We start from the raw sequence: 72089 nt of genomic DNA on the forward strand, positions 1-72089 counted from the left end.
TCGCAGGGAGTGTACACCTCTTCTGTGATATTGTTCCTAGTATCCGGAGGGGGAGAGGATGATAAAAGTTCAAGTATCACAGGATGTGTACACCCACCCTGTGATATTGTTCCTAATATCCAGGAAGGGAGAGGATGATATTACTCCCCACATAGCAGGAGGTGTACACCCACCCTGGGATATTGTTCCTAATGTCCATGGAGGAGAGAGGCTGATATTACTACCCATATCACAGGGGGTGTACATCCACTCTGTGATACTGTTCTTAATATTCAAAGACCGAGAGGCTGATATTATTCCCAATATCATAGAAAGTGTATACCCCCGTGTGATATTGTTCCTAATATCCAGAAGGGGAGAAGATGATATTACTCCCTGTATCGCATGAGGTGTACAGCCACTCTGTGATTTTTTTTTTAATATGCACGGGGGGAGAGGATAATATTCCTAATATCGCAGGGAGTGTACATGCCCCCTGTGATATTGTCCTTAATACATGATGTGATATTTTATATATAGGTAAATACATAAAAAATATATTTAGATATATATGAAATAAATAAAATACATTTAGATATACATGAAATATATAAAATATATAATGTGATATTTAATATATATAGTAATATTTTCTAATATACGGGGGGAGGTGAGAGTATCACATTCCTCCCAATATCGCAGAAAGTGTACAATCCCCCCGGTGATATTGTTCCCATGATCCAGGAGGCAAGACGATATTACTTTCAATATCGCAGGGGGTGTACACGCCCCCAGTGATACTGTTCCTAATTTCAACGTGGGAGAGGATGTTATTACTCCCAGTATTGCAGAGGTTATAAACACTCCTTTGATATTGTAACTAATATCGGAGAGGGGGACAGAATGATATTACTCCCTATATCGCAGAGGGTGTATACCCGTCTTTGACATTGTTTGTTAATTTCTAGATGGAGAGATGATATTACAATATCGTAAACACGCGATGTGTCCACTGTGGATCGTAATAGGCAGGGAGAGAGAGAGGGGTGATGTTGCTCCCCATATCACGAGGGGTGCCCACCCTGCCTGTCATATTGATTCTCATATCCAGAGGGGAGAGGATGATATTACTACCAATATTGAAGAAGTGTACACGCCCCCTGTGATATTGTTCCTAATGTCCACATTGGAAGAGGATGATATTACTCTCAATATCATAGGGAGGTGCACACCCCACCTGTGATATTATTCCTGCTATCCAGAATAAGAGAGAATGGTATTACTCCCAAAAGTGCAGGGGTTGTCCACCCACCATGGAATATTGTTCTTAATAGCTAAAGGGAAAGAAGATAATATTACTCCTTATACTGCAGGGTGTGTGCACCCACCTGTGACATTTTTCCTAATATCCAGGGAGGGAGAACATGATATTACTCCCAATCTTGCTATGGGTGTACACCCACCCTGTGATATTGCTCCTAATATCCAGGGGGTAGAGTATGACAGTACTCCCAAATTAACAGTGGGTGTACATCCACCCGGGAATATTACTCGTCATGTTCAGGGAAGGGGAAAATGATATTACTCCCAATATGGCACAGAGTGTACAACCCTTCCATCATATTGTTCCTAATATCAGGAGGGGTAGAGGATGATATTACTTTCAACATTGCAGGTTGTGTACACCCAGCGTGTGATATTGTTCCCAATATCCACGAAGGGAGAGAATGATATTACTCACCATATAGTAGGAGGTGTACACTCACGCTGGAATATTGTTCCTGATATCCAGAGGGGTTGGGGAGAGGTTGATATTACTCTCAATATCGCAGGGGGTGTACATCTCCCCTGCGATACTGCTGTTAACCTTCAAAGGAGGAGAGGAGGACATAACTCCAGATATCGAAGAAAGTGTAAACCCTCCTGTGATATTGTTCCTAATATCCGGAAGGGGTGAAGAGGATATTACTCCCCGTATTACAGGGGGTGTTCATCCACTCTGTGTTATTTTTCCTAATATGCAGGGGGGAAGAGGATAACAGTATTCCCAACATGGCAGGGGATGTACACCCACCTGTGAGATTGTCCTTAATATTCAAAGGCAGAGGGGATGATACTACTCCCAATATCGCAGAAAGTGTACAAACCCCCGTGATATCACAGAGTATACCCCCTCTGTGATATTGTTCATAATATCAAAGAGGGGAGATCATGTTACCCCCAATATCACAAGGGGTGTACGCCCCCTGTTATATTATTTGTAATATCTAAGGAGGGAGATGAGGTTATGCCCAGTGTCACAGAGGGTGTACCCACTCTGTGATATTGTTCACAATATCCAAATAAGGAGATGATGTTACTCCCAATATAGCAGGCAGTATACCCCCTCTGTAATATTGTTCATAATATTCAAGGGGGGAGATGGTGTTTCCCCCAATATAACAGTGAGGGTGTACTACAATAATTGGATATTATTGGTAATATCCAATGCAGCTGATGATGTTACTCTCCATATTGCAGGGGTGGGGGTAGCCCCTCTGTTATATTTTTCATAATATCTAAGGGGGAAGATGATGTTACTCCCAATATTGCAGGGATGTACCCCCTCTGTGATATTGTTTGTAATATTCGGGGGGGAGACTATGTTACTCTCAATATCGCAGGGGGTGTACCCACTCTGTGATATTGTTCATAATATTTAAGGGGGGAGATAAAGTTACTTCGAATATCGCAGGAAGTGTACCCCCTCTATGATATTGTTTATGATATCCAAAGTAGGAGATGATATTACTGCCAATATCGCAAAGGGTGTACTCCCTCTGTGATATTGTTCATAATATCCAAGGGGGGAGATGATATTACTTCCAGTATCATAAACATCCTGTGTGTACACCCTCTGTTATATTACTTGTAATATCCAAGTGGGGAGAGGATGATATTACTCTCAATATCGCAAGAGGTATACATCCCGTGTGACATTGTTCATAATTTCCAGGGAGGAGAGGATGATATTACCCCCAATATCGCAGGAGGTACACACGCCCTGTGATATTGTTTGTAATATCCAGGGGGGAAAGGGATGATATTACCCCCAATATCGCAGAAAGCATACACTTCCTGTGATAATGTTCATAATATCTGAGGGGGGAGTATAATGTTACCCCCAATATCACCGTGGATGTTCACCTTACTGTGATGTTGTTTGTAAAATCCAGAAGGGGAGAGGATGATATTACCCCCAATATCACAGGGGGTGTACACTGCGATATCGTTCATAATATCCAAAAAGAGAGGATGATATTACCCCCAATATCGCAGGCGGTGTACATCCCCCCTGGGATATTTTTTGTAATATCCGGGGAGGGAGAGGATAATATTACTCCCAATATGGCAGGGGGTGTACAGCCCGTTGTGATACTGTTCGTAATATCTGGGGGAGAGAGGATATTACCCCCAATATGGCAGAGGGTGTTCACCCCCTGTGATAGTGTTCCTAATATACAGGGGGGAGAGGATTATATTACCCACAATACCGCAGGGGTGTACAGGCCCCTGTGATATTGTTTGTAATATTTAGTGGAGGAGAGGATGACATTACCCACTATATTGCAGGGGGTGTACACCCTTCTTTTATATTGTTCATAATATCCAGGGATAGAGAATCCTCTATCTTATCCCCTAATATTATCCCCAATATTGCAGGGGGTGTACACCCCCCTGTGATACTGTTCGTAATATTCGGGGGAGAGAGGATGATATTACCCCCAATATTGAAAGGGATTTACAACCCTCTGTGATATTGTTTGTAATATCCAAGGGGGTAGAGGATTATATTACCTCCAATATCCCATGGGGTGTACAATCCCCCTGTGATGTTGTTCGTGATATTTTGGAAAAGAGAAGATGATATTACCCTCAATATCGCAGGAGGTGTGGAATCCTCTGTGATATTGTTCATAATATTCGGGGCGGGGGGAGACAATGATATTACCTTCAATATCACAGATTGTGTACACCCCCTGTGTTATAGTTCATAATATACAGGAAAATGGAAGATGATATTACCCCCAATATTACAGGGAATGTACACCACCCTGTGTTATTGTTTGTAATATTCAGGGGAGCAGAGGATGATATTACCTTTAATATTACAGGCGGTGTACACCCTCCGTAATTTTACTCATAGTAACGAAAAGGGAATATACTATTACTCCGAATATCACAGGGAAGGTACACCCTCTGTATTGTTATTCATAATAACCAAGGGGAGAGATGATATTATTCCTTATATCGCAGGGGGTGTACACGCTTTTTGGTATTATTTCTAATATCCAGTGGGGGGACATGATATTACTTCTAATCTCACAGAGGGTGTACACTCTCCGTGATATTGTTCGTAATATCCAAGGCAGGACATTACATTACTCCTAATATTGCAGGGGGTACTTTCTCCGTGGTATTATTCATAATATCCAAGGGGAAACATGATATTCCTTTGTGGAGGGTGTCCACTCTCCATGATATAATTTGTAAATCTAAGGGGAGAGGTAATATTAGTTCACATGGTGTGCACATTCTCCATGACATTATTTGTAATATTCAAGGGGGGACATGATGTTACGTCCAATAGTGCAGGGAGTGTGCATCCTTCATGGTATTATTCATAATATCTAAGGGGGAACATGATATTACTCCTAATGTTGCAGAAGGTGTACAACCTCCGTGGTGTTATTTGAAATATCCAAGGGGGGCATGATATTACTTATAATATTGCAGGGCGTGGTCACCCTCCGTGATATTATTCGTAATATGCAAAACGGGACGTGATATTGCTTCTGATATCATAGGAGGTGTACACCCTTTGTGGTATTATTCGTAATATTTAAAGAGAAACATTATATTACTTTGCAAGAGGTGTACACCTTCCGTGGTATTACGTGTAATATCCAAGAGGAGACATAATGTTACTTCACAGAAGGTGTACAACTTTTGTGAGATTATTCATAATATTCAAGGAGGGAGAGAATATTAGTTCACAGGGTGTATACCAGCTCCGTGATATTATTCGTAATAACCAAGGGGGAAGATGACATTACTTTGCAAAAGTTATATACCCTTCGAAATATTATTTGTAATATCCAAGGGGGGAGATGATATCACTCCTAATGTTGCAGGGGGTGTACACCCTCTGTGATATTATTTTTAATATACATGGGAAGAGATGATATTACTTTTTAGAATGTGTACACCCTCTGTCATATTATTTGTATTATCCAAGTGGGGAGATGATATTACTTTGCAGCGTATGTACACTCTCTGTGATATTATTTGTAACATCCAAGGAGAAATATTTTATTACTCCTAATTATGACTGAATCTCCTCATGCACATACACGTTTATTACATTTATAATCTTTTTGCATGGCATGAATTTGATACTAAACAAGGTAGTTTCTTTGTCTGCTGGCTTTTTTACATTCATTGCAGTAATGGAATTTTATTCCCATATGAATTCTCCAAATGTGACTAAGGCATGAAAATATTAATAGCATGAAAATTGAATTATCTGATGCTGAGTAACGGTTGAGCTATGACTGAAGGCTTTACCACATGCAGTACGTACATGATTTCTACCTGGTGTGAACCTCGGATGTTGAATGAAGCCTGAATTTGACTAGACTAAATGTCTTTTCACCCTCATTATATTCATGAGTCCTCTTTGGTATGAATGCTCTGACATTGAACGAAGTGTGCTCTCTGACTGGAGTTCTTTTCTATACATCACAATCAAAGACTTTCTGTCTGGTGAGGACTTCTTGTTGCAGGATAAGTTCTGAGCTATGACTGAAACTGCCCTCATACTCATTACATTCATATGATTTCTCTTTCCTATGCATTATTTGATGGTGAATAAAGCATGAGGTTTGACTGAAAGCTTTTCCATATTCATAACATTCATGCAGTTTCATTCCTGTGTGAATTCTTTGATGCTGAATAAGATGTGAATTCAATCTGAAGTTTCTTCCACATTCATTATATGTGTAGGGCTTTTCTCTGAAATGAATTCCTTGTTTAATATAGGCCAACCCATATTCATCATACTTATAGGATTTCTCTTCATGGTGGACCCTCTGATGTTCAAGCAGGTATGAAGTATGGCAGAAGTCACTGCCACATACAGTACACTTACAGGGCAGCTCTTTGTGAATTTTCTGATGTTGAGTAAGGCGGACACTATGACTGAAGACTCTTTCACAACTGCTACATTTGTAAGCTTTGGCTCTGGTGTGAATTTTCTTGTGTTGAATTATGCCTGAGCTTGGACTACAGGATTTGTCAGACGCTTCACAGGATTTATCAGGTGCTTCACATTTGTAAGGTTTTTCTCTAGTGTGTATTCTTTTATGTTGACTAAGACTTGAGCTCTGACTGAAAGACTTTTCACATTCTTTACATTTGTGGAGCTTCTCTCTAGTAGGGATTCTCTGATGTGTAGTAAGGGCTGAGCTCTGATGGAAAACTTTCTCACATACATCACATTTATAGGATTTCTCAGTGTTAGGGATCCTGTCCCATTTATTAAGGAGGGAGAGATCCGTTAAGCTTTCCTTACATTTACTACCCTGAAAATCCTGTGTTAGATTTATGTGTTCATGTTTACCAGAGGCTGAATTCTGGTTGAAGCTCATGTCATTCTTATCATTATCATCAGTATTCTGTATTCTAAGAACTTTCTGATCTGCATCATTAGTAGAGTCCAGACTGAAGCTTTTTTCAGGTTTATTACATTCATTGTTCTTCTCACTGGTGAAGGTTTCTTTGCTGATTGCTGTTTGCCTAAACTTTCCAGGTAAAGAAATTTCCTTACAATTTCCTGAAGCCCTTCTGATCTGTCCTCAGACTTACACACTTCTCTAGTCTCTAACTTAGGTAATATTGTGTTTGAGTCTTCCTACTATCACTTTGTATGAATGTACTTCTGAAATCTTCTCCTTAGGAATCGACAGCTTGTTCTCTTCTCTGGTCTCTCCACCTCATATAATATATAAATATAAAATACAAATGTAATCTGTACCCTGTGCTTAGGAAAAGAAAACTCAGATGAGAAAACTAAACAATGCAATATCTACAAGGACAAGAAAAGTTTATTTACTCTGAAAAACAGGCACAAAATCTCAACAGCAGAAGTAGGGGCATGAACAGGAGCAGTGAGGTAAAAGAGTAGACACGTTCAGCAGAGTAAGAAGACAACAGTTAAGGAGATCATAGGGAAACAGTTTGAAAGAATTTTAGATAAGCAACTTGACTGGGGGCCCAGTACAACATGTGCACAGGTCCTAAACAAATGGAAGGGGTCAACCTAACTGAAGGAAAAAGGAAATAACTCTCCATGCCAGGACACACACACAGAACTCTTCATTCTGAGTGCCAAAGCAGCTACAACTTGGTGCAACAATTGAACTTTACTTCCCTGCTAATTCCATCTGATTGATTCTGCCTTCCTCACCTGAGCAGTCATCTCTTAAGACTTCTCTAGTCTTAGCTTCCAGATCAAAGACCTATAGATCCTGTTCCACCTGGCAAAGCCCATTGGGCTTGGAAATTGGAAATCCTGATCATAGAGAAGGAAATGGGATGTGGTAATGTATCCCCACATGCTACAGCAGCCACTTTTTCTTTTAACTAATGTCAAGAGAGAGAGAAGGTAAACTCTGAGAAGACATTAATTAGGAAGGCCTGGAGAGTAAAGAGGGCAAAGATCTTCTACAAGGAGCTCAGATTTGGGCTCTAGAAAGATGTGTGTTAAGGGGCAAGTTGATGGCTTGGGAGCAGGAGGATTAATTTAAACATTATTTGAACAACAGAATGTGTGCATGGGTTTGTCTTCACGGAAGTTATCCTTATCAGTCTCCATCTGTTACCTAAAGATCAATCTTTGGATTAGAGCTGGTATACAAGAATCAAAATGGAGGTCATCAAAATATAATTCTGCTGTACTAGAGAAAGGTGAAACTCAAGCAGCTGCTGCATGGTTAGCTAACCTGTAGCAAAAGAATCAGTGAAAACTCAATAAATATTCTAAGAACCAATCTCAAGAAACAAATTGTTTCAGTGCACATAAGAAAACAAAGAATAATATGACACATTCTTACCCATTAGGAGTGTAGCATTTATTCAATAAACATTTATGGAGTGCCTCCTTTATGCAAAGTATGCAGGGGATAAAGAGGGCAAGCAAGGTCCCTTCCCTTAAGGACCTCAAGGACCTCACACTCTACACAGAAACAGCTCTAAACAACTAACTACAATAAAATGTGGATAGAGGAAAGTGCAATCAAAGTGCATCTTCACATAAAACGGTCTTTCTATGGCTTGCATAATGGGATGTTTGGATCTAAATCTCTTTTAAAGCTAAAGCAATAGGCAGTCTGCTTCCGAGGAGATAGAATTTTAATACTATTAGCATCAAAGGGAAGTTTTTATGTGTCCAGCCAAGGAAGCTTCTAATAGCACACATACAAGGTCTAGCTCAAGCCCCTCATCTCCAAAAACCTTTCTCTCCATTTACTGAATGTCTACAAAATTTGTTAGTTGTTCCTCTTATCCTGACATGTCACATATAATAGTGTTTACATAGGTTTTTTGCTTTGTGTTTTGTTTTTTGTGACAGAGTTTCTTCACTCTGTTGTCCAGGCTGGAGTGCAGTGGCACGATCTCAGCTCACTGCAACCTTTGCCTTTTGGGTTCAAGCGATTACTCTGCCTCAGCCTCCTGAGTAGCTGGGATTACAGGTGTGCACCACCGTGCCCAGCTAATTTTTGTATTTTTCCTCTAAACACTGCTTTATCTGTGTCCCAGATATTCTGGTACGTTGTGTCTTTGTTCTCATTGGTGTCAAAGGACTTATTTATTTCCACCTTAATTTCATTATTTATCCAGTAGTCATTCAGGAGCAGGTTGTTCAGTTTCCATGTAGTTGTGCGGTTTTGAGTGAGTTTCTTAATCCTGAGTTCTAATTTGATTGTACTGTGGTCTGAGAGACTGTTATGATTTCCATTCTTTTGTGTTTGCTGAGGATCTTTTACTTCCAATTATGTGGTCGATTTTAGCATAAGTGCAATGTGGTACTGAGAAGAATGTATATTCTGTTGATTTGGGGTGGAGAGTTTTGTAGAGAACTCGCTTTGTGAATCTGAATGCTCCTGTATTGAGTGCATATATATTTAGTATAGTTAACTCTTCTTGTTACATTGATCCCTTTACCACTATGTAATGCCCTTCTTTATCTTTTTTGATCTTTGTTGGTTTAAAGTCTGTTTTATTAGAGACTAGGATGGCAATCCTTGCCTTTTTCCCATTCCATTTGCTTGGTAAATGTTCCTCCATCCCTTTATTTTCAGGCCATGTGTGCCCTTGCACATGAGATGGGTCTCCTGAATACAGCATACTGATGGGTCTTGACTTGTTATCCAATTTTCCAGTGTCTTCTAATTGGGGTATTTAGCCCATTTACATTTAAGGTTAATATTGTTATGTGTGAATATGATCCTGTCATTATGATGTTAGCTGGTTATTTTGCCCGTTAGTTGATGCAGCTTCTTCCTAGTGTCAGTGGTCCTTACAATTTGGTATGTTTTTGCAGCAGCTGGTTCCGGTTTTTCCTTTCCATGTTTACTGTTTCCTTCAGGAGCTCTTGTAAGGCAGGCCTGGTGGTGACAACATCTCTCAGCATTTGCTTATTTGTAAAGGATTTTATTTCTCCTTCACTTATGAAGCTTAGTTTGGCTGGATATGAAATTCTGGGTTGAAAATTATTTTCTTTAATAATGTTGAATATTGGCCCCCCACTCTCTTCTGGCTTATAGGGTTTCTGCAGAGAGATCTGCTGTTAGTTTGATGGGCTTCCCTTTGTGGGTAACACGACCTTTCTGTCTGGTTGCCCTTAACATTTTTTCCTTCATTTCAACCTTGATGAATCTGAGGATTATGTGTCTTGGGGTTGCTCTTCTCAAGGAGTATTTTTGTGGTGTCCTCTGTATTTCCTGAATTTGAATGTTGGCCTGTCTTGCTAGGTTGGGGAAGTTCTGGATAATATCCTGAAGAGTGTTTTCCAACTTGGTTCCATTCTCCCAGTCACTTTCGTGTATGCCAATCAAATGTAGGTTTGGTCTTTTCATATAGTCCCATATTTCTTGGACACTTCATTCATTCCTTTTCATTTCTTTTTCTTTCTAATCTTGTCTTCATGCTTTATTTCATTAAGTTGATCTTCAATGTCTGATATCCTTTCTTCTACTTGATTGATTCAGCTATTGATACTTGTTTATGCTTCATGAAGTTCTCATGCTGTGTTTTTCAGCTCCATCAGGTCATTTATGTCCTTCTCCAAACTGGTTATTCTAGTTAGCAATTCTTCTATCCTTTTTTCAAGATTCTTAGCTTCCTTGCATTAGGTTAGAACATGCCCCTTTAGCTCAGAGGGGTTTGTTATTACCCAGCTTCTGAAGCATACTTCTGTCAATTCATCAAACTCATTCTCCATCCAGTTTACTTCCCTTGCTGGCAAAGAGTTGTGATCCTTTGGAGGAGAAGAGGCATTCTGGTTTTTGGAATATTCAGCTTTTTACACTGATTTTTCCTCATCTTCATGGATTTATCTACCATTGGTCTTTGATGCTAGTGACCTTTGGATGGGGTTTTTGTGTCCAAGTTCTTGTTGATGTTGATGCTATTCCTTTCTGTTAGTTTTCCTTCTAACAGTCAGGCCCCACTGCTGCAGGTCTGCTAGAGTTTGCTGGAGGTCCACTCCAGACACTCTTTGCCTGGGTATCACCAGCAGAGGCTCAGAACAGCAAATATTGCTGCCTGTTCCTTCCTCTGGAAGCTTCGTCCCAGAGGGGCACCTGCCGGATGCCAGCCAGAGCTCTCCTGTATGAGGTGTCTGTCTACTCCTGTAGGGAGATGTCTCCCATTCAGGAGGCATGGGGGTCAGGGACCCACTTGAGGAGGCAGTCTGTCCCTCAGCAGAATTTGAGCACTGTGCTGGGAGATGCGCTGCTCTCTTCAGAGCCGGCGGGCAGGAATGTTTAAGTCTGCTGCAGCTGCGCCCACAGCCATCCCTTCTCCCAGGTGCTCTGTCCCAGGGAGATGGGAGTTTTATCTATAAGCCTTTGACTGGGGCTACTGCCTTTCTTTCAGTGATGCCCTGCCCAGAAAGGAGGAATTTAGAGAGGTATTCTGACTACAGCGGCTTTGCCGAACTGCAGTGGGCTCCACCCAGTTTGAACTTCCCAGCAGTTTTGTTTACACTGTGAGAGGAAAACCACCTACACACCCCTTCCCGCACCAAGCTGGAGCATCCCAGGTCAACTGCAGACTGCTGTGCTGGCAGCGAGAATTTCAAGCCAGTGGATCTTAGTTTGCTGGGCTCCATGGGGGTAGGATCCACTGAGCTAGACCACTTGGCTCCCTGGCTTCAGCCCTTTTTTCAGGGAAGAGAATGGTTCTGTCTCACTGGTGTTCCAGGCCCCACTGGGGTATGAAAAAAACTCCTGCAGCTAGCTCGGTGTCTGCCCAAAGGGCCGCCCAGTTTGTGCTTGAAACTCAGGGTCCTTGTCGTGTAGGCAGGCACCTGAGGGAATCTCCTGGTCTGTGGGTTGTGAAGACAGTGTAAAAAGCATAGTATCTGGGCCTGAATGCACCATTCCACATGGCATAGTCCCTCATGGCTGCCCTTGGATAGGGGAGGGAGTTCCTGGACCCCTTATACTTCCCAGGTGAGGTGATGGCCCATCCTGCTTCTGCTTACCCTCCGTGAGCTGCACCTACTGTCTAACCAGTCCCAATGAGATAAGCTGGGTACCTCAGTTAGAAATGCAGAAATGTCATCTGCGTTGATCTCGTATGGAGCTGCAGACCGGAGCTATTCCTATTTGGCTATCTTGCCAGCCCCCTCATTCCTTTTTAATACTAAATGATATTTCATTGTATGTAGATGCTAATTTTGCTTATCCATTTATCTATTGACAGGCACATGCTACTTTTTGATGATTATGAATACTACTACTATGAACATTTATGTATAAGTTTTGTGTGAATGCATATTTTTGTTTTTTCTTGGCTACATACCTAGGAAAATAATTTCTGGGTCATGTGGGAGCTCTACATTTAACTTTTTGAGGAGTTTAAGCATCTACATACTTAAAACTCCCTGGAAGGACAAGGACCTGGCTCTCTGACTCCCCAGGCTGTCTCTTGAAAGGGCCACACTCCAGGTCAGGTTTTTGAGAAGTTACTTTAATGTTTTATGAAAAGAGAGGTGTCTTCACTTTGACTTTTTAATGAAAAGATTCATCATAATGATTATTATCTCCCTTTCATCATACCTCTCTCCTTAGCTCTATATACTTTAAGAATGACATTATTTACCTTTTTAAGTAAGTAGGTCACATAGCACAGTTATGAGTACATGCTATAGAGGCAGGCTTCCCGGTTCACATGCTGCCTTCCCTATTTACCAGCTGTATAATTTTGGCCATGTTACTTAACAGTTCCTCATCTATAAAAATGATATGATGACAATATGATACTACTTCCTTAGGGTCATTGTGGAAATTAAATTAATTAATACCTGTGAAGTCCATAGAATGGTACCTGGCATAGTCTAAATATTCTATCTATGTTCATTTTTATTATCCCACTACCAACATTCCATAATGTTTGTCATATAGACGGTGCTCCATGAATATCTGCTGAATGACAAGAGGGCTTAGCTAGAGCAAGACTCATCACATGTAAAGTATTAATAGAATGAACCAGTCCTTCCCATTTGTTCCTAGAGAAACTAATCACTCCTTCCTGGTGATTAGCACTTAGAACATCCAATAGAGCTGACATCTTGGCCTTGGAATATTGTGGCTGTGCTCAGATCTGTGGCTCACAAACAGCTACAAGCTCTTCTTCACCTTTTTGTAACTGACACCCAGCACAGGAGCCAAGCACTAAGCAGGTTTGCAAATATTCAATGCAACACCTTATTGGTACTTGATTGGCAATAAGACCAGTCTTAAATAAAATCTATATGTATATTAGCCAGAAGCCAAGACCACCAAGTTTTATGTGCAGTTTTATAATTAGCTAATAGTATGACATTCGACCATTTAGCTACCCTCTTTTGTGTTTTCCTAAGGTATAATACTGGCCCAAATGAAAATGGGATTTGTTTGGTTCAAAAATGGTCACAAATCAGCTATTTTATATGATTCAAGCTGATACTTCCAGCCCTCAAGTTCTATGCCCTAAGCAAGTAGTTCTCAAAAGACTCCTGTAGTTGAGGAAGAAAAAATACTCCTCGTAACAGACTCATACAACATAATGTACACCCAAGCATGAGTGTACTTAATAAGCATGGGTGACTTTGAAGCACAGCACTAAAGGAAGGGAAATAAGTATTTGTTAACAGTCAGGACCACAATCCCATTTAAATTTCAAACAGCTTTTAGAAATAGGTATCTCTCCGCATTACAAATGAAAGAAACAGATGCCAAATGAATCACTTGTAAATGATACAGAAATATTAAGTGTGGATCCAGGACTCCCACCTACCCCCAAGTCGATCTGAATATAGAGCCTATGTTTTCCCCACCATGACCCTCTGCTTTCACTGAGGAAGCCTAACCTACACAGAACGGCCCTGGAAAGAATGACTAAAGGATAAGCAACTAAAAATAGAATGGAAAATAATTCATATACCCTAATTTTACTGCAGGATGCAACTACAATTTTATTTCAGTTGTACCATTTATTATGAAATACCTCTTCTTGACTTCATCCCCAACCCTGACATTGAAGTCTCGATGATAACATTAAAAAATCTCTTAGCTATATCTTTAAGGTTTCGGAATAAAATCTTCCTCTACATGACAAGAGGCAGCAAAGGTTAAGAGCCTACCCTGATTTCTGCTTCTTGGTGATCATATAACTTTGTACAAGTTACTTGGCCTCCTCTTGTCTCAGCTTCTCACTTCTGGAAAAATTAAGAAAATATCAGTAACTATTATGGAATTTTAAAACACACCTTCTTTTTCTTACAGAAAAAAAAAAAGAGGAGCTAAAAAATTATATTTCTGGGGTTTTTTTGTTTGTTTTTTGTCTGTTTGTTTTTTGTCCATTCTTGGTTAAAAAGGAATCAGCTAAGGAAACTTGAAGGCAAAAGAGTGAAGTAGAAACTACAGATACTTTATTGATAAACAGTTGATGTAAATGTCTTCTTTTGAGCAGGTGATGAAATGGAAGTGGTACTAAAACTTGGTTAAGTAAAGGCAAAACTGGCCAGGCATGGTGGCTCATGCCTGTAATCTAAGCCCTTTGAGAGGCCGAGGTGGATAGATCATCTGAGCCTAGGAGTTCCAGACCAGCCTGGGCTACATGGCAAAACCCTATCTATACAAAAAATACAAAAATTAGCCAGGTGTGGTGGTGTGCACCTATGGTCCCAGCTACTTGGGAGGCTGAAGTGGGAAGATTGTGTGAGCTGAGAAGTCGAGGCTGCAGTGAGCTGAGATTGCAACATTTTACTCCGGCTTGGGTGACAGAGTGAGACCCTGTCTCAAAAACAACAACAATAAACAAACCTAATATGATATGAATACATTTAACTATGTAACTCTCTGTATAAATCATGGCAGTTTTCCTCTTCTGTGATTTCCTTCTTTTCACTATAAAAAAAATGAGGACTCTTCTGTTGTCGAACTTTGCTAAATCATATTAATGAAATGTATGTCAGTTAAGGCATGATTTTTTCTTTTTCTTTTCTTTCTTTGTTCTCCAAAACGCCATCACAAGAGAGAACAATTTTGTTTTTTTGAGATAACGACTAAGATTCATATGGTCCCTTTTATATAAGCTAATAAGACAAATTATTTTTAATTTTTAAACAAAATTATTATTTTTTAGAGACAGGGTCTCACTCTATCACCCAGGCTGGAGTGCAATGACAGTATTACTGCTTACTGCAGCCTTGACTTCCCAGGCTCAAGGGATCCTCCTGCCTCAGCCTCCTGAGTAGCTGGGACTATAGGTGCACACCACCACACCTGGCTAATTTTTTATTTTTTGTAGAGACAGGGTCTCACCATGTTGTCCAGGCTGGTCTGGAACTCCTGGGCTCAAGGGATCCGCCCACCTCAGCCTCCCAAAGTGCTGGGATTACAGGTGTGAACCACTGTGCCCAGTCTATAATATTTTAAATTGTAAAATTAAAGCATTAATAACAGTTTCTAAACCTGAATCTAATATGTGGCTTTATGTCCTGACAACTCCACATGATGTTATGATGATTAAAGCAGTAAATTCATGAAAAACACTTAGGATAGTGTCTGGCACAAGCTAAGTATTCAGGAAATTATTATTATTATTGCATCTTAATGGTCTCAAGCTATTATCTTTCACCCAACATATTTATTGTAAAATAGAATTTGGCCCTGGGAATCAATGACCACATACATGGTATAACTAATCTCGAATATTTAAATTTCTATGTTTCATTAAGGTAATCTTGGCCCATAGAGTCTAACTAGATCAATGGTTTACAATCATTAAAGGAAAAAAAAATGAAGCCCATAATGCAGAAACATTTCACAGGACTCCATGCGATGTAAATTGTATAAATTGTATTTTGATTTATCCCCTAGCTGAAAAAAAATACATAAAGATTAAACGCTACCATAAATCCTCTAATGCTTTGAAATTAATTTGTATTTTGTTTATGACAACATATATTTTAAAATTTATAGTTGAGCCATATTCATTCAAATGACAGTTAAGCTTGTAGAATATACAGATTTACTGGCGTTTTAATAGCTTAATGGGCTCCTGAGAAGCCATGGCTAGCCATTAGGAATAATGAGTTAAAAGGGTCAACAAAACCTTTTCTGCAAAGGGCCAGAGAGTAAATAAATTAGACTCTGCTGGTCATGTATGTCTTTGTTGAAACAACTCAATTTTGCCATTGTAGCAGTAGCAACATGTAAACAAATGGGTGTAGCTGTGTTCCAATAAGACTTCACTTTCAAAAGCCTCAGCCCACACTGAAGGTGGGGAGGTTATGCAAAGGTGTAAATACCAGGCAGCAGGGATCACAGGGAGCCCTCGTAGAGGCTGCTGGCCACATAGCCCAATGCTCATAATCCCCAAAGTGTATTTGGAGGAACATGAATTGTTGATGTATTTGGGAATTTTTTTTAAAGCTGCATTTTATATTTAAACTATATTTTTAAAATTTTACACAGAAGCTTCAATCAAGCTGTGTAATAAGTATATGGGAGTCCTTTATATTATTCTCTATAATTTATTTGTTTGAAATATATCAAAACAAAAATGCCTTAAAAATATACAGTAAAATAATCAAACACATTCCTAGAGTTGTTTTTATGAAACAATCTGTTTATATAGTTTGTCTATGTACTGGTTTATGTTTTATATCTTGCCATAATTTTAACATATGTTTAAGATATAAATGTTTATATAATAGTAAGTTTCTCTCATAGACCATCTCTCTTCTGCTTACCACATTTCCTTTAACACCCTAATTACAATGACTTGGAGATCCTACCTGAAAAATTAGCAGGATGCCCCCACATCCTAGCTTTTCTCTCCACAAATATCCAGGAAAGCCCCAGCTTTGTTTATACATGTCCTTGAGTCAGATCTCTTTGCCACCTACTGATGTGATATAATTTGGGTGCGTGTCTCCTCCAGATCTTATGTTTAAATGTGACCTCCAGTGTTGGAGATGAGCCTAGTGAGAGGTGTTTGGGTCATGGGGGCAGATCTTTCATCAATGGCTTGGTGCCATCCCAATGGTAATGAGTGAGCTCTCATTCTGGCAGTTCACATGAGAGCTGGTTGTTTAAAGGAGACTGGGACCTCCTCCTCCCTCTCTTGCTCCCTCTCTCCTGCCATATGATATGTCCACTTTCCCTTTGCCTTCCACTATGAATGGAAGCTTCCTGAGGTGCTCCCGAATCAGATGCTGGTATCATGCTTCTTATACAGAACTATGAGCCAAATAAACATCTTTTCTTTGTAAATTACCCAGTAAATTACAAAGTAGACTAACACACGATGCTCATTTTTTTTAAGCCTGCAAACAGTAAGATTCCCCTCTCTTTCTCAGTGGATGTAAAGTAGTGAATCTGCATAAATGTATCAGTCCTGTAACTCAACTCCTTCTGGAGTGGACTTCCCTAGACCCAGAGAGTGAGTCCTGCCTAGCCTACACGGCCTGAAGTTGGAGATCTCTTCCAATTCAGGTAATATTCTGCTTTCTGTATGCCTGATCTCTACATATATCTTACAATGATTTTTAACTCAAATGAGGAAACAGGAAATTATTCATTACAATCTCCTAAAACTACAACAGGTGTTATAAAACTTCTGACTATAAACAGGCAGACAGCAAAAAATGTACACGGGCACAAAAGGTAAATTTGAGTGAGAAAAAGGAGCTGAAAAATGAAAGCCTCACTATGAAACAAAACAGCACTGAAGAGTCTCCAAAGAGAGAGTGACTGGAGAGAGACTGATGTGGGAGAGCAGAGTGGGGATCAGATTATAATGAGTATCTTTCCCACACTAAGGAATTTGGAGCTTTTTTGATAGGCAATAAAGAGTCACATATAACAGCTGTATTTAAATTGTTCATAGGTGATGGAGCTGCAGGTAATTCTTTTCTTCTTCCTTTTTGTATTTTACTTTTTCTTTTTCTTTTTTGAGAAGGTCTCACTCTGTTGCCCAGGCTGGAGTGCAGTGGCGTGATCTCAGCTCACTGCAAACTCCACCTCCCGGGTTCAAGCAATTCTCCTGCCTCAGCCTCCTGAGTAGCTGGGATTATAGGCGCACACCACCATGCCCAGCTAAATTTTGTATTTTTAGTAGAGATGGGGGTTTCACCATTTTGGCCAGGCTGGTCTCAAACTCCTGACCTCGTGATCTGCCCACTTCAGCTTCCCAAAGTGCTGGGATTACAGGCGTGAGCCACTGCGCCCGGCCTTAATTTTTCTTTAGTGGAAAAGAAAGAAAATCTATATTTTTAAGGCCACCAGCCAGAGCACTTAGTAAAGAAGGAGGATGTATATTGCTTTTGCTGTTTCCTGTTAGCCTGACATTTGTGACTATATTGACTCTGCTGGGGTCACTTTCTCTAATTTGAGGATGATTTTTTTCTTTCTCAACTGCCTGGAGGATATGTATGGGTCCATGACTCTGGGTTACCACATAAGATTATGAAGATTATACCTGTCAAGTGTGCCCAGTCAAGGAAGAAGAGTGACTGAATTCAGCCTGTGCTCTGCCTGAAAGCCCTATGCTCTGTGTGGGCCTTAGTCCACCTAGAGGAAGGGGTACCTTTTAAAAGTACACACAAAGGCACATCATGGGCTAGCAGCAGCGCTGCCTGGCCCCAGGTGAGCTAGCAGTGCCAGATGCCTCCAGAATAGACTGGAAGGCCTTCTGTCCCTCTATTATGTCAAAACTGCAACTGGAACTACTTTGTCTAAGGAAAGGAGAGAGAAACCATAGGAAAAGGCCATAGGAGAATGGTGTCTGGAAAAACAAAAAACTGCAAAGAATATAAGAGATATGAATGAAGCAGATGCAATGAAACAACAGGTTTAATTTCAGCCTTAAGTTTATTATATTAAGAGAATGGAATAGAATCCCCATTGAGTAAACACGAATACAAAGGGTTTATTGAGAAGATACAGAGGAATTGCACAGAGCCAAAAGCCCACCCTGGCTTCACAAGACGGAAAACTAGAGTGAGGTTCAAGGAGGTCTTGCCCCTTCATTTCTCCGGAGTCACACAGCCTCTCCTCTCCTCTCCTCTCCTCTCCTCTCCTCACCTCTGTATTGTCTGTAGTACTCTTCAGCCTCTCTCTAAAGACAAGTTTTTCTCACTCTAAAGCTCGGGGCAAAAAATGGCTCCTCGATCTCGACTTTATGGGACCATTCTATTTATGCATTCACTGTTCTCTGACCACAATGTCTATAGATTTGGATCAAATTTCCAAGAGATGAGAGAGCAAATTCCTATTTTACTCACTTACAGATTCAAAATTAACATAGATATGATTTGTAAAGAGAGTATTTCTACCAACCTTGACCAGGACAGTAGATTTCTATATCGAGTTCTACAGATCAGCCCGTAGTTGTGTTGAGGTCAAATAAAATATAGAGACTAATCTCTAAATTTAAAACATTTTATTCAGGAAGCAAAGATTGGATTGAGCACACACCCACAGACTGGGTGGCCTTTAGTATGTCTGAAGCATAAAGAGAAGGTTGGAGGCTTTTACAAAAAGGACAAATGTTACATATTATTTTGAAAGTAATTTCATTGGCACTAGTAAGGTTTTGAATAGCTGGCAAGCTCTGACTGGTGAATGATGGTGGTGGCTAAAACTAGTTGTAGAGTTACAGCAGGCTGTTTCTGTAGCTATTAGACTAAAACTGGTTCACGTTAAAAGAGGCAGTTTCAGCAGCCAGGTTTGCAGAGAATTACATTCTTGGAGCAATATGATAGGCCCTGAGTGCATTTTCCCTCCCCCTGGCTCCTCAACTCTGATTTAGTTGAGTATAACAAGAATGACCCAATTTGTGTGATCAGCTTTCACAGCTGGTTCCCAATCATTGAGTCACAAAGTAAGAAATAAGACAAGATGTAAGCAATTTTATGAAAATCTCCCCACAATGTGATGAATTTATTGATGATCATCAACAGTGAAATAACCATGCATAAAACTCCCTGTACATAAATTATGGAACTGACAGACATAGGCATGTGACTTATCAAAGAATAAAATAAGTGTCCTTTTCAGATAGAGTGCCTGGGGGATTAATGAGTTCAAAACTTAGGAAGATGGGTTATTCTCTCTTGTTAAACAAAATGAGACGATATTTATGGGTTAATATTTGTACATATACCATCAGAGATGGCTTTGAACAGTCATGGAGTCTGAAAGCTTTATTTAGCAAAAATTGTACAAGAACCCTGTTAGAATACTAAGGCTACAAAATTCAGAGCAGGTAATCTTGATTTATAAGTGTAGGAAAAATAAGTCTTTCAAATGTCAGATAGAGTCTGGAGTTTTCTGCAATGAAGTCATAAATTTTGCTATTTTTATAGGTTGACATGAACACTCAATTCCTCTTCAGGAAGTTAAGTGACTTAAAGATTATATAAAAACTAAGAAGACAAGCCAGCTAAGCATGTTCACGACAGGGCGTTTTGAAACTGCACCGATTGATCATAATGGTGTGAGTTTCAAGCCCCTTCATAGCTTTCCTATGGCTCACTCTGTGCATCTCCCAAATGACAAAAACAAGGCAAACCCACAGAGTATTAGTTTACATCATATGCAAAAAACACAAAGTCCAGAGTGTAGAAAATGGAAGAAGAAAAATGAAATCAATGAAGGTGAATGTCATTAAAGTTAACACTATATGCATGGAACTTTGATCTGGCACAGTTTTTTGCCACATTTTATTTAAAAGATTTTAATTTATGCATCCCTTTCCACATCTAGGTTATGGATTCTGACAGGTATAAGACTGTCTCGTGTTCAATCTCTCTATCCTTAGCAACTAGTGATATACCTAACACAGAAAAAGCACTCAACACTTTTGATGAATGAATGTGATTATTCTGTTGACAAAATGGTAATAATCTCTTGACTATAAAAAAAAAGTCATTCTAAAAATCATCGCCTCGGGGACTAAAAGATTTTGGGGGTCGATTTACTGTTGTTCCTCTGTGTTTAAACACAGCAGGCCCTCCCAAGTATCCTATTGCATCTGGTCCACAAGATCTAGTTGCAGAGATAAATGATTCTAGAAAATTTCCCTGGCATACTCCCCACTTATACCAGATCCACTACTTTTGCTTCCATCCTCCATTTCTCTGAATGCAGGGCGGAGTACCTCTGACTTTGATCAATGCTTTGGGCTCCTTCAGGTTTGGCGACTGATAGACATTCTCCTCTGTTTCATGAAACCTCTGCCTCCCATCTGACTCTTGTCCCAGCTTGCTTCACAATGATTATGATTGTATTAGGCTCCGTAAATACCATCATGATAATCAAATCAACCCTCACAGAGGGCTAACTGATAATGGCAATGAATACAGCATGAATTTGATGAAGACACCTGGCATTACTTGGGTAAGCGATACTCATTAGTGGTTCTCTGCCTTGGCTGTTCGTGGGAAATACCTGGGGAAATCTAAAAATATTGATGCCTACCCCCATAGATTTTAACATGATTGGCTTGCGGGAGGCTTGGCATTAGAACTTTTTAAAAATTTCCAGCTGATTCTTACACAAAGTTTTCAAATCACTGCTTTAGGCTGAAAAGCTAACTGGTGCAATTTTTTCCATATTGCAGAGAATAGACATTATTAAATGAAAATGAAACAATGTCTTAGCTTTGTGTTCTATATTCTTGTCTTTGTATACCGTAAGATTTATCTAAATATTGCTAGGTGAATGTAGGTTGGCTGAGATGACATGTTCAAAATTTCCCTGAAGTAAAATGAGATATGTTGGGTGGAAAGCTTTGAGACATGTTAAAAAACCAAAAAATTGAAAATGTTAATGCCATAAGGATCGATTCTTCCCTCTAAAGTGAGAACCAGGGGAGAATGTTCTCCTCCACTTCCTATCTTAACTGAAGGCCGAAAGCTGTCTGTCCCCACTCCCACCCCATAGGATCAAGAAGAACTGGCATTCTCTGACTGTCCCTTCCTACTTGCAGGTCATTTGCCCAGGCATTGGCTATTTTGAGAGCTGTCTGTCTGAAGACATAGGGAACTTAGCTGTTAATGGACGGACAAATGCCAGCCCTGGGAGCTGACTCATGCCTAAAATATGCAGAGGGAGCCCAAGGGAATGCAGGCTTCCTTTCTCAGCTATTTGTCTTTAAACAGCTGATGGGGAAGCTCCCTTGATACAGGTAACTGAGAAATAGTGCTGACTCACTTCTGTTTCCAAGGCTCAAGAGATAAGGGCATAGCACAGCCCTGGGTGCTGGCATCTTCAATTTTAACTCCTGTTTGCCATTTCTCCCTCTCCCTAGACCGTAAGTGCCTGCTTATATGTTGTGCCGAAAGTAAAGCTTCAATTTCGAGGAGAAAAGGAGGGTTTATTGCATTTAACAAAAATGGCAAACAATACTGTAAAAATTGCATACCATATACAACTTAAATGAACTACACATGGTGTATTTGGCTTCTTTCATTAGACCTCATTATTACGGTTGTCTTCGATGACTCCATTGATAGTGATCCTCCCCTTGGACAGTCTTGGTTTGAGGCCTGTCTCAGAGCAGAGCTGGGAGGAGAGTGGTCACTAACTGTTCACAGCTTGCACCATCCCTAACATGAGATTCCAAATGGATTTTGCCACAGCCCCTTTCTTACAGACCCCTCAGGCTGTGGCAGTGTCATTTAAGACACGTGGCTCTTCTCCAGAGACACATTTGAACAGACATTGCAATCACTTTGCTGGCAGAAGAAAGAGGAGATAGGATAGTCCATTAGTGGCTAGAGCTGCAATTTGAACAGAGTCAGAGACAGGCAAAAGAAGCAGGTAGCCCATGGGCAGGCAGCAAAAGCTGACATTCTCTATGAACAGGACTGTGTCACAGGAGAGCTCACAGCAGGGCTTGTGTGGATTAAAGAGGAGGGTTAGAGATAAACAGCAGACTCCTCAGTATCTTGAACAGCAGGCCCCAGCTTGCCTTGTATATGGAGACAGCGATAAATGGGTCTCCTTGGCAACGGAGGCATGCATGCTCAGCAGGACTACCAGGCAGGCATCTGCAAGCCTGCAATGAGTGTTGGCGTCCCTGCCCTCTTCTTGTTAATGCTCATGTCATCTAAGTATACCGCCCTTTTACTCCTCTTCATTGCAGTCATCTATTGCCTTCAGATCACTGTCCATCATTGGGTAGAAATCTTCTCCACCACAAATCCTGAGAGATTTCAACCTCTATTTAGATAGCCAGTGAGCAATATTGCTTTGTAATTCCTGAATCTCCTTTGCTGCATTGCATTTCAGCCTCCTAATCCAAGGAGCTGATCTTGGATCTTAATATCCTCCAAATGCCCCAATTCAGAAATCCTAACTCCAATTGTCTAGTGTCAGATCATCCCCTATCCTTTCTGCTGTCTCTACCTTCAAACCGTCTATTCACAGAGACTCCTAATTCCTTGACTTGTTCTTTCATTAAGGTCTAACAGGATCCTCTTAGCCTCTTTTATTCCATTACACTGCCCAGACCCCTTCGTTCCAAATTACTACCTCACCAGAAAGATCAAAACCTATGATCAATGTTACAACCTACCTTCTCTGATTCTAAACTCTGGTGTTCCTGCTGCAAGCGCACACTGGCACAAAGTTACTATACAGTTCATTTGTGCTTTTCAATCTCAGCCTAGCCCTGAGCAATTTGTCAACCTTCCTATTTGTCTTTGACCAGGTTTTTCGTCCCACTTCTCAATGGCTCTCAGTTGACCACTCCATCTCATACTTTATTCACAAAATTGGCAGTGTCAGCACAACGTCCTACATCATCCTCTTCATACACACTACTAAGTTGCCTGCCTCCTCTGCCCAAGTCTCAGAGGGCAAGTTCTTCCCGCCCTCACCACCACTGGGGACCTACTCCCTCCTGCTCCCTCTGGAATTGGCTTCATCAATCTTTTTCTTGTTTTCCTTTAACTTCAACTTCACCTTTTCCACTGAGTCCTCCTCTAGTATCTACAGACCTGCTCATGTTCCTCTCAACCTAACATTTTATCCCTTGTACAAATATACCTCATCTGGGGTTTAGCAAACTATGGCCCACAAGAAGCCTATCTTTGTAAATAAAGTTTTACAAATCATACCCTTCTTGAAACTCTAGGGAAAGAACTCAAATTCAAACTCCAAGAGAAACCAGGAAAGCTGTGTCAATTAATGAAGAAAGCCACATTAAGATAAGAACATTGGCTTAACATACTAAAGCCTGCAGGGAACTGGAGAGCATGTACCCCATAGCAATAGGGCAGCCCCTTGGCCCCTATGAAGGACTGCCTTCTAGCCTTAAAAACAAAATTTCCAGTGTTTCCAATGAAGCTAGAAATGCAGATTTTTTGAGATACCTCTCAATTCTTAACTGTTGGCAACTATTTTTTTTTAATATTGTAAACACTGGTGAGGAAAACAAAATGAAACTTTGGGCCAACTTGGTCTAAAGGCTGTGGATGAGCCCCCACTGGATTCCATGGCTGAATTTTCTTGGTTTTCTTTGGGAATATTTGGTTTTTGCTGCTGGTGGTTCTTTGTAAGCCAACCTCCCTCTGCCTACTCAGGTGTTCATCCCCAGCCCATGAGTCTTCTCTTACTACACAGTCTTTCTGAGTGACGTCCTAAGTCTATATCTCACACTCTTACCTATGCTTTTGTTTCCGACTTCCATTTGCAATTCCCGCTATAGCTGGAAATCTTACAAACACTTCAAAGTCCACATCAGCCCTCCCATCACCCCTAACCTCTACCCTTCGCTAAGCCAACACCTACACATAATTTAAGACTCAGCTTCCCTGAAACCAAGCTTCTCTCCTCTCCATTTTTTTCTCAGGATTGGGATACCTCTCCCATGTCCTCAGAATATTTTTATAACTATACTTTCTACAAAGTATTATAATGATCTGCCTTGGTATCTGTCTTACCTACCTACAATGTGACATGTCAATGAGCATGGACTGTGTCTCATTAATCTTTGTAATCCCAGCTTCTAGCGTAGTGCTGGCATATAGTAGGTTCCTATTAAATGCTGGGCAAATTAATAAGCAAACAAATCAGAGAAAAATGCACTAAAAAACAAAATTGTCATATGTCCACAGAACACATTTCCTAGTGTTATTTTTACTTATGGTCTCTGTTACATAATTAGTGTTATAGTTAACAAAAATTTTGGTATTTCATCAGAAAAAAACTATTTTCTCTTGTTATTTTTTAAATTAAGAAAAAAACTTAGGCTAGTCAAGTGCAGTAGCGAGAAGGCAGAGAAGAGTGGAACAACAAGTTCAATCTGTAACTAGGAACAATCAATTGATATAACTCATATCTTCAGACCAGCCTTAATTGTTATTTTGTAAAGCATTTATTTGCATGGTAAAATAAAACTTTATTACATTCAGCAATACAAAATATAAAACTGAATGATGGAAGTCAATGAATAAGGTAGGATTTGCCAAATAAATATACAAAACATAATGATACACATTTCTTTTATTAAGTGAGATTTACTAGGACAATTTTCTACCATGAAAATGGAAAAATTAGGGTTTTTTGTTTTTGATATTATTTCTTTATATTTATTATTGTTATTATTATTTTTGAGACAAGGTCTTGCTTTGTAGCTCAGGCTGGAATGCAGTGGCACAATCATGGCTCACCGCAGGCCCCCAGTTCAAGCGATCCTCCCACCTCTGTCTCCTAAGTAGCTGGGACCACAGTCAGGCACCACCATGCCCTGCTAATTTTTCTTTTGTATTGTTTGTAGAGACGGGGTTTCACCATGTTGCCCTGGCTGGTCTAGAAGTCCTGGGCTCAAGCCATCCGACCGCCTCCCAAAGTGCTGGGATTACAGGAGTGAGCCACCTCGCCCAGCCGAAAAAGTATTTTTTGATCTTAAAATCTTACGTGGAATGAAAGTGAACAATGAGACAATGAAAGTGGAAGTTTCTCTCAAGCAAATACAGAAGTCAACCATTCCAGCTTTCTAAGGTACTGGTAATACTCTTTCGTCTGTTTTATTTTATGGCATAATTTTAAGACTCCTGTGAGCTATGTCTTTAGGGGAAGTTTGCCAGGGACAGGCAGGGTGTCAATGTGGAATTAACATCAGTTTAATTTTCGCCCGTGGTTACCTGGGCTTCATTCCAGCAACAGGACTTTCAGAAAAAACACTGAGATAAAGCTGTCTTTTTATACCAATAGGTGGCAGTATTGCTTTGAAACAAATGACAGCAAGGACACCGTACAGTCCCATTTTAAGAAACTTGTAGATCCATTGCATTTCTAAAATCTTACACTTTTATTAGACTTTGCCTTTTATTTATTTTATTTTATTTTATTTTTATTTGTGTATTTATTTTTTTCGGAGACGGAGTCTCGCTCTGTCCCCCAAGCTGGAGTGCAGTGGCGCGATCTCTGCTCACTGCAACCTGGGTTCAAGCAATTCTCCTACCTCAGTCTCCCGAGTAGCTGGGATTACAGGCATGCACCACCACACTCGGTTAATTTTTTGTATTTTAGTGGAGATGGGGTTTCACCATATTGCCCAGGCTGGTCTAGAAGTCCTGAGCTCAGGCAATCCGTCCGCCTCGGCCTCCCAGAGTGCTAGGATTACAGCGTGAGCCACCACGCCTGGCCTTTTTTGTTTGTTTGTTTGTTTGTTTCACCATCTGATGGCTTTGTCTCCCAGGTTGGAGTGCAGTGGCGCGATCACAGCTCACTGCAGCTTCAACCTCCTGGGCTCAAGTGATCCTCCCACCTCAGCCTCCCGAGTAGCTGGGACCACAGGCACACGCCACCATGCCCAGCTTCTAGGCTTCAACATGCCCCCCAAAAAGACAATTAAATAGCCAGATGCAGTGGTGCGAGCCTGTAGTCCCAGCTACTTGGGGGACTGAGGTGAGAAGATCGCTTGAGCTCCAGGAGGTCCAGACTCCTGTTAGCTGATTGTGCCACTGGGCGACAGAGCCAGAACCTGTCTCAAAAAACAAAACAAAACAAAATAACAGGGGATTAAATAAAGCACGAACATGGTATTTTAAGGAAATTAAAAAGGACTCACCAATATCACCCCTTCATTCAGAGCCTTGCCTTTGAAAGAAACACACACTCATTTATCTTCCCTCAGGAAGGCCTCTTTCCTGTCAAGTAAACCTAGAGTGATGATTAATGCAGAAAAATAGGCCCCGTGTTGCAAATAATAAGTTTGCTTCTCTGAGAACCTCCAGATTGGGATACATTCAATTCACTAATCTAGTCTCCAGCCTGGCAAAAATTTACTGTGAAAACAACTTCAAGTAAGTTTCTTTTTCACACTGATTGTTGGGATAGGACTGGAATCAGGGATCACAATTTGATCCTAATTTGTTGATGCTCCCTTAATTTTTAAAAATTTTTGCATGTACATGCACTCATGTAACCATCACACTGATTAAAATATAGAATATTTCTAGTAACTAAGAAGGTTTCCTATGCTCTCTCAATTTTTAAAATCAGAAAAAAATATATTTCTCAATTTGTGTATTTAAAACAAAAACAAACAAATAGAAAACATGAAGTAGAAGGGCTGGGGATGTGAAAGCAAAATAAAAGTTGGGGTCCCCACATCACTAAGCTAAAGGGAAAAGTCAAGCTGGGAACTGCTTAGGGCAAATTTAACTTCCATTCTGTTCAAAGTCACTCCTCTGCTCACTGAGATAGATGCAACCCTCACTCTTTCACCTATCTGCGACCTGGGAGCCCCCTCCCTGCTTCAAGCCTTCCTGCCTTCGCTTCAAGTTGTCCTGCCTTTCCAGACTGAACCAATGTGCTTCTTACATATATTGACTGAAGCCTCATGTCTCCTAAAATGTATAAAACTAAGCTGTGCTGCATCACCTTAGGCACATGGTCAGGACTTCCTGAGGCCATGTCACAGGCACATCCTCAACCTCGGCAAAATAAACTTTCTACTCAAATTTTCAGCGTTCACATTTTGATAACCATGGAGGGATGCTGAGTGGAGACGACCCTGACCTTTGACAAGTCTCCTATTGGTGCTTGATACCAGCAGGAGCTAACTTTATGTCTCAAATCAAAAGAACAATTTGCTAAGGTCTGAGAGCACCCCCTCCAGAGAATCCCTGACTTCCCAAAATTTGGTCATGATCCAACTTTATTTTGCCATACAACTCTTTTTCTTTTGAGTTTTACTTGCTCCCAACACAAGGAAGGCAAGTTTTCCTGCTTCCATGATGTTGGAAGCAGGTAATTCCTTTACGGAGTTTGAGCTCGCTTAAAACAGAGATGAGCTTGGTTTTTTGTTGTTGTTGTTGTTTCCTGCTTCTAGGATGGTAGAGAGCAGTCTACAGCCTGAGACCCATCACTAGGTAGAAAACTGGTTTGGGATTCTATCTTGCAAACTCCTTTGAAATGACTAAAGTTAGCATTTAACAACCAGCTGGTGTTAATTTCTTCTTAACACTTAGAGCGCTCAGAAATAGTATATTTTTGTGTGATCATTGTTAGTTTAGCAGCATTTTGTCCTAGTTGAAATATGATAATAAGATTTTTAAAAAGTGTTTAAAGGAGCTCAATGTTAAAAAATCAACTTAATTAAAAGGCCATCCAAGATGTGTGTGGGTATGTGTGCAGATATGCATCTTTGTATTTGAAAGGCCTTCAAGTTTTTGCTTTTTGTTTTTCTCTCCCAAGACCTTGTCTTTTTTTTTCTTTCTTTTTCTTCTCAGTTTTTTTTTTCTTTTTCTTCTCAGTTGACTGAATTCTGTTTTCACCTGATTTTTTTTCTTTTCTTTTCTTTTTTTTTAACTAAAATAGTTATTGCAACGAGGCTACTCTTGGGTTTTTAAGAAAGAGTGTAGTTTAATTTTATGTTTCATTTGGCTCAAAATACAATAAAAAAACATCTCCCTCTAGCACCACCACACTTTCTCTTTCTTTCTGTACCTTATGATGTAAATTTTGCTATTGGATTTTCACCTGAGTTGTTTCCTTTAGTGTGCAAATTTAAGGCTCTTTAGCTGACAACTGCCTAGGGTTGTGAAACAGGCTGTCAAGAATCTGAAAGTCTAAGATAGGAAAAAAAAGAGCAGGGTCTCTATAAATCTATAAAATGTACTTCCATCGGCATGCCTAATACATCTTTGTATGTATTTATGTGTTGTGTACAAAATGTTTCACTACTCAAAATATATAAAAGAGCTCTAATTAATTGGCTTACAGGAAAATAAAAGCTCTTAAATCAGATACTAAAAAAAGAAAAGACTAGTCAAACGCTTTTTCAAGTTTATGTAACTTAAATAAAATCTTTAACATATAAGCTAGCTTTAAAATTATTGGTAAAGTAATATTAGAAATGTCTTAAGAATTGCCAGCACATAGTTTTTGTTTTGCATTTATTAATCAAGCAATTCCATACTTATCCCTGCCAAATGCTCTAACGTGTCAAAATTTGGCATGGGATTATGAAACTATAAACTCAGTCCACAACAGAATGATTTTTGGTTGTGTAATTTTTAATAAGACATTGATAGGCGTTTAATGAAAATAGCTGCATCTTGAATTTAGTAAGATTACCATAACTTCTAATCCTGTGGCTTTAGGCAGTCTAGACCACAGGCAATAAGGAAGTTTGCTTTCGGAAAGGGCTGTTACCATTTTTGTTTCAAAGCTATAAGCTAAGTTGCTCCCAAAGTTAGTTTGGCCTATGCCTAGGAATGAACAAGGACAGTTTGGAGGTTAAGAGCAGGTTGTAGTCAATTCGGCCAAACCTTATTCACTGTCTCAGTTATATATAATTTTGCAATGGCAGTTTCATAACTTCAAATTCATGACTATCACAGTTTTCATAAATAATCTAGGTAGACAATTAAAATAAAATAGATAAATGTAATGGGATAAATACTTGTAGACCAACTGGTCATAATTTCATAATTTAGAATATAAAGTTATATTAAATTAAATCATATATATTTCATTATTTGGGTATTTTCCAATAAATATATATTGTAGGAAAATATTCTTGCAAAAAAAAACAGGTTAAAAATTTTTGTCTAATTCAAAGCTTATTTAAAGGTTATATATAAAACAAGGTAAAAGGAACCATGAAATAAAAAGAGATGTAAAGTCAAAAAAATAAAGAGGTATTTTTGTGTGTGTGTGGAAAGAAAGCTTAAAGAGAAATAATTTTATATGAGAAAGAATCTTATATGGTAAACTTTAATCCTGAAATAAAATGACTGGTTGTTTAAAAAGGAGGGACATTCAGGACAAATCAAAAAGTCCAAGTATTATTACTAAGTTTTGGTTTGCTTAGGGGAAAAACTGAGATTAAAAAAAATTTTTTAAATTAAGGTTATTACATCCATGTATTTTTCTGTATGTACTTTTAAAGTCCTTGTGACATTGAGTTACAGGGCTTTGACTCCTGCATCTAAAAAGGACACAAAGTCCTGTTAAATCTTAAACACCGACAGCAATTAAAGCCTCATCTTCAGGCCCTGTAGAAGATGCCAGTCAAAATAAACTACATTTCTGTGACACAGGGCAATAAATTAAAGGTATTTGAACTCCTCAAGGCCCAGGGACTATCACAGAAGAGATGGGCACGCAATATTGTAAGGGCCAATTTTGAAAGATAAAATAAGTTAAGTTTCTTTATAAATCAGTCATTAATGTCAAAGGCACACTGATGCAAGACCAGCATATGGGCCCCTGTGTCAGATTAACAAGGTTTTCTTGAAGCATTAACCAACTCCTTAGTAAAGGTCATAAAGATTATAAAGTGCTATGGAAGCTGTATCTTATGGTCAAGATTAAAAATGTTATAGACTGTTTATAAAATTTTGAAAAACAAATTTAATTGGCTTCATGCTCGTTTTATTAGGGCTTATTGTTTGGAAAATTAAGTCTCCTCTCAAAGAATAAAGGTTCTTGCCTTTTTTCAAAGTCCGGAAGTTATCACTTTGGTTAAATGAATGACTTATTTTACAAAAACCTGTGATCCAATTTTGTGATATCAAGTGTTTAAAACCTTTGATATTTGACAAACTTTCCAAAATCAAATTATAAATTATGTCTTTTTCTGACCTAATTAAAGCTTTAACATATCAGGTTCCGTAAAGTCCAGAAAATAACATAATTTGGCTTATTTGGTACAAAAATTATACAGGAAGCATTGTTAAATATGAAATGGTGTTGGTTTTTTGGAGGACTGTATTTGTAAAATATGTTATTAGTGTGTGTTCCAAAATTATGGGAAATTACTATAACTCTATATAACTCAGTGTACATTATCAGTAATAATCATAATTGTTATGTTAAAATTATTGTGTGCCACAGAGGTAACAAATGTCCTTTTCAATTGTGTTTTTGACTATGGCTGTCCTAAAACTTTTTGTCATCCATGGACAATTGTTGTCTTGTTTTGGTCCTCTTTAGAAGGTGGTTTTATACTCAGCTATAAAACTAGCAGGTGCTCTTGAATGCAGGTTTCTGATAATTTTGGAGATTGTGACATCAGAATAGAGGAAAAACTTTCAGGACTCATGGAGAGCTATAAAATATTCATGAGTATCAAGCAGAACAGGAATTAACTGCATGGACTGAAATGATCTTTTTGACTTTTTGCTTAAAATGTTGCTGATCCTTTGTTTTGTTTTTCAGTCTTAAAACTTTCCTTTTAACTTTTCTTTTGAGCTATCGGCAGCTTTTAACAATTTAGTATACTCCCATAAACAAAATTGGGAGCATATTTGTTTCTCTGTATTGATTTCTCCAGAATTTGGAAACTATTTGTAAGTCTTCTTAACTTATGGCAATACAGTTATTTGCATAAGTGCAATAAGAATCTGTTTTCATTAATAACAGACCACAATTGGAGAAACTGATTATTTTACCAAGGCTTTGACTGGAATGGTGTGCTTTCGTTTAAGGAATCAAACTTGACTTATGGAGCCAATAAAGCCCTTGAAAAAATTGGCCTCATATTTTGTGTACACAGTCCCTGTACAGGGTTTCTGACCTGTGGTAAGTAAAGAATGTCACTTCTAACAGGCACAGAAGCCCCTGGTTTATCTTAGAACCTCAAGAGAAGAGAAAATTCACCCAACTCATAGATATTTGATGGCACAAATCCATGGCTGGGCTCTGCTTTAAAAAAATCTTATCTGGGATTCCTTCTATGGAACAAAGTTCCATCAAAGCTAATATAAAGCCTATGTAAAAAGTAATTATTTTTTTCTGCACTGTATATAAGTAATTAGGCCAAGTATATTAAAGCAAACCAGTCCTACTATGATTTGTCCATAGCAAAAATGGCAAACTGGAGAGAGAAAAATTATGTTTCAAAAACAATTATATACCTGTTTTTAGATTCTAATCTTGCCTAATGTTTTTCAATTTTTATTATTTCTACAATTTGGGCTAAATTCTAATTTTCTCTTGACTATAAGTCTTCAAAATAATGTTTTCAATTTTTTTCCTTTTTTTTGCTTCTTTTTTTTTCTTCTATTTTTTCCTTATTGGGAGGCACTGAAAACCACGCTGTGCTTTCTTAAAGCCCTGCAAACTGAAACTAGACAACTTAAAATTCGGAAGAAAATAACAGCCACCTATTTACATACATAAGCCACTTTCATACCTGCTACTGATGTATAGACTTCAGAGTAGTGGGGGCTGTATTGATTTTCCAGGAGTGTTCTTTTGTTTGTTGTTCTTTCTCACTTCCTCTTCCACTATTTGCTCTTCATAGGACATGAGACTTCACAACCTGCTAAAAATGAGACTTCAGGACCCACCTATCTAGGAATAAACCATCCTAGCCATGAAAGATCAGGTGAAACCTGAGACCAGAGACTCATTTTCTAGTTAAATGCTTAATGTGAAAGGAAAACAAATCTTGAGGCCCCCAAATCACTAAGTTAAAGGGGAAAGTCAAGTTGGGAACTGCTTAGGGCAAACCTGCCTCCCATTCTATTCAAAGGCACCCCTCTGCTCACTGAGATGCCTATCTGATTGCCTCCTTTGGAAAGACTAAGCAGAAACTCAAAATAATGCAACCCTTCCTGTCTCACCTATCATTTTACATATATTGACTGTACTTCTTACATATATTGATTGATTGATGTCTCATGTCTCCCTAAAGTGTGTAAAACTAAGCTGTACCCCAGCCCCTTGGGCACATGTTGTCAGGACCTCCTGAGGCTGTGTCAGGGGGACGTCCTCAACCTTGGCAAAATAAACTTTTAAATTAACTGACACCTGTCTCAAATTTTTGGGGTTCACAGGAAGAAAGACAACCCTCCTTTATACGTTGATTTGGGCCTCTGCATTGCCTGGATGGGAACTCTGGGATAGATGCTTTTGGAAGGGTCTACTGAACCCATTTCCCAGAAAAGGGAACGGCTCCCCAATTAATAGCTTGGGCTTCTAGGAATCATATTGGTAGTCTGTAACTCCCTACTCATCTGGATATAGTTAACTGGAAAATTTGACCCAGTTTGAGCTAATCATTTTTCTTCTCAGGAATGTGGAATCCAGACCAAAGGAAAGCCAGCCAGTCTGTTTTCATGGCTGTAGGTACAATTTGCATGCTTGGGAGCTGTGGAAATACTGTATTCTGTCATAAGGGCAGATTAGCAGAGAAAGCTAAAGCAAGAGGAAAATAGTAACATGGACACAAGGCAGAAATGGAAAGATCAAAGATGGAAAGAGAATATATCCCAGATTCCTAATGGCTTTCCAAAACTGATCCTCTTCCTTCCTTGTTCCCTAACTACTGGCCTCTTCATATGGTCCTTACATTCTTGTAATAAATTCTCCCTTCTTCGTTTAGGCCATTTCAGATTGGTTTCTGTTTCTTGCAACCAGACACTTTAAAAAAAATAAACTCAAATTTTTTTTCATGCTCCCTTTTTGCATGGTAATTAAGAGCATAGAATGTGGAATAAAAGAGATAAAACTTCAACTCCTTCATTCACTAGTTGAAAACCTAGTAGAAAAACTTAATCACTTAAACTAACTGAGCTTTAATTTCCTTATCTGGAAAAGGGGAATACTTTTAGCTATCTAAAAGCATTTGGGTGTCAAACAAATATAATAATGTATATAAAATACTAATTATAGTACCTGGCACAAAATAAATACTCAATTAGTGGTAATAATGATTACATATTTATTCAGTAAATACTTATCGATTACTAACCATACAAAAGTTAGATGACCTGAAGTGTACAAATATATTCAAGATTTAATCTCTGCTCTCAGACATGTACATATACATAATAGAAGACATTATAGAATAATAAAAGGTACATGAATGTTTTTTAAAACCTAGGACTCTAGGTCATAATCAAAGAAATGCAAATTAAAACCACAATGCAATGCCAACAGAATCAGAAAAATAAAATAGATTAAATATTTTTCTAATTTTTAAATTCTTTTTATTTTTAAACATTTTAATGTAGAAACAGGGTCTCACAGTATTGCCCAGGATAGTCTCGAACTCGTGGCCTCAAACAATTCTCCCACCACAGCCTCCCAAAGTGCTAGAATTACAGGTGTAAGCCACCACATCCAGCCAGTTTAGAGATTTCAAGTAATAGTGAGGATGTTGAGCAACTGCAATTCTTGTACATTAATGGTGGGCATGTAAATTGATATTATCACTTGGGAAAACTGTGTGGCAGTATCTACATATGCATACCTTATGGTCCAACAACTCTACTCTTACCTCTAGACACAACAAAAGTGCATACACACTTTCACCAAAACGCATACATCAGAATGTTAAATGTAGCAAAAAGCCCATCGAAGGATGCATAATTAGATTGTGATAGTATTCATACAATGGAACACTATACCACCACAAGAATGAATCATTCACAAATAACTATAACAATATGAATTTCATAAACATATTAGGAGAAAGAAGCTAGATGCAAGAGAGTGCACATGTTATAATTCCACTTTTATAAAGTTCAAAATTAATCTATGTCCCGAAGTGTGAGTTGTAGTTACCCTTAGGTGGGAGTAGCGACTGGAGAAAGGGTTTCTGGGGTGCTAGTAGTGTTCTGATTCTTGATTATTCCAGTGTGTTCAGTTTGTGAAACTTCTTCAACCTGTACACTTACATTTAGGTAAGTATGTAAGGAAGTACATGTAACTTATACTTAAAATTTTTAAAAATTAAGCTTAGCCAAGTATAGATAAAAGTCACTTCTATCTGGAATGACAGTATAACTGGATGAAGGAAATCACATTTATTTTTTTTTCTTTTTTTCTTTTTTTCTTTGAGACAGGGTCTGGCTCTGTTGCCCAGGCTGGAATGCAGTGGTATGTTCATAGCTCACTGGAACATCGAACTCCTGGGCTCCAGTGATCCTCCCCAAAGCACAGGGATTAAAGGCAGGAGCCACCTCACCCTCAGATCTCACCCAGTAAGAAATCACATTTGCATTAGGCCCTCAACGATAGGCAAGTCTTCCTTGGTAGAGACAGGGAACGAGCATTCTAGAAAAAAAGGAATGGTGGAATGGCACAAAAGCAAAAGCATAGAGGTTTGAAAAAGTAAGGAGCATTTGGAGAATGACTAAATTAGCCAAAGAATAAGGTTGGTAGAAGAAAGTAGGAGAAAAGTTTCAAAACTTGTCTAAAGAATTTGGTCCTTATTCATTGGGCAACAAGGAGCTAGTGAAGTGTTTTGTTCTATTTTGTTTGAAGTGGAAAACAAAATGATCAGATCTACACTCTGGGAAGATCATATACAGGAGACAGTGGAGGAAGAAGAGCCTAGAGGTTGGGTAGGGTAGCCTACAAGGAGAATATAGGACCCTTTGTGATCTGCCCCAGACTGTCACTGAATACTCCCATTTTTCTAAGAGATAGTTTAATTATTTTTTCTGTCTCTTCTCTTTTTCCTTTTTCCCACTTCCTACTTAGCTCTTTAGAAATGCAATTATAGCCTTTACTTCTTCTTCAGCAGATACTCCTTACAGGGCAAGTTCGTCTAACGGTGTCCTTAGAAGCTCCAGAACGGAACTCTTACCCACCAGGAGGTTGCCCCGAGAGATAACAGTCAATTTACAACCCAAAGTATGCCGGCTAGAGTTTTTGGCCACCATTACAACTCATTTCTGCCCATGAAGACACCAACTTGACTGCCTGATAGATAAGGCACCAAGCTAGCACACAAACCCCTCACCGGCTTGTGTCCTCCTTTGCCTTTTAAAAGTGCCCACTTTCTGCTCCAAAGGTGAAGCAGCACACTTAAGGATAGAAGCCTGTACTTCTTCCCCTAAGCTGGCTTTGGAATAAAAAGTCACTTTCTTTATGCCAGACCTTGTTCTTATTAATTGGACTCTGCAAGTGGCAAATGATTGAACCTGCACTTCGGTTGCATGACTACCAACCCATCTCTTCAGCCTCAACCCTCACCCAACCCCATCCAGTTGCAAGCCAGTCATCCAATCACTTGCCGTTCCTTGAACAAACCAAGCCCTGCTGGCTTTGCACATGGGGGTCATCCCTGCGGAAGACCCTTTCTCTGCCCCTTCACCAGGCTTAAGCCGGAAGAGAGACAACTTCCTTCCCTCCAGCACGCCAGAGAGTTTTGCCATAACATAAAGCAAAGCCTGCATGTGCAAAACTTGTCTTCAGGATTCTTAGGACCAAAGAGTGAGTATATAAACCAAATAAGGAAACATAAGCTACAATTAGCTTTTATTCTCAAATTGTGTGAAAACTGTGAAGGAAAACAAATCTGCTACTAATTTTTAACATATTAATTCACAAACAATAAACTTCCATTTTGTAGTTACTCCTGAGACTCTCATCACTTTGAGGAGTCTAACCAGGATCTCTGTAACCACAGAAACATGTAGCGTTTCTATAATTAAAAAACACCAGAGGTCACCTCAGAAGATAGCCCCAGACCCAATTTTATTTTGGTGCACAACATGCTATGCCTCCCCCTTTCCACACTAATAATCAGAAAGATTCTCCTTGGTTATTGCTAAGAAATTGGAAATAAGACATTGCATCATTTGAGTTATTTTTACAGACTCAAGTTGTTCAGTACATGAAGAAAATGTATAAGAGCAGAAGAGAATTATCTCGACGTTTTCCAAGGTTCAAAAGGAAACAGGAAAACTCAAGTAATCCATAATCTTTCGGGCCATCTACACAATACACATCATTAAGCATTGTTAAGTGCAGTCTTCTACCAAAGCAAATATTGGCCCAAGTAACACACATACCAGTGGCAAAGGCGAAGAACAAATATTTGTAGTGAGGTGTCAATGCCAGAACCAGCCCTGATAAAGAGGAATAATGGAAACCAGCTAATGCCTTTTGCCCTGCGGCAATGCCTGTTCCCAGGTCCTCCATCTGGCTTATTACTAGTTGTCTTTCAGAAAACATCTGTCGTAGGTCATCTCTTATGAGAAACCACACTGGACACTGCCTAGTTTGAAGAGGGCTTTGCTGCAGTACCAGGGCACTCCAAGTTTACACTAAGCACAGTCATTGCTACTGTGAAGTGACTAAAGATTTCCTGGTTAGCTCCCATTCTGACTTGGAGTATCTTCAGGATAGGGACTGTATCTTGTTCCTATCTCAGTCTCCCATGCCTAGCAAGTTCTTCACACATTAGGGCCCAGCAAATCTGAATGTATGCCTGAGGTTCCTTTTAATGCTTTTGGCCTCTTAGCCAGTCCTGCAAGGTCTTAAAAGAATATAGTGTGATCTGCTCATAAGTACTACAGTCAGGACTTGAAGGCATCTTCTATCTCTAAAGCCCATGGTTCCCCCCCATAATAATATCACTATTTTCTTTACACAGTTTTAAAAGACAATGACACAATCTAATAGCAGAATAATAAATTATAGGATTACTTTCAAAAACTTAGAAAATACAGATAAACAGAAAGAAAAAAATCACTCAGAATCCCATCTGTTAACATCACAGTACACACCCTTCAAGATCTTTCCTCACATTAAGTCATTACGTACAGACATGTCCAGGTTGGGACCAGGCTTATGTGGACGAATTGTTCTTTACAGGGTCAGTGCCATGACTGCAGTGTTGCTCAGAAGAGACTATTCCTTGTTCCAGCTCAAAAATTGGTGGGTTTTTCATTTCTTTGTTTTACCCCTCAGCAATTGTTTTAAACAGGACATGACTTTTCACTTTGTACCACATATTCTGTACCTTTTTTATATCCTAAAGTTTTTCAAGCTCTTGATGATAAACCAGGCCAATCCACCTCAGTCTTTGCCCAAACAGCTCCCATCTGGAGTCCTCAATCCTTCTGCTCCAATGTAGGCTACTGCTCCTCAGCTGCCAGCAAATGTCCTGAGGCCTCAATGCCCTGCTCCCCTGGGTTCGAGCGACTACTTCGGCATCCCCCACCTTTCTCTTTCTTAAATTATTCTGTCATTGCTGAGATCCATCCTCAAGGAACATTTTTTTAAAGGGTATATTGGAGATAAAATTTCTAATACTTAAATATTTGAAATGCCTTTTTCCTCCTCTTGTTTGGTTAGCCAAAAAATAGCATAGCATAGCAACCTGTATTTTAAATTACTATATAAATTACAATGTAAAACAATAGCAGCGCAACCTGTATTTTAAATTATTTTTCCCAGAACTTTGAAAGTCTTGCTCCATATTTTTCTTAGCATTTCATGATGCTGATAAGAAGTTTGATGCTGATAATTAAGTCTTCTGTTCTCCTCTCTTTCATCTCAGGTTTTAGAGTATGTGAGTTGTGTTTATGTGTATAATTGCTAGATAAAAGGGAACGTGTATATTTCACTGTAGTGGGCAGAATAATGCTCCTCCTCCTCACCTCCCTCAAAGATGTCCATGTCCTAATTCCCAGAACCTGCGAATTTGCTATCTTACACAGCAAAAGAGATTTGACAGGCATAATTAAGGTTACCGACCTTGAGATGGGGAGATTCGACTGGATTGCCCGAGTGCACTCAATGTAATCACACGAGTCCTTGAAAGTGGACAACTTTACTGTCTGGATCAAAGTTGAAACAGAAGGAGGAGGAGATTTGAATCATGAGAGGGACTGGAGCTGCCATTGCTGGCTTTGAAGAGAAAGGACGATAACCATGAGCCAAAAGTACAGGCAGTTTCTAAATGACAGAGCTGCCCTCAGCTGATTGCCAGCAAGACAACAGGCAATTTGAATTTACATATTATCTGCAAGGAACTGTATTCTGCTAGCAACCAGAAGAAGCTGGAAATGGATTCTAGAGCCTAGGAACCCTAGATCCTAGGAACAGATCATAGAGTTTCCAGAAAAAAACACAGCCCTGATGACCCTTTGATTTTAATCCAGTGAGACTCGTACCAGACTTCTGACCTACCGATCTTAAATTAATAAATTTGTGTGTATATTTAAATATGTGTTGTTTTAAGCCACCACATTTGTGGTAATTTGCTACAGTAGCAATAGAAAACCATTTTTTAAAAATAAATGCTGCCAAAATTTCATCCCCCAAAGCTAAATTTATTTATACTTGTACCAACAGGTGATGAGAAAACTCTTCCTCAAAACCTTCACTGACAAGGGATATTTTCAATAGCTTAATTTTTCCAAGCTGATCCTGAAAAATATTTCACTTTTGATTTCATTTGCAGGCCAGGCCTCTGCTTTTTTAACAAGGTTGAGCATCCTTTATATATGTGTTAAACATATTCTGTTTTATTTGGAATTATACCATTTTGTAAAGGTCCTTAGATTTCTAAAATTTCAAACTATTAATAGTTATACTATGACTATACATATAAAAAATATGTCCTGTTCGGTATTTGTTAAACACTTTTAATTTACTGATTTATATCTCCTGCTCTGGAAATTATTTTGCATAGTAAACCCTGTGGCAGAATGTGCTAGCTGTCTAGCTGAATATCAACACTCCCCTCCTTAATAAGCACATCTTGATCTTTTTAATATCATATTGCTGCCCAGAATAAAGGACTACATTTCCCAACTTGCCTTGAAGCTAGGTTTGGCCAGTGAGATATAAATGGAATTATTGAAAAGCTGCTTAAAGTTAGTTCCCACAGCTTAGAAGGGTCTTTCCTCACACCACCCCGACTTCACTTCTTTTTCTCGTCTGGATTTAGACTTAAAGGATGCAGTTCCAGCAGCCATCTTGAACCATGAGGTTGCCACGCACATGGAAACCGCTTAGGGTGGGGACTGGTAGCTCAGCCTGTATTCCTAGCACTCTGAGAGGCCGAGGTGGGAGTATCGCTTGAGCCCAGGAGTTTGAGATCAGCCTGGGTAACATAGTGAGACCCTGTCTCTACAAAAAATAAAAATGTTACCTGGACGTGGTGACTTGTGCCTGTAGTTCCGGCTACTCAGGAGGCTGAGGTGGGAGGATTGCTTGAGCGAAGGAGATCAAAACTACAGTGAGCTGTAGTCATACTACTACATTCCAGCCTGGGCAACAAAACAAAACCCTGTCTTACAAACAAGAATGAAACAAACCATTTGGTAGATGATAGAATAGGTAAAAGCCTGTTGATCCTAATGACTCACCGAAGTCACCAATCCACCTCAAAATCTTCTTTTATGTGAGTGGAAAACTTATGTCTTTTCAATCTTCTATCATTTTGTGATTTTTCTATTGTATGCAGTCGAATCCATTCCTAATACAGAATTCTCACAGTGATCTGTTATGTATTTTATCTGCTACCTTTTGATCCCTCTCTCTTTTTATTTTCCGGGTGAGTGCCTTGAATTCATCTTTAAAACTTTCTTTAAAAAAAAATTCTGCAATTATAATTTCATTTTCTAAGAGTTATTTCTTTTTCATAGCATATATTTTCTGGTTTTGTGTATGTAATAGCTTTTCAAATCTCAGAAGTCACTGGTTGGAAAGTCTGTCCTATTTTGAAGTATACTTCTGTTCTCTGAATTCTTTCCTTTGATGTCACTTTTTTCCCGTTGGTTTATCTTGGATTTTCCTTTTCATGTTAGAGACTTTCATCTGATGTTTATTGATCTTTGGTTACTGCTCACACTAAGAATGAGACAACAATGGGGTAAATTTACATCACATGCCTTATCACAAGATATGCACTGAGGAAAACACTGACTTCGGTAGTATTCCTGCCAAAAGTGCATGACCTGAATTTAATCATGAGGAAACATTAGACAAACTCAAACTAAGGAACATTCTACAAAATGATTGACTTGTCATCTCAAATATCAATACCAGGAAGCACAAAGACTAGGAGATTGGTCCCCATTAAAGGAGATTAAAGACATAAGACAACTGAATGCAACATGATCTAGAAATTTCTTTTCCTAAAAAGGACTTTTTAAATGATCAGCAAAATCTGAATAAGGTCTACAATTAGCTAACAGTATTCTATCAATGTTAATTTCCTGCATTTTATATTCTTCCTCTAATTATGCAAGAGAATGTTTTTAAGAAATAAGCACTGGAATATCTAAGCATAAAGGGGCATCATGTCTACAACTCTGAAATTGTTCCACAAAAATAAATTTCATATCTATCTATTAGTCCATCTATCTCTCTATATATCTGTGGAGAGAGAGAAAAGGATAAAGTACATATGCTAAAATGTCAATATTTCAGAAACTTAGAGATACTGTATATGGGAATTCTTTGTACTTTTCTTCCAGCTTTTCTGTAAATCTAAAATTATGCCAAAATGAAGCCTTTTAAAAAGAATATGGCCCATATAAAGATTTTCTGGGGGCTTTGTGGGCATAGTCAGGACTGGTTAATGACAGGCTTCAATTGTGTGTGTGTGTGTGTGCAGGCATGAAGCCAGCTGTAACTCTGGGAACCCTGAAATGCCAGACTTAAGAGGTATTTACTCTGAGAGTGCTTTCCCTTGCCATCTGCCATATTTTTTCCTGGGCAATTTCTTAAGATTATTTAAACCCTCTAATTTTTGGTTTGGGGTAAATGGCTGCCTACAAATCCTTCCAGTTCAATTTCTCAAACCCATTTCCCACTCTATCCACTATAGCCTTTCTGGGTGTCTGCCAGGACAGTCAGCTTCATGGTGCTCCCTCCGCTGTGGCTGTCTCTATTCAGCTTCATCAATCTTGAGAAAACTTCCAGAAATGTATTGCAATATCTACCAATTATTCCCTTATTCTTCTTATTGTGCTATTTTTGTTTTTATTCTCTATATACTCTATTTTTATTATTATTTATGTAATCTTATTTTTGTTTTTATTCTTTATATATTTTAATTTTGTTCTTATTCTTTATATAATTTTTTTCCTAAGCATGTGCTTCATCAGCCATCTTGAATCAGAATTCTTTAGATAATTTAATGTTAACTTTTATCTGTAACTGGTTATTCATTATTTATGAACTCATACTTTTTTTTTCTTTTTTGGCATATCTGATAATCCTTCAGCTTTTCAATATTCCATATTGTCATAATATGGAATCACTACGGATCATATTGGATTCTCACCCTTTGGTACTTTTTGTCATATTATTATTCATTGGACCATTTAGTCAACTTACATAATTCTTTCATGTGCATTGTCTTCTATAGCTTCACCTCATAGATATTAGGTTTGCTAAGCCCAACGTCAAGTACATTATTTATTCCTTTCTTTTACCTGAAGTAAATATATGCCCAGAAGAATAAGCAGTCCAACACATTACATACTACCTCTTCTTCCCCCAGCCATGGATGATTAGGTCAGGTATGTACTCCAAATGGGCAGCCAATCTGTTGGCTTATCAGAGACCTCTGATGGGTATGGCTTGACTAGAACAGATGATCTGCACCAATCAGATTCCCTCCATCACTATTTTAAGCTATAAAATATAGAGACTCTTACGAGTCGGGGGTGGACATTGGAGTGGCACAGTCATGTCAGCTTAGTGGTGGAGGAAGCCATTTGCAAGATGCTAAGTAAGCAAATGAAACTGATTTTTAGAGAGATGAAAGTGGTATAGTTGTGGAAAATGAAACTGAGATTAACTGAGAGAGAATTAACATTGGTTCTAAACAGCTTTCTAGTTTGTATGAGGCACAGTTTCACACAGTTCTGTGATGTATCTGTACCACTGAAATTAATCTTCTTTTCTAAGCTAGTTTGAGTGAGTTTCTAATTCTTTCCAACCAAAAAAGAACCTTTCAACTTTTAATTTTATGATTTTAATTTCCTGGTTTTCGTTTTTCAAAAGAGAAAGAATTCTTTATTAACAAAACTGTGCATAAAAATTAACATCTATACTAATCATTCCACAATTTTTTTTTTTTTTTTGAGACAGAGTCTTGCCCTCTGGCCCAGACTGGAGTACAGTGGCACAATCTTGGCTCACTGCAACCTCCACTTCCCAGGTTCAAGTGCTTCTCCTGCCTCAGCCTCCCTAAGTAGCTGGGATTACAGATGCATGCCACCACACCCACGCATCTGTATTTTTAGTAGAGATTTTTGTATTTTTAGTAGAGACGGGGTTTCACCATGTTGGCCAGGCTGGTCTCAAACTCCTAATCTCAGCCTCTGCCTCCCAAAGTGCTAGGATTCCAGGCATGAGCCACCGCACCTGGCCCATTCCACAAATTAAAATGTCAAAGAATTAGAATTTTTTACAAATCCTCCAATAGAATATGGAATCTTCCTCACTAATCCTAGATTGTTTTTACTGAGTTTAATCCCATCACTACAGTAAAAATTTCTTTTGGGGAAATTTGTTTCAAGAGTCAAGGATCAGGCACAAATTTTCCATTGCAAGTTCACCTGTCAGAGTTGCTACCAAAAATGGATTAGGGAAATGCCATGCTCCATCTGTTCCCTTCATTTATCCTTCTTCATCTTTCTCCAGAAGCAACAGGAGAAAGACTCAATGCCTTCAATGTGTTTCTATAGTTGCTATTGTGAAATTATGACCTTTATAATCATTTTGACCTTTGAAGCTAGAATTTCTTCTTGTTTTTACATCAGATCAGTCAGATATATTATAGGTTTTTAAAAGAATATATAGAATTATAAAAATATCCAACTAGGAGAAAATTATTTAAACACACTTAAATCTTAATTTTGAAAGAGGGTTACAAAATAATTTTATAAAAGGCCTCCAAAGTGAGTTCCCAAATGTAGGGACCAGGTCTTTTAATTCCTTTGTATGTTCCCTCCAAAATGAAAAAATAAAAAAAGATTCAGAGTTATGCAACTTTCAGCTGTCCAATAAATGTGGTTGAATTGAACCATTTCAATTACCAGAAGAAAATTTTATTAAACTCCTGTGCCAAGTTTCAATTTGAAAATACTTTTAAAACAATGTTTGGAAATGACATTAAAATTTTTGAGTTGCAAAAGTCGGCAATTAAGAAAAGTACTCCAAAATAAGCATGTCTCAATTCCTGTGAATAAGCAGTTTACTTTGGCAATGGCAGAAGCTTGTCTTGGGTGGATTCATAATATCCCATTCCATAGCTGTTAACTTCCAAACCAGTGAGAGATTTATTTTTTATTCAATTGTCTAACTGATTGTTAAAGCTAAAACAAATATGTTTTCATAACATTTTCAAACAACAATTTTTTCCACTTTAAAATAGTTTGTTCATAAAAGAAATTTTTGAAAAGTGTGACAAATTTGGAAAAAGAAATTATCTAGAGTTTTATTCTCCGGCTAGATCCACTTTTAATATATTCTTTTTATTATTTCCTTATTATAGTCCAAAAAATACACTAATTGCTTTTTTCATAAGATAATCTAATCTGCATGAAATGTTGAGTAATTGATTACCTAAATTACAATGTACCACTTGTTCATGGATTCTCCCAGACTTACTTTTGTGCTCTAGATTAAAGTTGCCCTGCTGGGGGAAACGATTTGGCCTCAACCACAGGATGTTTAAGTATACATATGTTGAGGAAAGAGAGGGAAACATTCAAAAACAGTGCTTCTCAAATTTTTCTGCACTTAGTAATCATCTGGCAATCTTGTTAAAATGCAGAGTTGGCATTTTAACCTAGAATATAGGATAATAATTAATGGAAATTTTTGCCTTAATACATCTATCTACCATTAAGCAATTACGCCAGCTCTAACCCATTTCTGGGAAGACATAAGAGTATTTTTCATACCTGGAAAGTTTCCCATAGTCTGAGGGTGGAGTAGGATTTAATTTTTGCAATGCAAGTGAAAGCGTTGAGCAACTATGGTAAGTCCCTCTGCACAGGAAACCTTCCAAGGTTCACAAAATATCTGTTCATTTCTTCTCCGTTGGCAATAATACCTATCATATCTGGGCACATGGCTTCCTAGAATAAAGGTTGCATTTCCCAGCCTCCTTTGAAGCTGGATGTGGCCGTTACCAAGTTCCTGCCAATGGGATATAAGCAGAAGCATGTGTACAAGCCATGTTTTGAGGATGGCAATTGTATTTAATTAATATATTTTGTCCAATTCAGGTTAAGTTACAACCCAAAGGCAGTCAGTCAAAATTTCAGTTGAAAATTTGCACTCCAGGGGTGGCACTAATGTTCTAATTAAAAAGCCTATATCATAGAAGTGACTGTTTCTGTCATTCATATCTGGGTGTTTGTTAATATTCTCAGTGAATTTCAGAAATGGGCTTTTAAGGGTAAATAAAATTAACGGCCTACTAGTGAATGCTAGAAAGGAATTGTCATTGGCTAAATTAATGATATTTAAGGTATAAGGTTAGCTAAAATATTTTAGAGACACTTCCCACCTTTGAATGAGTAGAATAAAAGAATCCAGTGTGGCCAGGCGCGATGGCTCACGCCTGTAATCCCAGCACTTTGGGAGGCTGAGGCGGGTGGATCACGAGCTCAGGAGATTGTGACCATCCTGGCTAACACGGTGAAAACCCATCTCCACTAAAAATAGAAAAAATTAGCCGGGCGTGGTGGCAGGCGCCTGTAGTCCCAGCTACTCGGGAGGCTGAGGCAGGAGAATGGCGTGAACCCGGGAGGCACAGCTTGCAGTGAGTAGAGAGTATACCACTGCACTCCAGCCTGGGTAGCAAACCGAGGCTCCGTCTCAGGAAAAAAAAAAAAGAATCCAGTGTGACCTGTGGTCTGTGGTCTGTACCTTTAGGAATAATGCCCGTGGCTTATTCTCTAAATGATCCTAGGTTCAGTATTTGGTTTTAAGGGCTTTTTAGCTACCTTATGCTGACTACACAGAAAACAGATTCCTGCTTCTAGAATGTTGTCATACCTGCCTTGGTTCAATTTTTCATGTCAGGTGAGATTAGAGATTGGAGGAAGGAGAGCCAAGACTACCTTCAATTGAAAGAAAAGACAAGATAAACTATTCTTATGCTTGCTTATAATTAAATTTTTTAAAATAAATGATTGCTTTTGTGGCAGAATTTGTTCTGCGACTTGCTTTCCATACAACCTGATAGCAAGGTTGAAGAAACAACTGATACTTTCATCTCAAATCTAGTATTTTCTACCAAAAGCAACCTAAGAGTTGTATGGGACCAAATGGGCTTGTGTCAGTCCATAGTACAGAGCATGGGATAGAAAAAGATACGTCTCCTAAAAGCCGTGGAGCCACCATAAAGCTCTGGACTGCTCTCCTCCAGACAGGTTGTTGTGTCCATGTTGTGTCCAAATTGAAAAATAAATTTCCAATGTGTTCCAGCCTTTATCATCCTATATTTTCTGTTATTCACAGCAGAACCTATCTGATAGTCCTGTTGGCCGCAGTCACCATCGCAGGGAAAACTTCCCATGGAAAACTTTTATGATTTAACCTCCCCGCTCCTTATACTTGTCCTCCTCTTTAGTTTAGGATTTTCTCTTGCCCCTTCCTCCTCTACTTTCAGATACTCTGCATTCCACATTCAATGCTTCCAATCAGAAATATCTACTCTCCCAGGGAAGGGTCTTCTGTAACATTGCTGCCTTGGTGGGGACTTAATCACTTACCATTACTATTTCAAAGAAAAGAGTTTTGTTGTTGTTGTTTGTCTTTTTGAGATAGAGCCTAGCTTTGTCACCCAGGCTGGAATGCAGTGGCACCATCTCGGCTCACTGCAACCTCTGCCTCCCAGGTTCAAGCGATTCTTCTGCTTCAACCTCCCGAGTAGCTGGGATTACAGGTGCCCGCCACCATGCCAGCTAATTTTTGTATTTTTAGTAGAGACAGTGTTTCACCATGTTGGTCGGGTTGGTCTCAAACTCCTGACCTCAAGTGATCCACCTGCCTCAGCCTGCCAAAGTGCTGGGATTACACACATGAGCCACCACGCCCGGCCATCAAAGAAAAAAGTGTCTAATCCTAATTATTTTTCCAATGACATATATATCAGAAGTCAGACATTTAACCCTTAGACTCTATATCTTACCACATATAATTTTAAAAATAAAAATGATCAGTTGTTCAGGATCAAACATAATCCAAAGCCCATATAACATGATATAGTATTTCCTTATTTTTTCAGGTACTTTTAAAAAATCTCATCTTTTGTGTTCATTTCACAATTTTTTTTTTAAAAACAGTTTTTCAAGATTACAAATGCCTCAAAATTACGTAATATTTAAGATTATGTAGCATGGCTTTACCCATTAGAATGCCTTTTAGGCCTATTACCATTCTTTGTCATTCTCTTCATACTTAACACTCCACTTCTCCAAAAAGTAAATAGAAAAAGGAACTAAATAAACTAAATAAAGGAACTAAGACCTCTCCAATTTTTGCATAGATCAGTATCATCATTTGAATTCTTCGAGGATTTCTCTTTGTGCAAAGTTCAGCCGTGATGAAAGCAGGAGAGTCTGATGATTTAGCATATGCTCTAGAGGCAGTCTGAGTTCAAATCCTGACACTACCTGTGTGCCCTTGGGCAAATAACCACTTTATGCCTCAGTTTCTCACATGAAAACAGGAATAATAACAATACCTACCTCTCAAGGTTGTAAGGATTAAAGAAGATATTAAAGAGCTTAGTATAGTGCTTGGCATGAAGTAGTGTTTAATAATATTCAGTTATTCAACAAATAATTATTCAATGTGTGCTTTGAGCAAAGTACTGCTAAACATTGTTGGGAAATGGACACTTGAGGCAGACTGGCTTCCTAGTCTTAAGGAATGTACGATCCAGTAAGAGAAATAAAACATGCAAAGTATATAACTAGAATAATAGAAATGGATATATGTGAAGCTATTCGATAAATTATTTATTGCAATGTATTAAAGATGGTTGCAAATTATTTGCTATTCCTGCTATTGAGTTTAATTCTCCTCACTTTGAATCTGGAGCAAGTCTTAGTACTTTGCTTCACTAATAGAATGTGACAAGTGGTCCTCTGGGATCTTAGAATGCTTGCTCTAGGGGAAGCTAACCATTATGTAAGAACTCCAGGTCTCTGTAACCACCATGTATAAGGAAGCCCAAGATATCCTCCTGGTAAATCTGCATAGACATGGCAGTAGGCCTAGCTATTCCAGCCATCCCAACCAAGGCATCAGACATGTGAGAAGAAGTTGTCTGGCAGCATCTTGCCTACCTCAGTGAATATGAAGTAGAGAAGAACCAAGGAATCCAACTAACAGCCAGAATGAAGGGTTCAGACCTATGGTCCCAGGTGAACTATCCTCACCAACTAACTAGATATGACTTTAAACAAGCTAGTCAGCCTGTCTGTGCTACAGATGAGTTATCTCAAATGAGATTACATCAGTTGTTATTCTTATGTCTCTATGAATGCTGGAATGAAGAAATTAGTGTGAGCAGAATAGTTAACACAGCAGGCCTGAGCCTGCTATCCTTAGAAAGGCCCATTACAAGATCAGCCCTTAGCTGGCATCTGGGAATTTGGCTGGTAAAAAATTTCCTGCACACATTTAAAAATTTACCTGAATAACAAAGGTGACTCACTATGGCTATATTGTTTGTGTAAACAATACGTTTATGGTGAACACCTGCATGGGGGGGGGGGAGCCTGGAATTTTGGTATATATAGGAAGAGGGTTCCTATTTGACAAGCCTTCAATAAAGGAATCCTTGGACACCAAGTCTCTCCTGAGCTGGCCCAGTAGAAAGAACTTTGCATGTGTTGTCACAACTCACTGCTGAAGGAATTAAGCCATGCCACTATGAAAGAACTCTTGGAAGCTTGTGCCTGGTTTTCTCCTGACTTTGTCTTATGTGCCTTTTCCCTTTTTTGATTTGGCTTTCTATCTTTTCATGGTAATAATATCAGCCACAGTACAAATATATGCTAAATTATTTGAGTCCTTTTACCAAATCATTGGAAATGAGGGGTAGTCTTGGGAACCCGTGACGCACAGCATTTTAAAAATTGTGAGAGAAAAGTTGGGAGAAATGAGATTGCTCTTCTACTTTCTTTTTACAAAAGGAGGTTTCTCTCATACCTTTCCCTTGTTCTTCCTCTGGAAAAGAAGAAGTTCTCTCCCAGAATATGCATGCTGGACTTCCTTATTTATTCCCTACCAAAGTCCACAGTGGCTTGTGGACATAAACATAACTCTCAGAGATAACACCCTCAGTTCCTCAGCCCTGGAAAAGCTATATAACTGCTATCTTGCATACAAATACAAGATTGTTTTTGCCTGTATTTTACTTTTTATCTAGTTGTGTTTACTTTGTATGGGTATAGTATAAAGACTTTTATCTTATTGGGCGAAAGATATTGAAATTTATTTTTAAAGTATTTACCCAAAGACTAAACTAATGATAAGTATTTTCCTTGCAATTACATAGCGGTCTTCTTATATTTATGACTAATCTCTAAAAGAACTGACACTATAGCAGGAATTTATGTCTACCACATAAAATCTATGCAGCATCTCCTGCTATATAGTATATCCTTCTCACATCATACAATATGCATGACTTATTTTCAGATGATTTTCCTGATAAGCTTCGTGATTATATTTTGACAGGTCTGAGTATCATTTCTTTAATCTTGGAGAATGACAAGAGCTTAGGCACTATAACAAGCAAAGTTCTTGGATTTTGCTCTAAAAATTACTAACTGAGCACAGTATATTTTAAGAATTCATGCGAGAAGCCAGTAAACGACTGAGAATTATGTGCAGGAATTCTGTTAAGTACTTTAAGTCATGTTGTAGACATAGGGACTGAGAGTTAGGAGACCAAATTCTGACCTGGTCTATGTTTTAAAGATATGGCCTTGGGAAATAATTGATCCTAATGGGACCTCTGTTACACCAGCTGTAAAATGACAGCTTTGAGTGAATCATTTTTTTCCATCTCAAACATTCTGTGGTTCAATGATAATAGAAAGTGTGGGATAAGTGCCAAGTGAGAGGATACACGTGTATTTCGTAGGAGAGAGAAGTCCCCAGAGGCTGAAATGAGAGACTTTAGTTGGTCAAATAGAGAGAGATACTTCTCTTGGGGAAAGGAGCTTGAATGAAGGTAAAGAAGCACAATGCACTCTGTGAGATCTTAGTGAAATGTCAATGTAGAATAATAATGATATTAATAATAAACCTTTATGGAGCACTCACTAAGGCAATATGTGTTATCTCATTTAATTCCCACACCAATACTAGCTATTATTATTATTATTCCCATTTTACAGAAGAGAAAGCAGGCACAGAAAGATTCAGAATTTGCTTGAGGTCAAATAGCAAGTGGTAGAATCCACACGTGAACCTAGGCAATCTGATATTCCAGAGAATAACTTCTAATTACTGCTGTGGCAGTAATGCATGTAAGTCAGAAATAAAATGCTCCATAGAAGCACTGTAGTTTTTGTGAATGTGACTGGAAAACTAGCATAAACAGAAAATGATAGGCTGTCATCAAGAAGAATAATGATAGTTACTGTTTATGTAGTGCCAATTGTGTGCTTTTCATACATTAGTTCTAATCTTCACAGATGTTTTTGTTTTAAATGACCATTTTACAGACAAGAAATCTGGGCTCAGCACATGCAACTTGTACAAGGACAAAGTTTGTAGGTAGAAAACTGGGATTCAGCTCTGAGTTTGCCTTATTTCAAAGACCCTCTTTAATCCACTCTGCCATGCTGGATTCTTGGCTAGGGAGAAGAAACTATTTTCAAATATTAAAAACAGCTGTATATTACTGTAGGCTTTCATTTACATGAAATTCTGGAACAGAAAAAACTAGTCAATAGTGACATAAATCAGATCTCTGGTTTCTTGGAGTGGGAGAAATGAGGGGATTGCCTGCAGAGGAACACAAAGGAACTTTTTGAAATGATGGAAAGATTTCACATCCTGATTATGGTGGTGATTACATTTACATCATATCTGTCAAACTCACTGAATTGCACACTTAAGATAGGTGCAGTTTATCGTATGCATATTATACCTCAATATAGTTGATTTTTGAGAAGCCCAGCTGAATCTAGAATTTGGTCTTTGACAGAGGCTGGGGCCAATGGCATAATGTGTCTTTTTATACGCATGGGACCATAGTGATGGATATAAAACCCTAGCTTTTAGCAACCATTCCAAACACCTTCTATACTACTTTCCTGGATTGCAGAGGCTGAAAAGCTCAAAATTAGATTTCTCTGACTCCTTAGTAGCTAACTTTCTGATTGTAAGTGACATACTTCCGATTAAATAGCTTTGAGTGAGACTAGGGCCACCTGCCTGCTCTGATGTTTACTGTTGCTTGGTAAGTAGGACCATGCAGGCGATGGGTTTTTCTGCAATAGCATTCCAATATCCAATGCCCAGCTTTATGAGTATTATGAGTTAGTAGCTGCAAGGATGACAGTGGCTTCACCATCCTCAGATTGCAACTATAGCAATGTGTTCAAGAATCTAAACGTTTCCATGGCATACTCCTGATTTCACATATTTAGGACTGGGACAGAGGATATAACTCCCCTAGCAAATCAGCTTGATGGTTATCTCCTGGGAGTTATTTCTGGAGGTTCAGTTTAGAGACTGCTCCTCCAGCTCTCCAATGATTTGACAAGCACATAGTTACCCTTATTACACCTCTTTCTACATGAAATTGCTGGAGTGATTTCTGTGTCTCTGGAACTATACATTGACATCACCATGAAAATTGGTATGTTTTTCTTCAGTCAAAATTATAACTGAAATGATTACCAGCACCATCAGATTAACAGCAATAGTTTCAGAGTACTGACTTTCTGCTAGGATAAATGCAGTAAGATGCAAACAGAGCACACCTTTATTATTTTTCCTATGCTACTTAAACTGTATGGGTAGATTGTCCCCTACTGCATGAATGAAATGAGGCAGGACTCAGATCATAAAATCAGTCACTCTCAGATCATCAAAAGTTCTCCAACTCATGTCAGTCCCCAAAATGATCTCATTTTAGTTAGTAAAATGTCCGATCTGGGGTTAATATTACATAACCCAATGAGCTTCTTGTCCACTTACATACACCCCCATCTTGAGATTCCTTGGGGCTGGAGGAGGACATGGTTGGCCTTTGCTCAATTTTTCTGTAAGATGCCTCTCCATTTCCCTTCTCCTTTCTCTTCCCCTTCTCTTTCTTATATCTTTCTCTCCCACTTGGGATCCTCTCATGTGGAAATACCATTGGGAAGAGGTAAAACTGGGAAAGGGGAAGAGCCTCTAAACTGGTCTGGATGTCATTTGGCATCGAGCCCTCTTAGTATGGCAGATTCTCAATGCTGATTCTTCCTCTGCTGGGGTGCTGGCAGAGCTTCCTCAGAGAACCTCCATTGCAGCCTTCCCACCGCAGCTCCTTACAAGGCTGGCTAATGTTGAATCCCTCTCAGTTTCTGTATCCGACGGTATACTCCAACTTCTTTTTGGCAGGAAGCCCCCTCAGACAAGGCCTTTTGAAATGACTCCAGACTAGTTTCATTCATCCAGCCCACTGGGCACACAGGGAATTCCCCACTTCATTGTTCTGCTGTCAGTGGCAGAGCATCTGGACCCCTGCAGGTATCAGGCAGGCAACTCCAAACGTAGCCTTCCACATTTAATCTTCACAGGTGTGAGTCAAACATCAGGTCCTACTTCCCCTCAAGCCCTCTGAAGAGTTCCTGTCACCTGACCTGAGGTGAGGGGGAAGCATTGGGAGCAGGAAGAACAATTCTCGCTAAGAAATAATTTCCCTCTACTGGCCTTATCCGCCTTGATTCCTTTTTCAATAGAGCTGAGTGGTTGCATATACCAGCCCAAATAGTTTTATACTCTCTAAGCATGTCTTGCATAGGTGGTCTAGCACCTCACTTTAGAATGTGAATACTTTGCAATTAATTATTTTGTTTTTGGTCTTTGAGGCTACGGCCAAAATTGAGACAGAAGGAGCTCTACTCTAATATCATGTTACTCATATATTATGTAATGATCTCCACAACCGTATAAAATAAAAATCAATGACTCCATTTTGGAAACAGAGGTACAAATGGCAGCAAATGGGATTCCAACACAAATGAGTCGGCCACTAAGTCCTTTGCTGCTAACCATCATGTTTATATGATTGATATCACAAATACTGATGATTGTTATGGGTTGAATTCTGTACCCCAAAATTTATACATTGAAGTCCTGACCCCTAATACTTCAGAATGTGACCTTACTTGGAAATAGGGTTATTGCAGATGCAATTTGCTAAGTTACAATGAAGTTGTAATGGAGTAGGGTGGACCCCTAATCCTATGTGACCAGTGTCCTTACAAAAAGGAAAATATCAGACACACAGGGAGAAAGCCACGTGAAGACTGAGTTATGCTGCAACAAACGAAGGAATGACCAGAAGCTAGGAGAGAGGCTCAGGGCAGATCCTTTCCTTGTGCCTTCTGAGGGAGAATGGCCCTGCAGACACCTTGATCTCAGACTTCAAGCCTCCAGCTTGGGAGACGATACATTTCTGCTTCATAAGCCACTTTGTGTTGATACTTTGTTAAGGCAGTCCTAGAAAACCAATAAAACTCCTCTGTGACCGCCGTAGAAATATGACGGAGATTTCACGGTTGGAATCTGCTTGTGTGAGGGAGCACCTGAGCTCTGAGGGAAGAAAAGGTACTGGAGCAGCCAAAGTAGGGCCTGCTATTGTCCATGTTCAATGACAACACTGGGTTGGTCACTAAAAACTTTGGACAGGCTGTGAAGTAGAAAGCTTCTAAATTAATTCTACTTTCCTTATAACAGAGAAAGATTACTTGGAAAATCTTGAGAAAGTTTGCCTTGAAAAACTTTAAGAAAATAAATCTCAAACTAGAATTTTGCATAATTGTTTCTGAGAAGGCCTAAAGAAATTTGAAAGTGGCCCGAAACAGGATATTATACCTGTATCTGAATGTACAGAACTAGGGGTAAATGAAAGGACAATACAGTACAAGCTTATATTTAATATTTAATGTCTTGCTGGCTTTGAGAACAGGAGTGCTAAGATACTAGAATAAGTATAATGGAATTCTCTTATACATCCATGGGATGTCCAAATGCATAAATAATTATAAAGATTTTCAAATTATAATTCATGCAGAAGTGAAGACACATATGCATGTTCTGATCAAGATATGCACACACACGTTATTGTTTTAGAGATTTTAGATTCAATCAATTTCCAAAAATATTGGCTCAAGTAACACAGATATGCAATTAAATATTAATGCAAATACCCAAAACGTCTCAATTATCACAATAAATATTTATTTTTTGCTCACATCACAATCCAGGGTGGGTCAGATGGCCCTTCTATAGTTTGTAACTATGCCGTCTAGAACATTTGGCCTCCGCTGCAGGGGAAGAAAGGGATAGAATAAGGCACTGAGGCTCTCAATTGCCTCAGTCCAGAGGAGACATACCAGTGCTTCTGTTCATAGTTCACTGGCCAGAACAAGTCGCGTGGCCCCCAACCTAACTGCAACTGAGTAATATAGAAAAACAGCTGGAAAATTTTGGAAATACTAATTGTCTTTTCCATAAAAACAATACAAGGAATAAGTGTGTAAAACACATTAACTCAAATAATAAGATGTTTGTTAGATGATAGTAAGTTCAGTGAGAATCTGATCTCATTAATCTTAACAAGGGGGCATTCTGGTGCCTTTCTATCCATGTGAAAATTGTTATAGTATGTCTCGATTACTAAAATTAGATGCTGCTCAAGAGATCCCTCTTTCTTCTGGAAATTCCCAAAGTAGTGGCTCATATGTGATCTCCCCACAAAAAGCTAATTGTTCCACATATAAAACAAAAAGGAACTCAAGCGTTTCCAAGGCAGTCTGGAAGCAAGGAGACAGCAGTAAGAGAATGCCAGGACTTGCAAGGGAAGTAAAAAGATGGAGGAGAGGGTATCAACAGAGGGCAGGAGGCCCAGTCAGATGGCACCAGGGAGGAGCCCTTGAGAGAAGGGTGGACAGTGATACATCCCCCATGTCAAGACAGTGATGTCTAATGTTCAAGTTTAAATCATTGTCAATTCTTTAGTGAGCTTTCGTACTGTCTGTTACTCTAAACAATACAAAAAGTCTGCTATCCCTGAGTAAAAGTCTGACCTTCAGGGTCAGGGAAGTTTGGAATAGCTGTGGAGACTTTAGTCCTACGTTCTCTGGGGTAAGGCCATCATCTGGTCCCACATTCTACAAAAAGTCCACTTCCCAGACCTTGTGTCCCAATTTTGTCTTCAAAAAATACTGTCATTGTGAAATCATCCCTGTGGAAAAATTGGAAAGAAAGATTTTTTCTGTGCTGCAGGGAAGGCCCCATAGAAAGCAGATGACAGCACAGATTTGAAAGTGGAACCAGGCAGCATAGCTTTTGCCAACAGTGTTCAACAGAAAGAAAAAAAGTCTATATTTTTATTGTGTTACATTTGCATAAGTAAACCCTAGAGGGATATCAAAGAAGCTAATCAAGTAAGTACTTAGGGTGGGGCAAGGTAGGAGATAAGGCAGGTGAGGGCAGAGGTGGGAGTAAGAATTTTTACTATGCATACTTTTATACTATTTGATTTTTGAACTATGAGAATATATTATATATTCAAAATGTTGAAAGCAATTGAAAAAGAAAAACGTCTTCCAACCATCACAGCCTTGTGTTCAAGCTGTTTTGGGAGAACAAAAGAGTAGGACAGAATCCATCAAGAGGGAAGCAACATAGAGGACAGTAGTCAAGGAAAGAATGACAATGTCAGGATAAGCAGGAAATGTGAACATGAGGGAATCAAGGGAACTAGGAGTCCCTGACTCAACTCCCCCTTCCTTGAAGTTCCAGAAATACTTAGTGGGAGAGGTTTAGGATGAGGAAGAGGATGTTGGGCTTTCCATAGGATATGGAATAGGAGCTGGAGACTTTGCAACTTCAAATATTAGAAGAAAGGGTGGCCCTAGAAGGATGGTGCAACTTGAGGACATCCAGGTGGCAGACACTTAGATTATATTAGCATGGCCTCCAAGGCCCTTGACAATTTGATCTGATCCCTACTGACCCTCACTTCTTTCCTGCAGCACTTTTCTCATTAAGGACCAGTCCAGGCTAAGTGTTGGGGACACAGGATGAATGCAAGAGTAAGGAGCACCCAGTCTGATTGATAAAAGCTGATTTAAAAACAAGATGTTACACATGCTCTACTAGTAAAGTGTACAGTTTCAGTTGGGACTCAAGTGCAAAGTAGACAATTGTGTCTTCCAGGGCTTCATTCACATGTCGGACCATATGTGAATTCACACTCTATCCAGGGTGATGAAAATAGCCAGGGATTGGCTGAGTTCCTCTCTTTTCACCAAATCTCTCATCATCCCATAATCTAGTCCTAGCTTCAGTACATGGAGGCTAGATCCCAAGAGTCTAAAGAAATCTGCAAGCCCTCTTAAGGTCTAGGCCAGCAAGTCACATTGCATCTTTTTCACCACATTCTATTGGTAAAAGCAAGTCATGGGGCTAGTCCAAATTCAGTGTACAGGAAACAGATACTACCTGTTGATGAGAAGATTAGAAAAGTCACATTGCGAAAGGGCAAATAGTGTGACAATGATTATGGAGGCTATCTTGAGAAATGAACTACCTTAGTGGGAAAGCACTAATTTGAGATATCTACAACTCAGTTACAGACTCTCAACCACTCGTTAAAGACTTGCTCTCTAACTGTAGTGAACTAAGATTGATAACCCAATATCTGGACTGCCATTCTAAGTATGGGTATCTTCCTTATGATACCCATACCCTTATGGCCCACCACTAGACTTTAACACCCAAAGGGTAAGACTCTATCTTAATCATCCTCTACATTCAGGATTGAATGTGATACCTGGCACTTAGTAACAACATAAAGTATTTGGTAATTACATTTGTTGAATTAATAAATAATACAATTAGGTATTTGTTGGGCATTCTCATATACCAGAGACTATTCTAAATACTTTAGATGTTGTATTTGCCTGTTCTCATGCTGCTAATAAAGACATACCCAAGACTGGGTAATTTATAAAGAAGAGAGCTTTAATTGACTCACAGTTTCACATGGCTGGGGAGGCCTCAGGAAACTTACAATCATGGCAGAAAGGGAAGCAAACACATCATTCTTCACATGGCAGCAGGAGAGATAAGTGCAGCAAAAGCGGAAAAGTCCCCTATAAAACCATCAGATCTTGTGACAACTCACTATCGTGAGAACAGCATGGAGGTAACAACCCTCATGTTTCAATTACCTCCCACCAGGTCCCTCCCATGACACATGGGGATTATGGAAACTACAGTTCAAGATGAGATTTGGGTAGGGACACAGCCAAACCATATCAGATGTTTTGATTTATTTAAGTAGTACAACTCTGGCTATAATTTGCCTAAGATTATATACCTTGTGTGCAGTGGTCCTGCATATAGATCTACTTTATCTGGCTCCAGAGCTTGTGCCCTGAAGGCTTTGCTGCCTTAGCAAAAGAGTAAACAACTGTAGTGAAGACAGGATTGAAAATTGCAGAAATAATGGACTTGTAAAAGGACAATTGTCCAAGGCATGAATCACTTAGAAGCATTTAATATACTGGTTAAGAGTGTAGTCTCTTTTAGTTTGAATTTCAGCACTGCCAAATACTATCTTCGATGGAATGCTCTCCGAGTCTGTTTTCTCATCTGAAAAATAAGTCTAAGAATAGACCTTATCTCATAGGGCTGTGGTGAGGCTCAAATGAGATAGGGCAAGTAAAGTGTTTATCTTAGTTCTTCAAACATAATGAATGCTCAGTGAATGTTTACCATTAATCACACAGACAAGACATTAAAAAATGAAATGGCAAAACAGTGCTTAAAAGTAAAAATTGGAGTCAGATGTAAGTCATTTACACGGTGCATGATAAAATTCCCTTCAGAAATGTTTATTTTTTAATGCAAAGAAACCTAAATTAGAAAAAGAAAAACAATTAAAACTCTTCATTAGAAAGTCAAAAGAACTTTGAACGTTGAGCAACTTTCTCTTTATCAACAATGCTTTGCTAACCTTTTGAAGAGGAAGATTACATCAAAAAGGTTTTAAGGGCTACTGCAGGAAGAAAATAAAGGCTAGCTATAATAAAATCGTTAAGCATTATAGATCTCAAGAGTCAAGAAAACTATCCAATGAGCAAAACACAGAAAATGATTGAACTTTGTAAGAAAGGAAAAGAAAGAAAATTCCAGCCCGCTAAAAAGCTAATACCAGTTTTCAAATTAAGGTTCAAGAACACTATAAAGAAATCAATATGTAAAAACCAAGTGATGAAAGACATGAAACCTATTGACACAAGTTTTACTAAAAGGAAGCCATGCTAGATAAGTTGAATAAGGCTATGATTGATACCTGATGAGAGAAAAGTCACAGACATGATCACTAGGGTTGTCAAATAACGTTTTTTGGCACATATATGAAACCTTTATTAGAAAATTAGCAAATAACTTCTAGAGAAATAAAAAATGATGCATCTTAAATTACATTTCAGTCATCATCCCTCAAGCTACTGTGGCTTCCCCTTCTCCTATGCCTTTCCCTTTGTCCCTCCCTCAGGATAGTAAAGGAAGTGGGAAGGAGAAGAATTTGAGTGGCAGCAGTGGTGGTGAGGAGGAGATGGGTGCAAGCTTCTGAGGCTACTGCTTTCTTGTTTCTATCACATATAACAACAACCAAAAAAGGCTTGTTTTCCATGTAGATATTGGACACTTTGTTTCGGCTTTAAATTATAAATACAAATTGAAGTAGAAGATTATAAAACTATGTAGGTTTTTCAAAAGACGACTTTTCTCAAAGAACTGGCTTTATAAGGCTCTATAAGACTAAAGACTCTATCAGGTGTTTGTGGTGTTCCTTTTTCATTTTGCATGTTGCTTATGCAGTTCTGTAGACGCTAAATGATGCAGCATTACAAGCATTTTGTGGAAAAGAGGCATAAGAGGCAATATTTTATTTTAGGTATCGGAAGTGTAAGAGCATGTTTTTAAAGGGAAGATAATATACAAGGCTACTTGACTTTCATTGACTAAAATGATGGGATTCATTTAATCATGCATTCAGCAAATGTTTGTGAAACATACCCTATGTGCCAGGCACTATTCTGGACACTGGGGAGACAGCAATAAACATGACAAAGTTCCCACTCTCTTGGGCCTTGCATTCTAGTGGAGGGAAACAGACAATAAGCAAAAAGACTTACGAAAAGTTTTTGGGCCCTATGAAGAAAGATAATTCAGGGTAAAGAAAGGAGGGAAGAGGTTATGTATCTCTCAGGTAAGGTATTCATGGAAAGCATCCTGGGGAGCAGAGACCCGAATACAGTGAGAGAGTCTTGCAGGTGTCTGGGGAGAGAACATCCAGGATCCAAGGTAGAGGACATGCCAAGTAGAAAGGTCATGAGGCAGGGTTTGTGATCTGTACACTCACATGGGTCCCCACTCTCAGAAGGACTCTGTGCTTTCTTCAATGTTCAGCAGTCACTGTCTTAAAATTCTTAGTAATTTCTGAGCAAGAAGCCCCAGGTCATTTTGCACTGGGTCCCAAATATTATGTAGCCAGTCATGTCATGAGATGGGAGTGGTCTTAGCATGTTTGAAGAATAGCACAGAAGGAGCAGGGATGGAGATGAGTGATCAGGTGAGGAGTAGGAACATAGGAGATGCAATGAAAGAGGTAGAAAAAGAGGGAGCAAATAGGATACTGCAATAATACTGGTAATTAATGAGCTGTCACAATCTCAGATGGTCATCATGGTGCTTGATAAGATACTCATAAGATATGTTGCCTGATAAATAGATCACTGATTTCAGATCCACAAATTCCTTGTTGCTCATTATAAATTGCAGTATTATCGGTACAACACTGTATAGTCCTGTGCTGCATAACAATGTTTCCCTCAAGGATGGACTACATACACTTGGGTGGTCCCAGAAAGTCATAATTGAGCTTCAGTATTCCTATCACCTAGTCACATTGTTGATGTTGCAGCCATCATAATGTTATACTGCAACACATTACATTTTCTATGTTTACATACACAAATACTTAACATTGTGCTACAATAGCATACAGCATTTAGTATAGTAACATGCTCTACAGTGTAGCCTAGGAGCAATAGGCTATACCATTCAACCTAAGTGTGTACTAGGCTATGTCATCTAGATTCGCATAAGTACACTCCATGAGGTTTACACAACGATGAAATCACCTAACAATGCATTTCTCAGAATGTTTCCCCATCATTAAGTAATGCATGGCTGTATTCAGGATCAAATAATTGAATGAAGCCCAAGCCCTTCATTTCTAGGAAACAACTAATTTGGTAGCTATTACTAGAGAAACTGCTAAATAGCAGTAGTGAACAAAGGATTTCCTGGGTGCCGACACCAAGTGTCTGGCTCTCTCTTTTACCACTCTTCACAGGTATTAAATAAAAATCATAGCAGGTCATTGTTTTGGACTCAGCCCCTGCACTAGGGTCTAATAGACCAGATCAAAAATCAAAATGGAGTCAACTGTGCTAAAGTTCCACACTACCAAAACAAAACTAGATTGTTACGTGACTTTGAGAGAAATCAGGAGAGATGACAGCCATCTGTCCAAACAGGTCAGTTTTAATCTTAACAGGCATGATAGTGACATTCCCTCTGTTTTTGTTTGTTTGTTTGTTTGTTTTACTATTGTACTTTAAGTTCTAGGGTACATGTGCACAACACATGTATAAATGTGCCATGTTGGTTTGCTGCACCCATTAACTCATCATTTACATTAGGTATTTCTCCTAATGCTGTCCCTCCCCCATCCCTCCACCCCACAACAGGCCCTGGTGTGTGATGTTCCTTGCCCTGTGTCCAAGTGTTCTCATTGTTCAATTCCTACCTATGAGTGAGAACATGCAGTGTTTGGTTTTCTGTCCTTATGATAGTTTGCTCAGAATGATGGTTTCCATCTTCATCCATGTGACTACAAAGGACATGAACTCATCCTGTTTTATGGCTGCATAGTATTCCATGGTATATATGTGCCACATTTTCTTAATCCACTCTATCACTGATGGACATTTGGATTGGTTCCAAGTCTTTGCTATTGTGAATAGTGCTGCAATAAATATACGTGTGCATGTGTCTTTATAGTAGCATGATTTGTAATCCTTTGGGTATATACCCAGTAATGGAATCACTGGGTCAAATGGTATTTCCAGTTCTACATCCTTGAGCAATCCCCACACTGTCTTCCACAATTGCCACAACTAGTCTTCCACTAGTTCACAATGGTTGAACTAGTTTACAGTCCCACCAACAGTGTAAAAGAGTTCCTATTTCTCCACATGCTCTCCAGCACCTGTTGTTTCCTGACTTTTTAATGATCACCACTCTAACTGCTGTGAGATGGTATCTCATTGTGGTTTTGATTTGCATTTCTCTGATGCCCAGTGATGATGAGCATTTTTTCATGTGTCTGTTGGCTGCATAAGTGTCTTCTTTTGAAAAGTGTCTGTTAATATCCTTTGTTCACTTTTTGATGGGGTTGATTTTTTCTTGTAAATTTGTGTATGTTTTTGTAGGTTCTGGATAATAGCCCTTTGTCAGATGGGTAGATTGCAAAAATTTTCTCCCATTCTGTAGGTTGCCTGTTCACTCTGATGGTAGTTTCTTTTGCTGTGCAGAAGCTCTTTAGTTTAATTAGATCCCATTTGTCTATTTTGACTTTTGTTGCCATTGCTTTTGGTGTTTTAGTCATGAAGTCGTTGCCCGTGCCTATGTCCTGAATGGTATTGCCTAGGTTTTCAGGGTTTTTATGGTTTTATGTCTAACATTTAAGTCTTTAATCCATCTTGAATTAATTTTTGTATAAGGTATAAGGAAGGGATCCAGTTTCAGCTTTCTACATATGGCTAGCCAGTTTTCCCAGCACCATTTATTAAATAGGGAATCTGCTCCCTGTTTCTTGTTTTTGTCAGGTTTGTCGAAGATCAGATAGTTGTAGATGTGTGCTGTTACTTCTGAGGCCTCTGTTCCGTTCCCTTGGTCTGTATCTCTGTTTTGGTACCAGTACCATGCTGTTTTGGTTACTGTAGCCTTGTAGTATAGTTTGAAGTCAGGTAGCATGATGTCTCCAGCTTTGTTCTTTTGGCTTAGGATTGTCTTGGCAATACAAGCTCTTTTTTTATTCCATATGAACTTTAAAGATGTTTTTTCCAATTCTGTGAAGAAAGTCATTGGTAGCTTGATGGGGATGCCATTGAATCTATAAATTACCTTGGACAGCATAGCCATTTTCACAATATTGATTTTTCATATCCATGAGCATGGAATGTTCTTCCATTTGTTTTTGTCCTCTTTTATTTCATCGAGCAGAAGTTTCTAGTTCTCCTTGAAGAGGTCCTTCCCATCCCTTGTAAGTTGGATTCCTAGGTATTTTATTCTCTTTCTAGCAATTGTGAATGGGAGTTCACTCATGATTTGGCTCTCTGTTATTCTGTTATTGGTGTATAGGAATGCTTGTGATTTTTGCACACTGATTTTGTATCCTGAGACTTTGCTGAAGTTGCTTATCAGCTTAAGCAGATTTGGGCTGAGACAATGGGGTTTTCTAAATATACAATCAATGTCATTTGCAAACAGGGACAATTTGATTTCCTCTTTTTCTAAGTGAATACCCTTTATTTCTTTCTCTTGCCTGATTGCCCTGGCCAGAACTTCCAACACTGTGTTGAATAGGAGTGGTGAGAGAGGGCATCCCTGTCTTGTGCCGGTTTTCAAAGGGAATGCTTCCAGATTTTGCCCATTCAGTATGATATTGCCTGTGGGTTTGTCATAAATAGCTCTTATTATTTTGAGATATGTTCCATGAATACCTAGTTTATTGAGAGTTTTTAGCATGAAGAGTTGTTGAATTTTGTGGAAGGCCTTTTCTGCATCTATTGAGATAATCATGTGGTTTTCATCTTTGGTTCTGTTTATGTGATGGATTATTTTTATTGATTTGCATATGCTGAACCAGCCTTGCATCCCAGGAATGAAGCCAACTTGATCTTGGTGGATAAGCTTTTTGATGTACTGCTGGATTCAGTTTGCCAGTATTTTATTGAGGATTTTCACATCGATGTTCATCAGGGATATTGGTCTAAAATTCTCTTTCTTTGTTGTGTCTCTGCCAAGCTTTGGTATCAGGATGATGCTGGCCTCATAAAATGAGGGAGGATTCCCTCTTTTCCTATTGATTGGAATAGTTTCAGAAGGAATGGTACCAGCTCCTCTTTGTACCTCTGGTAGAATTTGGCTGTGAATCCATCTGGTCCTGGACTTCTTTTTGGTTGGTAGGCTACTAATTATTGCCTCAATATCAGAGCCTGTTATTGGTCTATTCAGGGATTCAACATCTTCCTGGTTTAGTCTTGGGTGGGTGTATGTGTCCAGGAATTTATCCATTTCTTCTAGATTTTCTAGTTTATTTGTTTAGAGGTGTTTATAGTATTCTCTGATGGTAGTTTGTATTTCTGTGGTATCAGTGGTGATATCCCCTTCATCACTTTTTATTGCAACTATTTGATTCTTCTCTCTTTTCTTCTTTATTATTCTTGCTAGTGGTCTATCAACTTTGTTGATCGTTTCAAAAAACCAGCTCCTGGATTCATTGATTTTTTTGAAGGTTTTTTTTTTTGTCTCTCTCTCCTTCAGTTCTGCTCTGATCTTACCTATTTTTTGTCTTCTGCTAGCTTTTGAATTTGTTTGCTCTTGCTTCTCTAGTTCTTTTAATTGTGATGTTGGGGTGTTGATTTTAGATCTTTCCTGCTTTCTCTTGTGGGCATTTAATGCTATACATTTCCCTCTACACACTGCTTTAAATGTGTCCCAGAGATTCTGGTATGTTGTGTCTTTTTTCCCATTGGTTTCAAAGAACATCTTTATTTCTGCCTTCATTTCGTTATGTACCCAGTAGTCATTCAGGAGCAGGTTGTTCAGTTTCCATGTAGTTGTGCGGTTTTGAGTGAGTTTCTTAATCCTGAATTCTAATTTGATTGCATTGTGGTCTGAGAGACAGTTTGTTGTGATTTCTGTTCCTTTACATTTTCTGAGGAGTGCTTTACTTCCAATTACGTGGTCAATTTTGGAATAAGTGCGATGTGGTGCTGAGAAGAATGTATATTTTGTTGATTTAGGGTGGAGAGTTCTGTAGTTAGGTCCACTTGGTACAGAGCTGAGTTCAATTCCTGGATATCCTTGTTAACTTTCTGTCTCGTTGATCTGCCTAATATCAACAGTGGGGTGTTAAAGTCTCCCATTATTATTGTGTGGGAGTCTAAGTCTCTTTGCAGGTCTCTGATGTCTTGCTTTATGAATCTGGGTGCTCCTGTATTGGGTGCATATATATTTAGGATAGTTAGCTCTTTTTGTTGAATTGATCCCTTTACTATTATGTAATGGCCTTCTTTGTCTCTTTTGATCTTTGAAGGTTCAAAGTCTATTTCATCAGAGACTAGGATGGCAACCCCTGCCTTTTTTGCTTTCCATTTCCTTGGTAGATCTTTCTCCATCCCTTTATTTTCAGCCTATGTATGTCTCTGCGTGTGAGATGGGTCTCCTGAATACAGCAGACTGATGGGTCTTGACTCTTCATCCAATTTGCCAGCCTGTGTCTCTTAATTGGGGCATTTAGCCCATTTACAGTTAAGGTTAATATTGTTATGTGCGAATTTGATCCTGTCATCATAATGTTAGCTGGTTATTTTGCCCATTAGTTAGCGCAGTTTCTTCCTAGCATTGATTGTCTTTACAATTTGGCATGTTTTTGCAGTGGCTGGTACTGGTTGTTCCTTTCCATATTTAGTGCTTCCTTCAGGATTTCTTGTAAGACAGGCCTGGTGGTGACAAAATCTTCAGCATTTGCTTGTATGTAAAGGATTTTATTTCTCCTTCACTTATGAAGCTTACTTTGGCTGGATATGAAATTCTGGGTTGAAAATTGTTTGCTTTAAGAATGTTGAATATTGTCCCCCACTCTTTTCTGGCTCTTAGAGTTTTTGCCAAGAGATCTGCTGTTAGTCTGATGGGCTTCCCTTTGTGGGTAACCCGACCTTTCTCTGGCTGTCTTTAACATTTTTTCCTTCATTTCAACTTTGGTGAATCTGACAATTATGTGTCTTGGGGTTGCTCTTCTAGAGAAGTAGTATCTTTGTGGTGTTCTCTGTATTTCCTGTATTTGGATATTGGCCTGCCTTGCTAGGTTGGGGAAGTTCTTGATACTACCCTGAAGAGTGTTTTCCAGCTTGGTTCCATTCTCCCCATCACTTTCAGGTACATCAGTCAAATGTCGATTTGGTCTTTTCACATAGTCCCATATTTCTTAGAGACTTTGTTCATTTCTTTTTACTCTTTTTTCTCTAAACTTCTCTTCTCACTTCATTTCATTAATTTGATCTCCAATCACTGATACCCTTTCTTCCACTTGATCGAATCGACTACTGAAGCTTGTGCGTGCATCACGTAGTTCTCATGTCATCGTTTTTAGCTCCATCAGATCATTTAAGGTCTTCTCTACACTGTTTATTCTCGTTAGCCATTCTTCTAATCTTTTTTCAAGTTTTTTAGCTTCCTTGCAGTGGGTTCGAGCATCCTCCTTTAGCTTGAATAAGTTTGTTATTACTGACCTTCTGAAACCTACTTCTGTCCACTCGTCAAAGTCATTCTCCATCCAGTTTTGTTCCATTGCTGGCAAGGAGCTGCGATCCTTTAGAGGAGAAGAGGTGCTCTGGTTTTTTGAATTTTCAGCTTTTCTGCTCTGGTTTCTCTCTATTTTTGTGGTTTTATCTACTTTCAGTCTTTGATGATGGTGTCCTACAGATGGGGTTTTGTTGCGGATGTCCTTTTTGTTGATGTTGATGCTATTCCTTTCTGTTTGTTAGTTTTCCTTCTAACAGTCAGGTCCCTCAGCTGCAGGTCTGTTGGAGTATGCTGAAGGTCCACTCCAGACCCTGTTTGCCTGGGTATCACCAGCAGAGGTCACAGAACAGCAAATATTGCTGCCTGATCCTTCCTCTGGAAGCTTCGTCTCAGAGGGGCACCCAGCTGTATGAGGTGTCAGTCAGCCCCTACTGGGAGGTGTCTCCAAGTTAGGCTACACGGGGGTCAGGGACCCACTTGAGGATGCAGTCTGTCCATTCTCAGAGCTCAAGAGAGCTCTGTGCTGGGAGAACCACTGGTCTCTTCAGAGCTGTCAGACAGGGATGTTTAAATCTGCAGAAGTTTCTGCTGTCTTTTTCTCAGCTATGCCCTGCTCCAGAGGTGGAGTCTACAGAAGCAGGCAGGCCTCATTGAGCTGTAGTGGGCCCCACCCAGTTCGAGCTTCCCAGCCATTTTGTTTACCTATTCAAGCCTCAGCAATGGTGGCTGCCCCTCCCCCAGTCAAGCTGCTGCCTGGCAGTTTGATCTCAGACTGCTGCGCTAGCAGTGAGCAAGGCTCTGTGGGCGTGGTACCCACTGAGCCAGGCACAGGGTATAATCTCCTGGTGTGCCATTTCGTTTGCTAAGACCATTGGAAAAGTGCAGTATTTGGGTGGCAGTGTCCGATTTTCCTGGTACAGTCTGTCGTGTCTTCCCTTGGTAGGAAAGGGAAATCCCCCAACCCCTTGAGCTTCCTGGGTGAGGCGATGCTCTGCCCTGCTTTGGCTCACCCTCCGTGGGTTGCACCCACTGTCCAACCAGTCCCAATGAGATCAACCATGTACCTCAGTTGGAAATGCAGAAATTACCCATCTTCTGGGACGATCACGCTGGAAACTGCAGACTGGAGCTGTTCATATTTGGCCATCTTCAATGTTTTCCCAACATTCCCTCTGTTTTAATCTTCACAACAAAAAGTCACCTGCAGCCAGGTGCCGTGGCTCATGCCTGTAATCCCAGTACTTTAGGAGGCTGAGGCAGCTGGATCACGAGGTCAGGAGATCAAGACCATCCTGGCTAACACAGTGAAACCCCATCTCTACTAAAAATACAAAAAAATTAGCTGGGCGTGCTGGCAGGCACCTGTAGTCCCAGCTACTCGGGAGGCTGAGGCAGCAAGTGGTGTGAACCCAGGAGGCAGAGCTTGCAGTGAGCCAAGATCGCGCCACTGCACTCCAGCCTGGGTGACAAAGTGCAACTCTGTCTCAAAAAAAAAAAAAAAAATCACCTGCAGTAATCTGATGTCAGTCAGTTATATTTCTATTTTTCTGTCTCCCTATTCCTGCCTTATAAGAAAACTAACTTTAAAATGACTGCATTTTGTTCTTTGTTTCTGTTTTCTTCATCCCTTTCTGTCTGTAAAACCAAACTCTTCTGCACATCTCAATGGAACACTTATTTTATGGAATGAAGTGTCATCCTATTCTAGAATTGCAAACAAAGCCAGTTAAGCCAATAAATATCTCAGTTAAGATCTTTAACTAAATTGATTGTACCTTTTTATTTTGACATGAGCTAATTGTTTTCTGCTGAGAAGGTTTTGCAGTTTGCATTGTGGGCCATTAAAGATGCTGCCTCTCTGAGCTGCTTTACCTGCCTGAATGGTAGGCTCAATGACAACAAGGACAAATCATACACATTTTTATCTTTCTTTGTCAAAAGTCTTTCATTTTTCTTCTGTATCCAATTACGTTATCAACTCTTACAGGAAATGTTTCAGCTGCATCTATGAAAGCAATCAGTGACTCTGAACCCAGGACATATTACCATTATCCAAAAGAAGGCTATTTGCTTAAAAATTTCCTTTGATTAAAAATGTCCTGTAGCTTGATAACATAAGCCCAAATCACCTTAATAAAATTACAACTGTTCTCCTACTGACGCAAGTAGGGTACCTCAGTGACTTTCCACATTGGTCTGGCCTGTAGCTAGTTTACAAGTTTACAAATGCTTTTCTTTTTTTTTTTTTTTTTTTTTTTGAGACGGAGTCTCGCTCTGCCGCCCAGGCTGGAGTGCAGTGGCCGGATCTCAGCTCACTGCAAGCTCCGCCTCCCGGGTTCACGCCATTCTCCTGCCTCAGCCTGCCGAGTAGTTGGGACTACAGGCGCCCGCCACCGCGCCCGGCTAGTTTTTTGTATTTTTTAGTAGAGACGGGGTTTCACCGTGTTAGCCAGGATGGTCTCGATCTCCTGACCTCGTGATCCGCCCGTCTCGGCCTCCCAAAGTGCTGGGATTACAGGCTTGAGCCACCGCGCCCGGCCTTACAAATGCTTTTCTAAGAACAACTGAAAGGCTAACCACACATTTAAGTACATGCTAATAACCAATTGTGAGCATCTTCCTCAACCTTACAGTCAAATTTACAAAGCAATCATATTCTTGGAATCAGTGGGAACCAGTTGGAAAGACCTTTTTGAGGTACATCATGCTGGTTCTTTTGAGTAGGAAGAGGCTGGGTTGGCCACATATATCATAGACCACCACTTCCCTCTTCTTTGGACCTGGAGATTGGCTATGGCAGTGAGTATTCTGACAACTGCTCCTCATGGCTTCTATGTCATGGATAATTACTATCCCAGGCAGCAGTTCACACCCTCAATTCTGGTTCACATGGGGCTCACAGAACCTACTGGATTCTCCATCAAGCCTGCACAGAGATTCTGCACAAACTCCTGTTATCATCGCAAGGAGTTTATCTCTTCTCCTTTAATCATATTCAATATTATTTTTTAGTCCCCTTGGGCATTTGGATCATCCCTGGTGAAAACTGAGATTCCAATGAGTAGTACAAATGTCATTAAGAATTTCTTATAGGAAGTATTTGAATTTCATTACAGTATTTGGACTGAAGCAGCATTGATGCCAGATGAGTGCCCTCACCCTGTTATCCTCAGTCTGATATGTACCAGGGTGCTCTACTCTGCCCCAAAGTCCCATATGTGGATTTAATACTATATACGGCTTTAAATACCATCTATTCACTGATGACTCCTCAATTTATGTTTCTGGCATAGGCTTCTCTTGTGAACCCCATACTTACAAATTCAACTACCCACTTGACATCTTCAAATGCATGTCTAATAGGCATCTCAACTTAACGTGCCCTAAAACAAATTTGTAATCTTTCCCGAAATATGTTCCTTTCTAAGTTCCCCCATCTCAGTAATAAACAAAATCTCTCCAGTTGTTTAGGTTAAAAGCTTGGAAACATCTTTGAGGCCTCCTGCTTTCATACACCCCCCATTTGATCTATCAGCAAATGCTGATGACTGTGCCCTCAAAATATATCCAGAACTCAATGACTTCTCATTCCTTCCTTTGGAGCCAACCTAGACCAAGTTATATTACCTTTTGCAATAGCCTCCCAGTTGATATCATTGCTTCTGTTTTTGCCCCACCACAAAGAGAGACAGATCATATACCCTTCAGCTCAAAACCCTCCAATGTCTCCCCATCTCACTCAGTGCAAAGTCAAAGTCCTTTCACAGGCCTACAAGGCCCTACATGATTCTCCATTACTTCACCTATTTCAAATCTCTTCTTCCTTCACGCATCTTCAGCCTCATTATCTCACTGTTCTCCCAAAATACAGGATATAGACCTGCCTCAGGGCCTTTGAACTTGTTACTCCCTCTGCTATGGATTTTTGTCCCTGAGATAGTCACAAGTTTTTCTCTGTAACCTCTTCTAGGTTTTTCTTCAAATGTTCATTTCTCAGTGACCACCCTATTTAACATTACAGCTCCTGCTTGCAACACTCTCTGCTTTGTTTTTCTTCACTGCACTTATCACTATCTGACATTGTGATTGTTTATGGTGTTACTCTCCCCACCTACCAAAATGTAAGCTTTATAAAGGAAGGAATTTTTGTTCTCCCACTTCAAAAGTCTAACCCCAGATCAAAAGCCTGCCCTATACAGCTAATCTTCTGTATCTGTGGGTTCCATATTCATGAATTCAACCAACCATGATTAAAACTATTAAGGAAAAAGTTCAAAATAACAGTACAATAAAAATAATGTAAATATAGTATTATGATTATTTACATAGCATTTACATTGCATTAGGTATTATAAGTAATATAGAGATTATTTAAAATGTACAGGAGGATGTACATGGGTTATATGCAATTTCTATGTCATTTAATATAAGGGTCTTGAGCATCTAGAAATTTTGGTATCCTGCAGTGGTCCTGGAATGAATCCCCCTCAAATACTGAGAAAAGACTGTATTAACTGCTCAAGAGATCTGCATTGCATGATTACCAAAGCTGTCAGTAGTCTCTGGTGAGCATGAGTCTTCAGTGTGTTTGCTGGTGAGTAGGCTAGGGTGTGACAAGTCCTTAGGACCAGTGGAAGGAATTAAAGAACCTAACAAGAAAACATACAACTGCTCAGAATTCTCCTCCTGGAATGCCTCGGAGGTTAGGGAGACCAGAATGGCAGCCTGCCTGATGGGGAGACATCTCTCCATTCCCACAAGCAGCCTCAGGAACACAGGGCTGGGTAGGCTTCCTTATCTGGCCACCACATGGGGTATGAAGCAATACTCCACTCACAAGAGTTCTTTTCATTGTACCAGATCCTGACACTTCCTGGGCCTCATGCGAATCCCCATGACCCCACCCCCTCTCCTTTAGACCCTTGGGCACAAAAAGTTCTCCCGTTTCTCTGAAAATAGAATTCCACTACCTTTAAGAAAGCTCCCAGAACTTAGAAAAGCCAGTTTATCCTACATAGAGGGTAAAAGGTTCTGGAATTTAGAAACTTTAAAGAACAAAGACCTTCTTTTATCCTGTCTCAATACCTACACTCTGTGTGTGTGTGTGTGTGTTTGTGTGTGTGTGTGTTTATGTGCGCGCACAGGCGCAAATACCCACCATTAGTCTCTTACAGTCACCAGCCCCTGCCTTCTGTAGCAGGTCACCGCCTTGCTAATCCTGTTATTTGAATACTGGAGGAAATTGAAATAGTGCTAGACATCAAAATAAAATCATTGAATTCAGTTTTTTCATAAATAATAATGAGAGAAGATTTGTTTTTGACCAAGGGCCTATGAGATGATCAGGAAGCCATATTTAATCAAGCAAATTATATAGCTATATCATAAGAGTATATGGAGGCTTATGTGGCAAATCTAGCATGTTGGCTTCTTTTTTAAATATTTAAAAATTATTTTAACTGGCATTTTAAATTTTAAATTGGCATTATAAATTTAAATTTGAAATTTAAAAATAAAAATTTTAATTTTTTCTTAGCAGAGATAGGGCCTTACTTTGTTACCCAGGCTGGTCTTGAACTCCTGGGCTCAAGTGATCCTCCTGCCTCAGCATCCCAAAGGACTGGGATTACTCAAGTGAGCCGCCCCTCCCAGCCTGCATGTTGGTTTCTTAAACACAAAAGTTCGTTGAAGGCTACAAGATAAACGAGCTTTTTACTAACTAAAGAATCAATAATTTCTACTTTTATTTTTTGAGACAGAGTCTCACTCTGTCACCCAAGCTGGAATACAGTGGCATGATCTCTGCTCACTGCAACTTCTGCCTCCTGGGTTCAAGCAATTCTTCTGCCTCAGTCTCCTGAGTAGCTGGAATTACAGGCGCATGCCACCACGCTGGGCTAATTTTTGTATTTTTAGTAGAGATGGGGTTTCACCAGGTTGGTCAGGCTGGTCTCGAACTCCTGACCTTATGATCCTCCTACCTTGGCCTCCCAAAGTGCTGCGATTACAGGCGTGAGCTACCGTGCCCGGCCAATAATTTCTACTTTTAAAAATATATACTAATTAAAATGCTCATTTTATTAAAATATATTTTTAATTGGCATTTCTTCTGAGAGAAATAAGGAGACAGAAATGCCATAAAGGGCAAAATGAATGGACTGAATTGCTTCAATCAGTAAAGGTGAA

The 72089-nt window shown here is 39.2% G+C and overlaps 1 protein-coding gene and 1 long non-coding RNA gene across 2 annotated transcripts; one reads left to right on the forward strand and one right to left on the reverse strand.

Moving 5' to 3' along the window:
* Positions 1–5685: 5685 nt before the first annotated feature.
* Positions 5686–6823, reverse strand: LOC105497463 (zinc finger protein 655). Its single transcript, XM_071094862.1, is given in 2 exon segments — positions 5686–5756; positions 5759–6823. Coding segments are annotated over 2 exon segments (981 nt in total). The 5' UTR covers positions 6669–6823.
* A 28437-nt stretch (positions 6824–35260) lies between these two features.
* Positions 35261–39242, forward strand: LOC139362803 (uncharacterized). The gene is made up of 3 exons (XR_011622169.1): positions 35261–36491; positions 37878–37940; positions 38699–39242. It is a non-coding gene; the product is annotated as an uncharacterized lncRNA (long non-coding RNA).
* The last annotated feature ends 32847 nt before the right edge of the window (positions 39243–72089 follow it).

Source organism: Macaca nemestrina, chromosome 4, assembly GCF_043159975.1.
Source record: "Macaca nemestrina isolate mMacNem1 chromosome 4, mMacNem.hap1, whole genome shotgun sequence".
Classification (NCBI taxonomy): Eukaryota; Metazoa; Chordata; class Mammalia; order Primates; family Cercopithecidae; genus Macaca; species Macaca nemestrina.